This window comes from Dama dama, chromosome 9, assembly GCF_033118175.1.
Source record: "Dama dama isolate Ldn47 chromosome 9, ASM3311817v1, whole genome shotgun sequence".
NCBI classification, from domain to species: domain Eukaryota; kingdom Metazoa; phylum Chordata; class Mammalia; order Artiodactyla; family Cervidae; genus Dama; species Dama dama.
The window spans coordinates 64,740,316-64,791,143 of NC_083689.1; the positions used below are offsets into that span (position 1 = coordinate 64,740,316).

Consider the following 50,828-nt stretch of genomic DNA (forward strand, 5'->3'; position numbering starts at 1 on the left):
TGGCGTGCTGCAGTCCATGGGGTCACAAAGAATTGGACACGACTGAGCAAGTTCTCAGCTATCATTTGCTTAATAAACTCTGCTCCCTTCTCCTCCCGGGATATCCATTATCCTATTATCAACTTTCCTGAAAAGCACTGGAGAGTTCTTATAGAATTGCAACTGAACTGAAATTAACTGAAATATCTTATTTCCCTTTCTCTTCTACAGGTGTCATTTCTAGATTTTTATCTTCAAGCTAACTCTCTGTTCCATAACGTCTGCTCTATTAACAATGCTTTTTAATGTATTTTTCATTTCATTTACTATGTTCCTCAGCTCCAGAATTTCTATGTGATTCTTTTTTAGAGTTCCAATCTCTTTGGTAAAGTACTCCTTCTGAATTCATTAAACTGTCTTTATGTGTTTTCTTGTAGCTTGCTTAGTTTCTTCATGACAGCTATTTATCAATTAGATTGCAATATCCCATCACTTGTCTATGGAGAAATATCTTTCTCTCTTTTTGGTGGTATAATGTTATTGTCGTTCTTCATGGTTCTTGATGAACTGTCCCTCTACCTGCACACTGAAGCTAACGTTAGAAGTTAAGAGTCCTTTCTTTTGTTTTCAGGTAGGTGGCACCATAACGCAAGGTTTTGGTCTCTCTTAACTTGAGCTGCCCCTGGTTATATTTGACAGTTGGCACTTTGCAGTCTTTGCTAAGAGGTGTGGCTCTCTGCCTTTGTTATTGTTCTTGTGGCTCTGGGGTCCTTACTGCCTTGCTTCTGCCAGAGCCACTGTTGTCACCAGGATGGTGGGCTCTTCCCTAGCATCTGTGATCCCGAGTTGCAGGATCTGCTGCTGTGGTGGTGGGCGCTGGGGGGCGGGGAGCGGGCGGTGCAGTGAGCTGGGGTCTTGCAGGTGCCTCTACTGTATCTGGTGTTGTAAGGTTTGAGGGCTCCACCATTGCAGATGAAGTGGAGGACAGGCCTCCTGACCACAGCTGTACCAGCAGCCATAGGTAACTGGGTAACAGTTACAATGGGGCCTGGGACCCTATCCCTCGAGCTACTGAGGCATGCATGACTCCAGCTCATCGCCTTCATCTGCAGATACACCTCCCCTTCTGCTATTGGGTTCTCTGAAGATGTGGACTTAGCTGCCATGGTCAAAAGACCGGGATTGCAGGCACCAACTCTGCTGTTCCCTTGGTTCTGCCTCTTCTTTGTGTTTCTGTCTACCCACCTTTAGGCATACAGATGTGTAGAATTCTCCCTTGTCTTGTGTGTTGGGCAGAGGCACCTTTATTAAGTTGTGGATGTTTGACTGGTTGTACAGTGAAGGGAAGAGAGGGTAGCTCCCCAGTCCTCCATATTGCTGATATCACTCTACTCATTTCATTTTTTGATGACAATCAGTATTCAGGAAAGGGAATGATTTTGCAGATTTTGTTTCATTACTTTTATTTTGCTGATTCCTTTTGTGTCTAACAGCATTCAGTTAATTTTTCTGAGCTTTCCAGTTAATTATACTGCAAATATTTCTTTCTTTCCAAAACTTATACCTTATATTACTTTTTTGTGTTAATAACATAATGACATCAAACATCCTTTTCTAATTTCACTTCGTTGAAACTGCTTTTAGTGCTTCACTGTTAATTATGATGCTGCCTCAGAAATCACTTTCCTCCTCCTTCCCAGATCATGTTATTTCTTATCTTTTTATAATACTGAGTTTTCTTTGAAACTCAGAATTACATCATGAAATTCTATTATTTTCTCTTCCCTGATCTCTAGAGCTACCTACTGTAACAGATTTATTAATGTCAAATCATTTTTGCATTTATAGGAAAAGCTCCATGATATACTGTTCTTTTAATATGCTGCTAGACTCTATCTGCTATTTTTAAAAGATGCTTGTATTTATGTTTATATTTGGTCATGTTTTTTTATGTGTGTTTTGTCAGATTTTGATATCAGAATCAGGATTTTTTACATAAAAAGCAGGGAAGACTTTCTTCTCTCTCTAGGCCTGAAAAGAGTTTAAATACTATCAGGCAGGATTGAAGGGTGGCTGGGAAATTCTGCTTTGCTCCTGATTTACCATACAGTCTCCTGAAACCCCTTCTCAGTTCATAGCTGATTTATTACTTATAGGGAAAGGCTGTGGCATTTCTAATTTTTCAAAATGTGTAATCCACTGGACACATTTTTCCTATTTTTACTTTAACCACCATCATTCAAAGGTCTCTCCTGGGGTCTACAAAGCAATGAGGAGTGTTGGGGTGCAAAAGTTTCAGTCTTGACCCATTTGTTACTACATGTTTGATCGTCAGCAAGTTACTCAGTATTTCAAAGCCTATTTTCATAACTAGGAAATAAGAACAATGACACTACACACCTCAGAGTTTCACTGTAAGGATTACATGAGATAATTACATGCAAAACACTTAAGATATGCTCACTGAGGGATGGAAGAATTTTCTCTGATCCTTGATTCAAAAGCAAGCTCCAAAAATTAAAGAATCAGTAGGGTGGTAGGAAGGCGGAAAGATGTGTGTATGTATTGTATTGAACAATTAAAAAAATTTAATACCCCCAACACTCACACAATTCTAATAGTTGGTATCATTAGTGTTGCTGACAACTACTACTACGTCTCCCCAGATTGCTTTTATTGCTTATATCAGTGTTGCAAAATTTATTTTTTCTTCCCAAGATTCAATTTTAGCCAGATTTTTCTATGACAAAATTAACCTGATTCTCTTATACAGTAGGGGCTTGTCCTTGAAGAATGGGAATGACCATTTTTTAATAACAGAGAAAACAATCTTTAACTTAGCAAGGTTGGGTAGAGTAATAGTTGAGCAGAGTGGAAGAGACAAGTTCAGAGAGAAGAAGACCACTTTGCAAAGGCTTTGAACCAATCAGTGGCAGTACTCTGGGTCTTCTACATTTCTGATGTAGACATGACACCCAGATCTCTGGCCAGGTGGGCAGTGGACCACTGCATAGATTATGAGTGTCCATCTCCCAGCAGGTACTCTGCAGACTATGAGATCTGGGTGGGGAGCTTGTGTTCATGAAGCACTTTCTGGAATTTAGCAGGTAGAAAGTAACACACAAAAAAAGGAGACCAGGACTTGGGAATTGGGGTAGACACTCCCCTCAGCCCTCCATACCTTCCCTAGACTGCAAAGGTAGGATGATGGATAAAAATAAATAAGAAAGGGCTTTTGAAAATGTTCTCTTAAAACTGAGGCTGAAATAAGCATGGGTCACTTTCCAAAACCACAGAGACTGTAATGAGAAACATTCTTACCCCTCACTGAACTACAAATCTGCCTACAACATATCATTTATCTAGATGCTTTTCCTCAATTTTAGATTTTAGGGGGAGGGAGGTAGCAGTCACCAACAGGAAGGTTGAAGTGATGTGTTGGGTTGATGGGCCCTTGGTTGCCAGCCAATGTCAGACATAAGAAAAGGCACGGGAATGTTGAGGCAGCAGGACTGAGTGGAAGAAGGGTCAGATTTAGTGCTGGGAGACCTAAGTTCTACTCAAAATCCAGCTCTAACGGTGTCACTGATGGAAAGTTATGCTCAGTACTCCAGAGCAGTTAGTGTCCCCCTGCCCTTATAAGGATCTATACAGTACTAACTCACTTGATGATCTGTCATTATTCCCCAGTGTAGAGCAGACTAGCTTGAGGATAGAGATTCTTCTCTCACTTATTAGTGTTTCCCTTTTAGAGCAATGTATCAGTCAGCTTTAGCTGCATAAAACCTTCCACATCTTATGGCTTAAAACTAAAAACATTTATTATTTCTCATAATTCTGTGGCTCATCTGAGGAATACTTATGGTCTGGTCAACGTGATTGGGGCTGGATATAGTCTAGGATACTTCACTCACGTGTCTAGGATGTTGGCGGGCTGGCTGTTCTGGGAGATGGGGCTCAACTGGGATGATTCATTTCTGCTCCACACAGTCTCTCATCCTTCAGTAGGCTAGCCCTGGCTTCTTCACCTGGTGCTCTCGGCTCCACAGAGCATCATGATATAAGTTCCAATGCATGAGCCATCACCAGTCCTCTGCTTGCATCACATTCACTAATGTCCCGTTGGCCAAAGCAAGTTACAAGGCCATACAGGATTCAAAGGGCAGAGATACAGATTTTACTTCTTGATGGGAGGAGCTGCAACATCACATTGACAGGAGGAATTTGTGGCCATTTTTGCAATCTATTACAAGAACCTTGAACTTTGCTTGGTATGCGGTGGGTAAGCAAGAATGCTTGTTGCAAGAATTAAGAGGTTAAGAAGAACAAGAATCAAGAGGTAAATAATGAAATAGTGTCATCTTTTAGCTCCTGCCTACCCCCACCCCCCCACCCCCACAACTGGCACATCTACTTTCATGAGGACTGCTTTGTTGAGATCTTTGAACTGGGCCAAAACTTTATCCAGCTGTCAAGAAAGTTTATTGCCCTTGATTTAAATATGATGGCTCCTTTCTGTCTGACAGTTGCAGTTCGCACTGGACCTCTAGATCCTACCCACTTTGATGCTGGAGCTATTCACACTTTGCTGGATTATGGATTATGTCCACTGGAAAAGAGGACACCCTTTGTCTACCAAATCACCATAGCCTTAGCAGGTTGCCCCTCCTTCTGTCAGTCGCTGTCTCTTGGATCCCCCCTGGTGGCTTCCTCTTGCATAGCCCCACTCAAGGTAAGAAATTCATTATGTGAACTGCCAAAAAGTTGGATGGAATCAAGAGCCATCAGAGGGAGAGCTCTCAGTGTAGGGGAAAGCTAGAGATGGAAAGAAAAGAAATAAACACACAAAAAATTTTAAGTTACCACCTAGACCTTGTCTTGGTAAGTCCGTGCTTGTTTCACTGTGACTTAGCCCAGAGTAAGGTAAAGCCCCAAAATACAGATAATGCACATAAAAGAGATTTGTGTCTTTAAACGTCAGGGTGCTGGTGGAAAGAAGCAGTGCCATATTCACTGAATAAAAACAGTGGAGTTGGAAAAGGTGAGAGAGCTTCCTGACTGGATCAGCTCGTCTAGGGCCTGGTAGGTCCCCATCACAAAGCCCACGAAGCCCAGGATGCTGATCAGGGTGTCCTTGACGATGGTGACGGGGCTCAGACCCTCTGAGTAGTAGGTGGTGATCTCCAGGAGGGGTGGGATGATGAGGGCCAGGGCACTGCCACTCAGGGAGCCCACCAGGGAGAGGACCAGGTCCAGGCGGGGGATGAGGATAGCCAAGACGCCTGCAGGAGATGATATAGGATAGATGGAACTTCCTGGGCTTAGCCAAAGTCTTAAAGTTTGCTTTAAAAATCCTCTAATTAAAACATATACCAATTGTTTCGTACACATACAGCTACATAAAGAAAAGCTGAAACTCCTATAATACGGCCAACCACATTCATTAAAGGTTACACATTAAAATTTTAGTGTGTCCCCTTTCAATCATATTTCAAATACAGACATTAATATTATTGAAAAGAAAAGCTTTCCCTCTTCCCATTTAGATTCAGTGTTTGGAGGTCTGCGAATTTAACTGACAACAGGCTGATTAACAGGAGGAAAGACAAGGTTGATTTAGGGCTAGGAAGCCTTTATATGGGGTTTCCTAGGCCACACAGTAGTAAAGAATCTGCCTGCCAATTCAGGGGATGCAAGAGATATTCAATCCCTGGGTCAGGAAGATCCCCTGGAAGAGGAAATGGCAATCCATTCCAGTATTCTTGCTTGGAAAATTAAATGGACAGAGGAGTCTGGTGGGCTGCAGTATATGGGGTCACAAAGAGTCGGACATGACTGAGCAACTGAGCACATACACACATACACACAGCCTTCACAGGAACTGGGCCCCTAAACAAGGACAGGGGTTCATACACCCACTTCAAAAGAGGAATGAAAGTGGGGGAGAGCATCCAAGTTACTTAATTAAATTAGTCTGTGATGACGGTGTCTCTCTGATTGAAAATCTCCCAGAAAGTAGATTTATGGTGCCTGTATTTTTCAAAATATTCTGCTTAATTCACTAAGGACATTTAGATAAGGTTTTTTCCCCATGGCTGCTTGTACTAATGCTTTTAGTTTAAGATAATTTTCATGCCACAGAGGTACATTTCAAATCTCTCCATGTTTAATGATTAAGCTCTTCCTTAATAAATAACACTAAATAACAGTGCTGGGAACTGTCCCAGCTGTTTGGAATATATCAATGTACAAAACAGACAAAGAAACCCCTTGCCTTTGTGGAACTCATGTTAATAATTAACAGGACTACAAACACGTCTTACTTGCAAACAATTAGAATGTGTAACTACTCACAGGAGAAAGGGGGTCTTCAGTGGGAACAAGATCACAGGGTTCCTTTAAAGGAGTATCTTCTCCAAGTTTTACATACATGCCATAAAATGTCTAACAAAGAAACACTAAAAGCTAAAGATCTTGAAATTATATGATTTATATATTTTATATAAATTTTATATAAATATAAATATATATAAAAATTTATATAAATATAAATTTTATATAAATACAAATTATATATATAAATTATAAATTATATGATTTATATGATTTATATATTATAAAATATATAAGTTTTTTGTATGATGTTTTATAGGCCTGGGCTTTTACATTTTTTATTTCACTTGATGGACAATTTTCCTGATTACAAACAAAACACAGAAGCCTCCCCCAGGTCTGCTAGGATGGAGTGTGGTATAACGGCACAAATCAGGATTGGAAGGCAGGATTCTCCCTGTGTGGCCTTGAGTTAAGCCTCCAACTGGTTTTCAGCTTTTTTCCTCATCTGCCAAATGGGGATGGTGTCTATCCTGTTAGCTATTATTGTTCATACTGCAAATGGTTTTAAAGTCTTAAAGAAGTTAATTCATGCAAAGCACTCAGAAAAGTTATTTTTATTATTACCTCACCATTACTTTATTATTTGTTTTTCTTTTTTCTTTTGACCATGCCATGTGGCATGCAGCATCTTAGTTCCCTGATCAGGGATCGAAATGGGCAAACTCTGGGAGATGGTGAGGGACAGGGAGGCCTGAAGTACTGCAGTCCATGGGGTCACAGAGTTGGACACGACTTGGTGACTGAACAACAACAGGGGTTAAACCTACGGTGGAAGCATGGATTCTTAACCATTGGACTGTCAGGGAAGTCCCTACTTTATTATTTTTACTTGTTTGCAAGTAATTGTTTGCATACATACTGATTGAAAAGAAAGTAAAAGCATTAGTCACTCAGTTGTATCCGACTCTTTGAGACCCCATGGACTGCAGCCTGCCAGGCTCCTCTGTCCATAGAATTCTCCAGACAGGAATACTGGAGTGGGTTGCCATGCCCTTCTCCAGGGGATCTTCCCAACCCAGGAATCAAACCTGGGTCTCCCACATTGCAGGCAGATTCTTTACTATACTGATTGGGGCAAATGCAAAAGCTTAAGGAATTGTTATCTTCATATCTAAGGCAAATTCACTGATCTTTCTGGAGTCTCTAATATCCTGTATGGTGGTGTCCCTGCCTCCGAGGACAAACTGGGAATAAATGATTTCAAAGGAAGAAAATCGGTGTCCCGTGATTTATATAAGCTGATCCAGCACAACAAGAATCACAATTAAAAGGAACCTTAGGGACAGCGGGGCCAGGGCACACACAATGCAGGCATCTCTATCATCTTCACCCCCGCCAAAATACTAAAGGTGAGGGGCACCCTGGATCATAGGGCCTAGGGCACAAGGAGGGCTGCCACTGGCCACCATTTTCAACCTCTGTCCTGGAGGTAAACTGTGATGGGTCTGAACTGAGATGACTCGGGCTCAAATCCCACCTCTGGCAATTCCTGCCCAATTGCTTCTCACTCCCTCCTTCAGCTTTCTCATCTATAAAGTAGAGTTTATCACAGTACTACCTCATAAGAGTTCCTGCAAAGACTGAAGAAAATATTATGAAATATAGGAGAGAAAGAGCTTAGCTCAGAGGACAGCACACAGTAGGTGTTTAATGAAAGTCAGTTCTTTTGTAATTATTATTTGATAAGTTGTTATTCCCTCAAGCTGGACACCAGTAAATCTATCTAATTAGGTAGATGTAAGAATGAAGTTATTCCTCAAGCTTAAATAAAATGAATTACTACTTGGAAAGTCTTAGAATGGCTCCAGAAATACAGTTACAGTATGCAATTAATGCTGGTTATTGTGACTATCGTCTACCATCTGGCTGATTCCTGATAGCCCTCTGGAAAAACCAGGCGCTCTGCCTTCCACTCACATGTCAGGCTGACCATGGCGAGGCGAATGAACAAGTCCAGAGGCAGTGCCCAGCGCTTCGACACGTGGGAGGTGGCGAAGGGAATGATGATTTCCGCAGGGACGTAGAACTGCAGGGCGTAGGTGCACAGGATTCCAATGACGTAGAGGATCTTGACTGACTGGTACAGCCTGCAGGACAAACCAGAGCAGTGCTCTGACACCTGAAATCTTTGTACATTAACCTCTGACCCTGGAACCGTCCTGTGGGCAAATGTTTCCTTGTCTGAAAATGATGGGGCGGGACCACCTACAAGAGGAAGTCACAGTAGAGCATGCAGTGGTAAGAGACTGAATCATGCAGATTCAAATGGAAGCAGTTGAGAGGGTTACCTCTAAAAAGAATCTTGAGTATGGGTATAAATAACACCTTCACAAATGATTATCACTTGATGTTGGGTTCTAGATTTTAGAAAAGAGAAGTTCAGGCCAGGTACCTTGCTCAGGGAGATACAAGTGATAAGTAGTGAAGACCTGGGTCTAAAAGATCTGGTCCTCTGTCTGTTCTTAGGAATTCTCTGGATCCCTCAAAACTTGGCATATCAACAAAAAATTCAAGTAGGCTGAAAGAACTGCAGAAAAAGAGGGTTGTGTGGGGTTGAGGGATAAAAGAAGAGACAGAGTTACTTAGAGGCCTCAGGCTAGGGGCAGAGAGACCACATGATGGGGGTGTTGAGTGTTATTGATGCCTTTTATGACCTACGGAGGTAAGGCTTTTCCCCTTTAGTTCAATAATGTGGTAGATGCATCTGGCCTGTTTAGTAAACCTGTCTGTGTATACTCAGTCCATTACTTACAAAGGCTAACTTTCATATTTCTGGGTTTCTTGCTTATACTAGTTCTGTTGCCTGGAACACCCTCTCTACTCCCTTTCCATCTGTGCAGTCCCCACCTATTTTTTGAAATTCCCAAGGAAGCACTACAAGCCAGATGCGTTTAGACATATCCAACTTGATCCACATGAGAACTCTGTTCTTTAGAAGAAGAAAATGAGGGTCAGAGAAGTTAAATAAACCACCCATGACCATAAGCTAGGGGTTGGTGTAACTGGGATCTGGATCCAGGGTGTTGCAGTTGTCCTTGTTTGGATGGAGCCATCTCATTGGACAGGATGATCCCCTGTACTCCCACTCCAATGTACTTTCTCTACTGGGGAGTCCTCAAGGCCTCTCCACTATTCTGGAGGGCTTCTTTTTCCATTCGAGTTACATTTGTGTAACTTCCCCATTTCCATTGAATCATGAGCTGAAAAGATCATGAAGCTCAAAATTATAGTCTACTCACATCAATACCCTCCACATCCCCATGTGTCTACACTGGCATCTGCATGTAATCGGGATACAGTAATTGCTTGATGAATGATATTGATCAGCTTGGGAAAGGAGCAGCATTTAGATAACTTACGTCTCCAAGTGACCCTTCAAAAGACAGGTATCTTGATTGACATGCCTCAGTGTGGGAGAAAAGGATGCATAATGTGATAGGGGTTCATCTATCTATTGAGATACTGCATTATTGAAGTCTGGGTCAGCTAACTGTTGTATGAATTGGGTCACTTAAATATAAACATTTTCCAGATTCCAATGGTCTTCCCTCGTTAGTTCTTGTTTTATTACCTTTTTATCCTAGCTACTCTGTAAGACTTGGTAGTACAGCTTTAGTAAATGTAATTGCAGCTGCCCACTGGCTCCTCTCTCTGCCTCTTGGCCTCTGTGCCCCTTCCTTTCTCTCCTTAGGTGACCAAGGACTCTGACTTTCCCCCTAACTTCCTAATTCACTTCCTTCCTCACACTAAGCTATCAAGGCCTCACTCAACATGGGAGGCTGTTGTTGAAGAAGAGCTCCCTGGACAGAATCTAGAGCCCAGGGTTCCAGTGACAGCTCTGCTTCTCCTTGTGGACGCCCTCCAGGCCTCAGTTTGCCTTCTGTGGAAGGGAGGAGAAAGTGACCTAGATGTTCCTGTGCCCACTGTCCCTGAGTCCCCACCACCTGAGACCCATGGAGTTACCAGCAGTTGGGCAGGTTAAGGGTTATGCTGGCTTTGACATCGTCTCCAAACCGCAGGTAGCCCAGAGTCCCGACACTGATGTAGAGGGCAGTAATGATGGACATTCCCAAAGACAGGATGACTGGGAAGCGGCGGGCATCCTTCATCTTGTTTTCCAAGGGCAGAACCTATAGAAATATCACAATGTAAGAAGAAAGGAGGAGAAAGAGGAACATGGGCATCAAGAGGAAGGCATGCCATTTCTGGGAGTACGTACACAGAATCAGAAGTAGGAACATGCACAGAAATTTGTACACCTACATTCATAGCAGCATTATTCACAGTAGCCACAAGTTCGAGGCACCCCAAATGTCCACAGATGAAGGAATGAATAAACAAAGTGTGGTCCATACACACAATGGAATATTATTCAGCCTTTAAAGAAAGGAAATTCTGATATATGCACCAACATGCCCAACTCTTGAAGACATAAACTAAATGAACTAAGCCAGTCACAAAAAGACAGATACTGTGTGATCCCACTTATTGAGGTAACTGAAGTGAGAAAGTAGACTGGTGATTCCCACAGGCCAGGGGAGGGATAAGTGAGCAATTATTGTTTAGTGGGTACACAGTTTTGATTTTGCAAGATGAAAAGAGATGGATGGTGATGATGGTTGTACAACAATACAAATATACTTTATGTCATTGAACTGTACACTTACGGCTCAGGAAACTCAAGCAGGGGCTCTGTATCAACCTAGGTGGGTGGGATGGGGAGGGAGATGGGAGGGAGTTTCAAAAGGGAGGGGAAATATGCATACCTATGGCTGATTCATGTTGAGGTTTGACAGAAAACAGCAAAATTCTGTAAAGCAATTATTCTTCAATAAAAAATAAATTAATTAAAAAAAAAGTTAAGATGGTAAATTTTAGGTACATTTTACCACAATTAAAGGAACAAAAGGAAAGGCAGGCCAGGAGTCACAAAATGATCCTGGGACCATTCAGAGCTGGAAGAGCCCTGCAGGTTGACCAGACCAAGGAGATCAACTCCCTGGGGTGGCCCAACCTGGCCAGCAAGTGTGCTTTGTTTGGCCACTGTTTGCAGTTTCATTAAGGTGCTGTAAGCATACTGCGTTATCTCTCTCTCACTGATTAAGACTAAAAGCCCTGGACAGAATATATTAAGCAACTAGCCATGGACTCTGAAAAATATATAATAGAAGGTGAATTGCTCAAAACCAGTAAAAATGGCCATTATGGCAATGAGTTTCCTGATTTTTTTTCCTTCTTGTATCTCCTAGTTAAGGAGAGCCTGAATCCTAGAACTATGTTGTAGATGTGGATGGAAAAAAAATCAAGCAGAAACCCTCTTTCTGGCTGGAAGACCTAAAATAGGGGCCCCTGTGGGATGGAGAGCATGGAGAGAATTCTTACTATTCCTGCTTCCTTTTTACTCTCCAAGCCGTGTCCCCAAGGCAAGTCTCAGGCACAGAGCAACAGTCTGCTATACCAGTCATTGCAGTGGTTACCCAGGCACCTAAAAATCTGAGACACTAATTCTCTTGGAGCAGAGGAACAGGGAAAAGGTGCTCTGAGAGTCCAAAGAGTAAGAGGGGAATTGGATTGGCTACATAATTTGTGGGGCCCAGTGAAGAATGACAATGAAGAACCACTTGGTCAAAGCTCAAGAATTTCAGTATGATGAATTCAGGGCATTAAAACAAGAGTGGGATCCTTCTAAAAGGCAGGACCCCATGTGACCACACAGGCTGCACTGCACGCCCATGGAAGGAATCCCTATTACTCTTTCCTCTTCTCTTTACTGTTGGAGAAGGAAATGGTGACCCACTCCAGTATTCTTGCCTGGAAAATCTGGTGGATGGAGGAGCCTGGTGGGCTACAGTCCAGGGGGTCGCAGAGTCGGACACGACTGAGCGACTTCACTTCACTTTACTCTTATTACTTGTACCTTTGAGAGAAGTCTAGTCACAAGAACTGGATAGGCATGTAGGGAGGCTGAAACCCTGACTTTCTAGCCAGAGGACCAGAAAAAGAAGCTGCTGAATGAGTGTGCAGCTCACTGGTGAGTGTGCAGGAAAACATGGAAAGGAGGGAGACAGAGAAAGTGACCCTCTAAATCTGTGAATGAAGTCGGGGCTCAGCCCTGAGCTGTACATGTGCAACTGATGTGAAGCATCAAAGGAAAGCTTTTGAGAACTAAACTATTGTGGGGACCACCATCTGGTCTCTGGGTAGTATAAAGGCAAGGTGAAGCCAAGTATCACTTTAAAGTCTTTGAAAACTAGTCTGATATTAAATCCATGGTCTAAGCTGTGACATGCTTATTGAACACTGAGGTTAATACATGGTCTGAACAAAACCAGTGTGAGGAGCAAACTGATCAAAGGTTTATACTAAACAAAGTACAGCTGAAGCTACCTCTGTTCTATGCCTTGCATCCTTGTCAAACCTGTAAATAAAAACTATGTATGAACAAATAAAATAAAACCATGATCTCCTGAAGATGGATCAGGACTTGTGGTCTGAATCTAATCAGATTGATTGCTTGTTAAAATAAAAGATCACTATTCTTCAGAGGATTTTAACATGCTCTAGATTCTCATAAAACAATATATGTATAGAATACAGTCTATAATTAATCAACATACAAAGAATCAGGAAAATCTCAGCACTTCTCAAGGGAAAAGATAACAAATCTCAATCCTAAAATGCTCAAATTGTGGAACTATCAAAGACTTTAAAGCAATTATTATAACCAACTTCTGTGAAGTAAGGGAGAACACTATTGAAACAAATCAACAGATAAAAGTTCTCAGCAAAGAAGCTTAAAGAATAAGAACCAAAGAACCAAGCTGAAATTTTAGAATTGAGAACCCCTATTGAATGGGCCCAATGTAAATGACAGAACACAGTCAGTGACTTCTTCCCTCTGTTGAAAATAGATCAACAGAAATACAAAAAACCTCGAATAGCCAAAGTAATCTTGAGAAAGAAGAATGGAACTGGAGGAATCAACCTGCCTGACTTCAGACTCTACTACAAAGCCACAGTCATCAAGACAGTATGGTACTGGCACAAAGACAGAAATATAGATCAATGGAACAGAATAGAAAGCCCAGAGATAAATCCACGAACCTATGGACACCTTATCTTTGACAAAGGAGGCAAGGATATACAATGGAAAAAAGACAACCTCTTTAACAAGTGGTGCTGGGAAAACTGGTCAACCACTTGTAAAAGAATGAAACTAGAACACTTTCTAACACCATACACAAAAATAAACTCAAAATGGATTAAAGATCTAAATGTAAGACCAGAAACTATAAAACTCCTAGAGGAGAACATAGGCAAAACACTCTCCGACATAAATCACAGCAAGATCCTCTATGACCCACCTCCCAGAATATTGGAAATAAAAGCAAAACTAAACAAATGGGACCTAACGAAACTTAAAAGCTTTTGCACTACAAAGGAAACTATAAGTAAGGTGAAAAGACAGCCCTCAGATTGGGAGAAAATAATAGCAAATGAAGCAACAGACAAAGGATTAATTTCAAAAATATACAAGCAACTCCTGAAGCTCAATTCCAGAAAAATAAATGACCCAATCAAAAAATGGGCCAAAGAACTAAACAGACATTTCTCCAAAGAAGACATACAGATGGCTAACAAACACATGAAAAGATGCTCAACATCACTCATTATTAGAGAAATGCAAATCAAAACCACAATGAGGTACCATTACACGCCAGTCAGGATGGCTGCTATCCAAAAGTCTACAAGCAATAAATGCTGGAGAGGGTGTGGAGAAAAGGGAACCCTCTTACACTGTTGGTGGGAATGCAAACTAGTACAGCCGTTATGGAAAACAGTGTGGAGATTTCTTAAAAAACTGGAACTAGAACTGCCATATGACCCAGCAATCCCACTTCTGGGCATACACACTGAGGAAACCAGATCTGAGAGAGACACGTGCACCCCAATGTTCATCGCAGCACTGTTTATAATAGCCAGGACATGGAAGCAACCTAGATGCCCATCAGCAGACGAATGGATAAGGAAGCTGTGGTACATATACACCATGGAATATTACTCAGCCATTAAAATGAATTCATTTGAACCAGTCCTAATGAGATGGATGAAGCTGGAGCCCCTTATACAGAGTGAAGTAAGCCAGAAAGATAAAGAACATTACAGCATACTAACACATATATATATGGAATTTAGAAAGATGGTAACGATAACCCTATATGCAAAACAGAAAAAGAGACACAGAAATACAGAACAGACTTTTGAACTCTGTGGGAGAATGTGAGGGTGGGATATTTCAAAAGAACAGCATGTATACTATCTATGGTGAAACAGATCACCAGCCCAGGTGGGATGCATGAGACAAGTGCTCGGGCCTGGTGCACTGGGAAGACCCAGAGGAATCGGGTGGAGAGGGAGGTGGGAGTGGGGATCGGGATGGGGAATACGTGTAAATCCATGGCTGATTCATATCAATGTATGACAAAACCCACTGAAATGTTGTGAAGTAATTAGCCTCCAACTAATAAAAAAATAAATAAATAAATAAAAATATATATATTTAAAGGTGGGAGATAAATAAAATGTATTTTTCCCCTTGGAAAAAAAAAAAAAAAGAAAATAGATCAACAGGAACTATTGAATCGGAACATAAAAGAGAAAAAAATGATTTTAAAAAATGAATAGGGCCTCAGAAACTAGTGGGACATAGATCAAAGTGTCTAACATTCAGGTCACTGGAGTCCCAGAAAGGAAGGAGACAGAGCTTGGTATAGAAAAAAATTTTGGAAAAGATAATAGCTGAAACTTCCCACATTAGGTAAATGACATGTACTTACAGATTCAAGAAACTAAGTGAAAATTAAATAGGACAAACTCAAAGAACACTTATCCAGACCATATAATACATCTGCTGAAAACCAAAGATTTCTAGAAAAGTATCTTGAAAGTAACCAGATAAAAACATCACAAAAGAGAAAATAGGAAAGATAAAACAGAAAACAAATAACAAAATGCAGACCTTTAAACATGACAATTACATTAATTGCAAATGGTCTAACCATACCAATTAAAAGACAAAGATTGTGGTTGCCAGGGCTGGGTGAAGAGGGGAATGGAGTGTGATTGCTTAATGGGCAATAGGGCCTCTTTTAAGGGTGATGAAAATGTTTCAGAATGAGTGGTGATGACTGCACAATATTGTGAAGGCACTAAAAGTCATTGAATTATATACTTCAAAATGGTTAAAATGTGAATTTCATCTTGATAAAAAATTAAGGGGATGGAAAAAAGATACATCACACAAATACTAATTAGGACAAAGCTGGAACTCTAATATGATGTGATTTTAAGATAAAGCTTGTGCCATCAAGGTATTTTGGTATTCATGAGAGGATAGACACATTGATCAATGAATCAGTATAGAAAGTCCAGAAACTGACCCATAATCATACACCAATTAGCTTTTTACAAAGATGCAAAGGTAATTCAAAGGGAGAGCAGTCTATTGAACAAATGATGCAGGAATAATTGGGCATCCTTTAAAAACTGAACTTCAACAACACTTTTAATGAAAATTAACTCAGAATGGATCATAGATCTAAATGTACAATGAAAACAAAATATTTAGAAGAAATAATAGAAAAGTCATTGTAACCTTGGATTAGACAAAGCATTTTAGAGAAAACATGAAAAGTAAGATCCATAAATGAAAATTTTTGATATATTGAACTTTATCAAAATTAAAACTTTTTCTCTAGAGAAGACATTGTTATGAGAATGAAAAGATAAGCTACAGACTAGAGAAAATATTTGCAAATTACATGTCTAATAAGGGATTTGCACTTGGAATATACAAAGAATTTTTAAAGCTCAACAATAAAAGACAACAATTCAGTTTTTAAAAAATTCACAAAATATCTGAACAGGAACTATAGTGAAGACAATATACAGCTATCAAATAAGCCCATAAAAAGAGGCTCAACATCATTGGTCATCAGTAAAATGCAAATGAAATTACAATCAAATACCACCACACACCTATTAGATTGGCTTAAGTTTAGAAAAACATTACAAATACAGATAAGAACCAGCAAAGATACAAAGGAACTCTTAACTCTTGTACATCTGGTGGTAATGAAAAATGGTACAGCTATTCTGGAAATCTGTTTGGCAATTTTCTATAAAGTTAAACATACATTAGCATGTGACCTAACAAACCTATTCCTAGAGAAATGAAAACATACGTTTACACAAAGCCCTGTATAAAAATGCTTACAGTAACATTACTCATAATCATCAGAAACCAGAAACAACCAAAGTGTCCTTCAACACGTGATAGATAAGCAAATCATGGTACTGCTCATACAGTGGATGCTCAGGGGTAGAAAGCAATCAGGTCCTGATGCATGCAACCATGTGGATACCTTACATGCAGCTAAGTGAAAGAAGCCAGGCTTAAAAAGTTACATACTATCTGATCCCATGTGGATAGCATTCTAGAAAAAATAAAACAATAGAGACAGAGAACAGAAGGTAAATGCCAGGCGTTAATGGGAGTGGGGGTAAGTGGATTACAAAAGGGGCAACACAAGGAAGCTTTTCATGGTGGTGGAATTGTTCTGTGTCCTGACTGTGGTACATCTATGACCCCGCATTTCTTGAAACTTACAGCAAGGTACATCAAATAAAAGTGAATTGTACTGTATATAAATTAATAGTAAATGTAAAAAACATAGAGGCACAAAGAGACACAGACTACTCATTGCAAAATAAATGAGTCACAGGTGAGAAATGCGTAGTACAGAGAATACAGTCAATAACTAATATCTTTGAAGGGGAATATAGTCAGTAACTAAGTGATATCTTTGTATTGTGACATTATCTTAACTAGATTTATCATGGTGATCATTTTGAAACCCACAGAAATATTAAATTTGTTGTAAGTAACAGGAACATAGTGCTGTAGGTCAAATATAATTAACACTATATATGAAGGTTAAAGTGAATCATAAGTTCTCATCACAAGGAAAAATTTTTTTCTATTTGATTAATTTTGTATCTATATGAGATGATGTATGTTCACTAAACTTACTATGATAATCATTTCATGATCTACATAAGTCAAATCATTATGCCATACACCTTTAAACAGTGCTATATGTCAATTATATCTCAAAAAATTGGATGAAAAAAATTATACACAGCCCTCTCCTTTTTCAGGTGTGGAAGCAGAGACTGTACAATATTCCACTGTAAATATACTGTACTTTCCATTTTAAACCTTTTTATGTTTCATAAATTCCTGTTACTTAAATTGTACACCTCCATTTATATTGATTTTTAAAGATTAGGAAATGTATGTTGATATGACGACAAATGTTTAATAAATGTATTGGGACAGGAATAAAACTATATCCTGACCATCCTAACCTCTCTGCTATACTAACCTACTTTTTCCTGCTGGTGAAAACGGACCCAAGTGAAGTCAGAGGTTAGTTCTCTTGCGCACACAGAAATCCAGAGCTCCCGGCTCCTGTTCAGAAGGGCACCCACAGCACCTGGGAAAGTCTACCTCAATTCAAACCTTACCACACCAATGCTTTCAAATGAAAAAATGGCTGTTCCAAAGAAGAGTGAGTAGGTCTTCCAATTTGCTACCAGTGGCAACTGGCGGGGGTCTGGAATTTCCTATAAGAGAGAGAAATATGATAAGACATTTACTCTTAAAGCATGTTTGGGCTCCCTTAAGAGGGGGCGTATTCTGAGAGTATACCTGAATTATAAGAACAAAAAGTTGAATGTCAAGAAATTCATAAAACTTCAAAAGGAAGCAGGTGACAAAGTTGATTTTAACACTGCCCAATATCAAAGAGCCAGAGGAAAGAAAAATTGAGGTATTATCAGAGTATTGAAGTATCAGGATCTCATGGAGGGTGTCTAATCTATCAGAATTCTCCAGAAGAAAATCTTATACAACACAGGTTAGTACTAGTCTAAAGTGCCTAAGAACACTTGGCATGTACCAGTGGATACAGATGTTGGAAATCACTGTGACTACAGTTACAGTGATACTCTAGGGAGCCCAGAGTATAGTAAGTTAGCTAAGTATTAAAGTTCCCTTTTCTTCTTCAGTGAGCTATAAATAGAAGGAAAGTGTGTGGAATAAATATTTTATTAAAGTACCTTGTGATCTACTATGACAGATCAAAATGACAGAACCATTTCTCTAACCGAGCAACCTCTGGAATAGTCCAAAAATTAATCAGAAGTAGCTGTTTCATGGGAAATTAAATTTTGTAGAATCTATCAATATTGCTTTAAGACTTATCTGTGTTTATCCTAAAATATTTGGCTAATCTGTTACCTTTACTAAATTCTATGGACAATATAACTTTTTTCTTGTGACTTCTAAAAGAAGGAAACATCTGAAAGGTATTATATCTAATACCTTTCAGATGTTTTATAGATTATACTACCTGGGTCTTTTGGGTTTAAATTTCTATGTAGTCTTGTCTATTATAAAACAAAAACTAGAAAGGATAGAAAAGTAGGAAATTAATGGAAAATCAATATCCATAACTCAAATTCAAAGATGTGTGATTTACATTATGATAGCTTCATTTGTGGTCTTTCAAGACTCTCTATACCTATACAACTAAATATTAGTTGTCATTGTTTTCTCTTGAACTTCCTAGGGATAATTTTGGAATTACTTGGAACTGCAGCTAGGAGGATGTAGGACTAATTCAATAAAGTTTAACTCTGGTAGAAAATCTTGCTTTTTATTTGCCTTCTGCTGCTCTCCAACCATTATAGAAATGGTCTGTAGTTCATCAATCAAGATATTTTCCTTGCAAAGTAGTTTTTCTCCTAAAACCAGGATTTGACATAAAATGAGTATTGGAGAAGCCATGTGAAAGAAGAGATATCCTGAAGAATGCGAGTACACAGAGACATTTTTGTGGAAGAAATCCTACAATAAAGTGAGTTCTAAGCTACAGACTGAAGTGCATACATACCTACCCTTAGGGATGGTGCCAAGTGTCAATCTATCATTGATAAAATGCTCTGCTCATTGGAGGAGTCGGAGTTTGGTATGCTAACCTGGACGATGTACTGGACAATGATGATCAAGCTGATCAGCATGGTGATGTTGGCCAACAGGGAGAAGATAGTCAGGACCCTGAGGTTCCGGATGAGAACTATCAGTACCAGGAAGGGCAGGAAGGTGAGCATGTAGAGTCGAGAGTCCATGGTGTGCGTCAGAATCACTGTCTCGTTGTAATGGCAGTTGTTGGTTGTGCTATTAATGGCTTCCACTACCTGGGAGAGGAGTGGGAAGAGCAATGGCCACATGATTAGCTCAGTGCCTGGCCCATCATCAGGCTCCCTCACAAACAGCGGGCATGTCTCACCTGTAACTCATCTTACAGTGAGTTAGAATGACTTTAGGACTTCTTATTGCAAATCTTTTGTATCATACTTCCTCAAGAGGAGCTGCAGAAATAACTTTAATAAGCATAAATGCCTAAACTTAGAGTGGCTCTTTGTTGGCTTTTGGCAACCTGGAATCCATTCCTCTTGATTTTGATTTATTTTTGGTGCATTCTCTCTCACCTGAATACAGCCTTGGTGGACTGTAAATCACAATCATGTGGCAGAGCCAAAGGACTGGCCCTTGACTCAAGCAGGGGCACTCACATCTCTCCCTGGAATCTGAATCTATAGCAAAATGACAAAAGGTAGAACTAGAAAAGGGCAAACATTACTTCTGACAGGGAATCCCTGAGGAGAGTGCTCATCAGTTCTACTATCAACATCTCCCTTGAGGGCCTAGTTCCTGTTCCTGTCCTTTTCTGAGACCCATTTTTTTTTTTTTTAAGTTTTCCCTGTCATTTTGGATGTTAGTCAATCTTGTTCCACTAAACTTATTTTCTGCTTAAGTTCTACTGAATCTGTTTCTTTTGCTTGTAACCAAAAAAGCTCATCGTTGTTTCTTAATTAGACTAACACTGACATTTTGAGTGAGAGAACTCTTCCTTGTGAGCATTGGCCCATTTGTTGCAGGACATTTAGTATCCTTGAATGCCACCCAACAGAAGCTGTTAGCATCCCCTAGTTATTGTGGCAAACACGGAATAGCCCCTGTACACTGTACAAACAGCCCCCTGGCAAAGTGGGGGTAGGTGGGAGGGTACCACCCTCCTTTGGAATCAGCATGACTCAATGGATACAGTCTTATTGTGCAAGCAACACAATCCATTGCAGAACAATTAGAAACTGGAGTTAGGCAAGGAGAAAATGAAGAAGCAATGGTAATCTCAGTACCCATGGGTAGCATGGTGATGCTTTGCAATATATTCATCTACTCATGTTCTATGCAATATCACAGATTACATATATTACACACATCCTTTTTATTGTTATAAGACTGTAATTATAACTTATACTCTTATTTTGAAATCTCCTTTTCATTTAACAAATCATGAATACGTAAATCAATTGTCAAGTCTTGCTTTTTTTTTTTTTTGATCCCTCATTACAACAGGAAAAATACTTGGGAAATTAGCCAGGTATTCAAAGCCCGCCATAAACGGACGCATTCAACTGTGAAGGCTCTTCCTCTCCTAAGGCCCACACCTTCTTCTATAACCACTTGTACTGCCTTTCCTGAGAAAGTCCCACACATTCCTGCCTCCAGGTGTTTATTCCTCCTACCTTGATTGCCAGCACTTCTCCAACCTACCTTTCAATGCCCAGCTCAGATGCATCTTCTCAAGGGAGCCTTCCCATGCTCCAACAATTTCTCCTGCTCCCATACATTTCTGCACCTTAGTCCACAATTAAGCATGCCCAACCTCAGGGTATTAATGGAGTCCTGATCCAGCACCAAAATATTATATTGATACTTAGCTTTATTTATATGCCTCAGAGCACATCTCCACTTAGTCTGAAAAGTCCTTGAGACAATGCTCACCTTGTCTCTAGGCAGATGACTGACAAAGTTCTGCTAATGTCAGGCTGATTTCTGAGTGGCAATGTGGCAATTAAGAGCCTTCAAATCAAACCCCCTGATCCAGTGATTTTATTTAAAATATACATTTACTAAAGAAATAAACAGGTATACAAAGATTTGTACAGATTATAGTAGAAAAACAAAGGGAAACAAAATATCAGATGATAAAAGATTAAGTCATCAGTGTGATGGAAAATTCTAAAACTATTAAAAATTATTCTAGGGACTTTCCTGGTGGTCCAGTGGCTAAGACTCCTCGCTTCTAATGCAGGGGGCTTGGGTTCCATCCCTGGCCAGGGAACTAGATCCCACATGCTGCAATGAAGATCAAAGATCCCATGTGCCACAACTAAGACTCTGTGCAGCCAAATAAATAAAAATTTTAAAATTATACAAAAAATTTTAAGAACATTGAAAAATGCTAATCAGTGGATGCTCATTTAACACAACAACAGGACTTCTCCGGTGGTACAGTGGATAAGAATCTGCCTGCCGACGCAGGGGACACGGGTTTGATGCCTGGTCCAGGAAAATCCCACTTGCCATGGAGCAACGAAGCCTGCGTGCCACAACTACTCAGCCTGCATGCTGCATGCGCTGAGCCTGTGCTCTCGCGGCTGAGCTCTGCAACAAGAAGAGCCACTGCAATGAGAGGCCTGTGCTCTGCAACAAAGATTAGCCCCTGCTTCCCACAGCTAGAGAAAACCTGCATGCAGCAACAAAGACCTAGCACAACCGAAAAAAAAGAAGGAAGAAAAATACAAACTGCCAATAAACATATGAAAAGATTCTCGAACTCCGCAGTAATAAATAAACACAATAAAGGGCAACCAAAATGTCATTAAAAATAAAACAATACCAATGAGTGTTAGATTAAGAATACTTTTGTTTTACTTTGAGAAGCAGTATAGCATAGTGTTTAAAAAATAGAGCTGTGATGTTAAAACACCTAGTTTCTAACCTTTGCTCTGTGACCCTATTTATATAAATTACAGAGTTCATAACAACAGTTTTCTCACCTACAAGATGGGAATAACTGCAGTACCTACTCTGATAAGACCATGTGTGCTTAGCCGTTCAGTCATGCCCAACTCTTTGCAACCCCATGGACTGTAGCCTGCCAGGCTCCTCTGTCCATGGGGATTCTCCAGGCAAGAATACTAGAGTGGGTTGTCATGCCCTCCTTCAGGGTATCTTCCCAACTCAGGGATTAAACCCAGGTCTCCCGGATTGCAGGCAGATTCTTTACCATCTGAGCCACCAGGGAAGCCCCTGATAAGACCATGGAGAGAACTAAATGAGGGAAAGCTTATAAAATGATCTGCATTATACCTGACACATAATAGAAGCTAACTTTGAATTCTTACTATTTTTTCCTTCTATTTAAGTTTTTTTTTACATTTCCAAATTTCTGATACTACATTAAGCCAAAAAAAAAAAAAAAAAAAAGCCATAAAGAACAGTGTTCTTTATTAAGCTTATTGATTGACTAAGGATGATATCTGTTATTACCCATATTATTTTGCTCAAATTGCTATGAGATAACCTCTGGGTCAGACTGAAAGAATTTCTTGGGGACAAAAACTGTTAAACCATAGATATGAAGCAATTAAAGGTAATAAAGATGACCCAAAGATTAGGCACCATTTGAAAAGACCTGTTATCAGTTTAAGAAGAGTTAAGGAAGATTAAGACAACTCTTGGACAAAAGGTACTGTGGAAAAGTAACCACTTACAGAAATCTGCAGACACGTGAACTCGGGGGAAGTCTGTGTTCACTGATAACATCTAGTTTACCTTCCTTTGTATGATGAGAATTTGCATGTGCATGCATGCTCGGTCATATCTAACTCTGCAACTCCACGGACTATAGCCTACCAGGCTCCTCTGTCCATGGGATTTCCCAGGCAAGAATACTGGAGTGGGTTGCCATTTCCTTCTCCAGGGGATCTTACTGACCCAGAGACTGAACTCTCATTTCTTGTGTCTCCTGCATTGGCAGATGGATTCTTTACCACTGTGCCACCTGGGAAGCCCCATGATGAGGACACTAGGGCCCAAAGAGAAGAAGCCATTTGTTGAACAACTAAAATGAGAGGACTCTCCTTTTTCAGATCTTTTTCCCTCTCACCTTCTCTAGAAGACTCTACCTGTTTTAAATTATCAGCCAGAAACACAATGTATACGCAGCAGAAGCCCATCTGGGTGACTATAAGAAAGAAGCTCACAATACACCTGAAAAACAGTAGAGAGAAAGAAAAAACTTGTTACAAAAGAAGAATTGACTTGTCATTTCCACTTCTGTCCTCAGGGGTTGGTGACCCTTGACCAGCACCCTCGGTCCTGCCACCACAATCAACAATGGGGTAGTAAGAAGGGATGTAACAATAGTTCTTTTAAAAACATGTTTCTCAATCACCCCCACACTCTCAGCTCAGCAAGTGGTAAAATTCTTCATCATCAGAAACCTTGCCCCATACCCAGCTCTGTGTTGATACTAACCAATGTAAGGCAGTAGGCTCAACTTATAAGCGATCATTAAAACTTTTTCCTACCAGTGCCAGACACCATATTAGGCTCTGAGGATACACAGACAAATAACACATGGCCCTTTCCTCTACTGGTTGAGAGATTAGTGGATGAGATAGACAAGAAAAATAACATGGTCCTAAGGGCCATGGTTCAGAGAAGGCAATGGCACCCCACTCCAGTACTCTTGCCTGGAAAATCCCATGGACGGAGGAGCCTGGTAGGCTGCAGTCCATGAGGTAGCTAAGAGTCGGACATGACTGAGCGACTTCACTTTCACTTCACTTTCATGCATTGGAGAAGGAAATGGCAACCCACTCCAGTGTTCTAGACTGGAGAATCCCAGGGACGGCGGAGCCTGGTAGGCTGCCATCTATGGGGTCGCACAGAGTCGGACACGACTGAAGCGACTTAGCAGCAGCAGCAGGAGCAGCAAGAGCCATGGTTAAAAAGGGCAATTTACCCGAATTAGGGAGCAGACAGCCTTTTTAGAAAAACCAATACCTGAGCAGAGTCCCTTGGGAAGAGGAAGAAAGAGAGAGAAAGAAAAGGAATAAAGAGGAGGAGCAGATGGTGAGGAAGAAGTGATGAAAAAGCATTTCAGCAGAGGGAATAGGCAGAGTTCTACAGTGGCCATGTGGAGAGTCTACTGGAGGGGCCAAGACTGAGGATGGGAAGACCTGATAATGGAGGTGAAAGATGGCAGCCACCTGGACAAAGCCATGGTCATTAGGATGAGAGAACAGAAAGCATTTTAAGAGATACTAGGTAACAAGAACTTACAGAACCTGGTGACCACCTACATCTAGGGAAAGGAAAAAGGAAATGACCTAAGGTAAGTACCAAGTTTTTTGGCCTGGACAACAAAAATGAACAGGGAAACTCAGAAGGAATAAGAGGTTTTTAGGGAAGGGGAGGAATGGCACCTTCAGTACTTGAATTGTTGAGCATGAGGTTCCTACAGGAGACATTCAGCCATATACTGGGGTATGAAAATGCTGATTTGTCCAGGAAATAGACAAATTCTTTATCAAGGTAATGGATAAAAGACAAAATACCTTTATCCAGGTAGTGGATAAATCCTTGAGAAGGTGAATCGGTGGTGGAAAGTGTACAGAGAAAGAAGAAAAGGCAGCGTTCCAAACCCTAGGGAATACCAACATTTAAAATCATAGAAACAAAAAAAAAGCCTTCAAAGTAATGGCCAGAGAGGTAGGTGGTGAAACTAGGGTGAAAGGGGGCTTAACAGAAATCAGGTGTAGAGAAAACGTTCAAAGAAGAGAACAGTCAGTTGTCCCTACTGCCTCTGAGAGGTTCTCTGGGGCAAAGAAGGTGTATCAGGGATTTCTTTTAGGATACTGGTGGAAAGGACTTTGGTAGAAGTATATGACAGGAGAGCCAGGGGACCCATGAAGGAGGTGTGATGGGGTGCGTGGAAGTAAAGTCAAAGGGCGAGTTTTTCTTTCATGAAGTTAGGGTGTAAGTTCCAGTGTTGAAGGTGCCCCTTTTGTTCATCACTGTAAACCCATTGATTAAAGCACTTCCTAATACACTGCAGGTATTTAGTAGTATATATCTGTTGAATAATCAGATAATGAATATGAGATAGAGGGTGGTATATGGTCCAGGAGTCTTTATTAATTAATTTATTTTTAAGATGGAGATATAGGAACACATTTCAACATTGAGAGGAAGAATTCATAGTTCAAAAAGAAGTTTAGGTTATAGGAGAGGAGATAATTAATGGAGTGGTGTTCCTAAATAGAGTAGGAAAATCTACCTTATATGCTCAACAATGAGTTGAAGGATCTCAGGGGTTTCAACAGACAAAAGCCTCCTCTTGGGTTACACAGTTGGGAAAATCCTGGCAATTATCCCATAGCCTTTCTAGTCTGCTCATAGACTCAATTTATAATGCAATGTGTGAAGGGGCTTTGGGTCAAGAGAGGCACCAGACCCATGATGTTCATGGGCAAAGCACACCTCAGGCAGTGCAGTTTGGAGTATCACAGTTCAAAAGAGACTTTGATAATCTAGAGATGTGCAGAAAAGAGTAGAGAAGGTGGAGAGAGGTCTGAAAATGAAGACAAAAGAGTAGATTTAGTCCCAAGTACCAGGGAACAGAGGCTTCCCAGGTGGCTCAGCGGTAAAGAATCCACCTGCAATGCAGGAGACACGGGTTTGATCCCAGGCAAGATCCCCTGGAGGAAGGCATGGCAACCCACTCCAGTATTCTTGCCTGGGAAATCCCATGGACAGAGGAGCCTGGCAGGCTACAGTCCATGGGGTTGCAAAGAATTGGACATGACTCAGTGACTAAACAAGAAAAACCAGGGGACAAAAGGTATTGATTTTCTATCATCTCTGAAAGTAAAAAAAGTGGGAGTTGCAGGAGAAAGACTTGAGCTCACCAAGGAATCAATGTCTTGGTTTTTTTGTCTATTTTTTCCTCATTATATACTTTCTCCCTAAGAGACCTTTTCTGTCCCCTGGCTTCATAGCTAATGACTTCAATTCAGTGTCTCCTGCATGAAGATAGGCTCAAACCTATACATATAACTACCCACTTGACGCAACTGCTTATATATCCAAAACAGAAGTCACCAGAAGTATACCTTGGCATTTTCCTTTCCCTACAACCCCAGGATCCAAATAATGACCAAATTCACTTTTCTCCATTCCCACTGCGGCCAGCCTGGACCCAGCCTTCACTGTCACCTGCCACCAGGATGTTGTCAACAGCCCCTTCATGGGCCTAAGTATACTTTTGCTTCCTTACAATTTATTCTCCTTACAGAAGCCAGGTAGATCTTCAGATAATGCAAATATGATTAAAACAGGAAAGCCTCTGATTAAAACCCTCCAAAGGTTTCTTGGTTGCTTTTAAGAAAAGAACAAGACCTTAAAGAGGGTCTAAAACGTAGACCTTGGTAGGGCCCTGGATCTTCAGCATCACCTCCCTATCTGCCATCAAGCCACCTGGTCTTTCTTTAACCTGAAACTATCATATTCTCCCTCTTGCTTTGGGACTTTCATATTTTGGTCCTCTTCCTGGAAGGCCCCTCAGACTTCTGCCCACTTTCCCCTAGGTAATTCCTTATTCCTAACAGTGCCTTTTATCAGACCTAATCTCAACTGTTTCATCCTAGGACATCTACCTGAACCCATACACCTCTTCTTATCTACTTGGGAGCAACTGGTACTTCCTTCCGTCATGGTACTTGTCCCAATGACTATAAGTAACTTGTGTCTTAAACTTTTAAGGTCTGTGTTTCCCATTGGACTATGGATTCTGCAAGGGCAAAGCCTTGTTTGCCTGGTTATCCACAGTATTCCTCGGGCTTGACAGGCAGCTGCAACTAAATAAATGTGGTTTAATAAAAAGATGAATGAAATTAAAGTTGGACAGCAAAGGAATGAGCACTCTGTACATATAAGGAATAAGACTGGATCAGGCAGATTGCCACAGGCAGATTCCTTTCATGTGAAGTCCACTGTTCTGTATCACATGAGCCAACTTTGCAGGGAAGAGGGCAGCCCTGACAGTCACATGTTCTTCACAAAGCAAGAATAAGATACCTTCCCCAGCGTGCGTGGTTCTGGAGCCAGGCGCTGGGGTTGGCTTCTAGTGCATGCATCACTGTATCCCCATAGTCCATAAAGGGCTTATTGAACCTGCAGAGGAGAGTGCATATAGTTACCAGGAGGCACTTTAACCTAAGATTACATAACTGAAAAGTTAGGAGACACATAGCAAGGCAGAACCCAGCTGGAATGGAAAGAACACTGGGGCAGGCACCCAAGTTCTAGTTCAGACTTTTGACACCTGGTGGTATTTCCTTGATGGCTTGTTTTCCTTACCTGTCAGTTGGGGCAGTGACTACATAACAAGGGTAATAACACACATATTGCATGGGTACAGGTGTTCTCATACCCATGATTCTATTGGATCCTCATGACAATTCTCTGAGGCACGGTTAGGCATGGATTGTTTATGTCCAATTTACAGATGAGCCGAGTGGATAATTACAATGGTCTGATTGAGATCAGCTAATGAGTCACATGGCAGAGCCTCCTTAGGTCCCTGCCCTAAATGCTTTTCTTTTTTTCCGGGTCTTGTTGAAGGAAATTAAGAAGTGAAATCTTATTATGTGGGATGTTTCTGAGAACGAAGTACTGAGGGAGTTAACAAGATGCTATTTTCCTCACCTGTGGCAGAAGCGCCGGGCACACCTGATCAGGATGTGCATACAGTGGCAGGAGATGAGGCCCATGGCCAGCAAACTGAGTGGGCCCATCTGGAGGACGGGGCAAGGGAAGAGAGGAGAAAATGAGTTTGTGAATAACATGGAGAGGAGAGATTTGGTAGCGCAGATATTATTCAGGAATCAGAGAACTTTTTAGCAAACTGGTTTGCGAGCCCCTTTTAGCAGTAACATTTATTCTTTCTTTTTTCTTTCTTGAAGTATAGTTGGCTTACAATATTATGTATTCTTTCAAATGTGATCTCAAGTAGTACTCCAATAAAGTGCAAAAAGCAATTACAATGAGGTGCTGTGGTGGGAGTAAGGGACTCAGAATTCTGATCCTTGTGGGTTCTGAGTGTCCCTGAGAGCTAGTGCTCTATAGAGCACAGTTGGAAAACAAGCTATGGTCCAACCCCAGCATTGCACAAGGGAGGAAACTGACACCTGGACTGTAGACAACTGACTTGCTAAGGCCACTCAAAGTCTGTGGCAGAGCCAGAATTCAAACCCAGCTTAGATGTCTAGACTCCAAGTTGCTTTTCAGAAAGATTGGTCACTGTAGGCCACCATAAACCCTGTCCTCCTACTCCCAGCTACCATCCAGTTGTACTGGACCCATCTTCAGCAGCCCCTCTTACCAGGATGCCTGCATTCTTCATAGCCAGCGGGAGTCCCAGGACCCCTGTGCCTATGTTACCTTTCACCAGGTGAACCAAGGTCTGGAATGCTCTAAAGGAGAGGAAAAAGACATGAGCATGTGGATGCACAGAGGTGAGGAGATCCAACAGGTATCCCATCCCAGCATGCCATACCTGAGTTGAGCTGGTCCATAAGTAGACTCCTGTCTGTATCTCAGTCCCCATGGTCTTTTCTGGCACCCTGGATCTCATGTAGGGTAACTAAGCATCCCAGCTTCCCCTGAACTATCCTGGTTTTAGGGGCTTCTCTGGTAGCTCAGACAGTAAAGTGTCTGCCTACAATGCAGGAGACCCAGGTTCAATCCATGGGTTGGGAAGATCTCCTGGAGAAGGAAGTGGCAACCCACTCCAGTATTCTTGCCTAGAAAATCCCATGGATGGAGGAACCTGGTAGGCTACAGTCCATGGGGTTGCAAAGAGTCAGACATGACTGAGTGATTTCACTTTTTTTCTTTTTGGTGGCTCAGTGGTAAAGAATCTGCCTGCAGTGCAGGAGACGTGGGTTTGATCTCTGGGTTGGGAAGATTCCCTGAAGGAGAGCATGGCAACCCACTCCAATATTGCTGCCTGGAGAATACCATGGACAGAGGAGCCTGGCAGGCTACAGTCCATGGGGTCACAGAATCAGACATGACCGAAGTCACTTGGCATGCATGCATTGGTTTTAACAGCTCACACTTAATATATGCCATTAGAACACTTACTATAATATGTAACAGACATTATGCTAAGGATTTCATGTATTATCTCATTTAATCTTCTTGTGGTGATGAGGGAGTAGGTTATTACCTTTATTTTGCAGATGAGGAAACTGAAGAATAGAGATTTTTTTTAATAGACTTATCTAAGTATGTGTGCATGCTAAGTCGTTTCAGTTGCATCCAACTCTTTGCGATCCCATGGACTATCTAAGGATATTCTGGGTATATATACCCAGAAACTGTCTCAGAGTCTCTGTTCTTCACCCCACTTCTACTGGGCTGTCTCCAGGAAAGGAGTTCAGATAGATGAGTTAAAGAGACAGCCCCATTTCATAAGCAAGGGAGCTAAGGCTCAGAGAGGGCCTATGGTCATGGTACTGTTAGCAGATACAGAACTGAACTCAGAGGAAAGGGGAGAGGGGAGGCAGCAAAAAGAAATCATGTGACTTCTGGTAAAGAAATCAAGTAACTTGGGACCCCAGGTGGGTATCTGCTGGGACAGGGTAATTTAAGGTTTGGGCTCCAGAGGGATTTTTTTTCCCCCTCAGGCCAGGACATCAAACTGGGGAATGGCAAGTCTCCTCCCACCTCCAACAAAAACAAAACCCAAATTTCAGAACTTTCTTTAAGACAGATGTGAAGGTGGTCCAGAACACAAGGTCTAAACCATCAGGGAGAAACATATACTCTCTTTGATGGTGAATTAACAACCTATCTTCACACCTCTTTGTACCTAGATGAGGTTAAACTGAGTATTAGGTTTACAAGTTGAGAAACTTTAGCACTTTCCCATGAGAGCCTTCCAGTGAGGAGACTTACTGCACAAAACAGCAGAGGTACTTTGGAAAAAGCCTGGTCTCTGGGGTTGGACATATCAGGGAAGTCCAAGGCTGGACTTCCGCAGTAGTACAGTGGTTAAGACTTCATGGTTCCACTGGAGGGGGCTTAGGTTCAACCCCTGGTGGGGGAACCAAGATCCCAACCAGATCTTGGTGTACCCAGCTTGGCCAAAAACAAACAACAAACAAACAAAAACCCCAAGGCTACTATTTAACTAGCTGTGTTATCGTGGGCAACGTCTGCTTTGCTAAGCCTCTGTAAATATTAGCAGGAATGGTATTTTTGAAAGACCTGTCCCAAACACCTGTATCTTTATATTAATCTCTGAATCCTCTAGCTTCCTGAGGAACTGCCCATTGACTTGATAAGGGTTAAAGAGAAAAACTGCAGGGGAAAGAGGGTGGGAGAGTCTTTGCATGCTTTTCTCTCACCCTGTGGGTGTCAACATCGCTGACAGAGCACTGCACCCCACGGTTCTCCAATGATGGGTTTGTTTGGCAACCATGGTCAATGGGTCACTTGGAAATTTCTATCTAAAGGACTTAGGAAATCAGAATTTAACTTTAGACCACTCAGGCAACTTAATAATGTGGTGAACTGTGCAAAGCACGGGGCTGGGAGACAGGAGACCTGGGTGCCAGTCCTAACTCCCTCGGTGACTCTGGAACGTCATTAGAGTTGTGGCAGTCAGCTTGCAGGCACTGCACTTGGGGGCTTCCTCCACGATGTTCTTTGCAGCCAACCTGGGAGGAGCTGACTGTTATTTCGCAGGGCAGACTCTGGAGTACTGAGAAGTTCTATCACTTGCTCTGGCTGGTAAGTAGCTAAAGGGGGAATTCAAACCCAGGTGAATGTACTCCACAGGTACCATACTTACTTGACCTGTTTAATACCTCCCTCCAAACTAGGAGCAAGTTCTGGCTTGCTTTATATTTTTGATTCTTACATAGCTAAAATTACCATTAAACTATGTTTTAGCTCAGGAGATAAGAGCTAAATGGTTCCCTCAAGGTCTCTGATTGAGAAATACCCCGCCTCAGGGACTTCCAACCAGTCCATCCTAAAGGAGATTAGTCTTGGTTATTCATTGGAAGGACCGATACTGAAGCTGAAACTCCAATACTTTGGCCACCTGATACGAACAGCTGACTCATTTGAAAAGACCCTGATGCTGGAAAAGATTGAGGGCAGGAGAAGAAGGGGACAACAGAGGATGAGATGGTTGGATGGCATCACTGACTCAGTGGACATGGGTTTGGGTAGACTCTGGCAGTTGGTGATGGATAGGGAAGCCTGGCGTGCAGCGGTTCATGGGGTCGCAGAGTCAGACATGACAGAATGACTGAACTGAACTTAACTGAACAGGAACTTCCCTGGTGGTCCAGTGGTTAAGACTCTTTGCTTCCAATTAGAGGCTTGCAAGTTCAATCCCTGGTTGAGGAACTAAGGTCTCATATGTCCCGTGGTGTGGAAAAAAATTTTTTTTAAATAATAAAAACTCTGAAATACCCCGTCTCAGTAGTGGATGGTCCCAAGGCCTGAAGGGCTCACCTTCAGGATTGTGAATTCTTAGCAATTCCCAGGACTAGTCCTGGGGCAAGTGAACCATGTCATAATGTCGGTCACTGTGTCCATCCCTGAATCGTCCTGCAGGGGGGCATGGGAGCAGCTTTGCCTGCCCCTTTATCATAACTTCTCTCTCTTTGCTGTTCACTGTCCCCCTACCCCTACAACATTCAACCTTTCAGATTTAATTTCCACAGCCACCCTCCTTAAATTCACATTGCCATCAATGTATCCCTGTTTTGCATATGGGGATAAACTGAGGCTTAGAAAAAGAAGGAGCAGACCTTCTTGGATGCATATGTCTTTTCTACTATACCGACAGGGTCAACATTTTCTTCATAAAGCTGCAGGATCTTTACCACCATGCCCATCAGCCACTAGCCACGCTGCTTGAAGGGTGGAGAGGAACGGAGCTGGAGCCTGTAGTTTGGCTTCCCTGCTTTGAGTACATCCCTCCTTGTCATGGTTTGAAAGCTTTGCCAGAGGTCTCCCCTTCCCCCCACACAGACCCAGGAAGGTGGAAGAAACAAGACTCTTCTATATACTGTGCTTCTGATGTTGTCACTGCAGTTCTCAGTTGAAATAGAGGCTGGGTAACTGCAGGGAGGAGGCAATGCTTGGTTGTCTGTGGTTTTAGCTCAAGCATCACCTTCTACACCAAGAAGCTGGGGATTCTGCTTCTCTCCCAGACATTATCAGGGCCAGCCAGAAGCAAAACTGACTCTAGGGCTTCACTTCAATAAAAATAAAATAAACTGACTTTAGGGCTGTACTTTAGTTAAAAACAAGCAAACAAACAAACAGACTCTAGGGCCAGCACTGGATTCCAGGCCCCATCCTACCAATGAGCCAGGGCGTGGCCTGGGGTAATGTGCCTTAGTTTCCCCATGTGCATGTTTTGGGGGCTAGATCACTATATCCTGAGGGCTTTCTGACAGTCTCCCCTACTGCCCCTTTAAGTTCTCAAGTTGACTCAGCCTCCGACTGCATTTCTTGCAGCCTTGGTCTCCCCATGTGCACGATGGGTTGGCGGTCAACACCCATCTCGGGGTTCTTGCCACTGCAAGCTTCCAGACTGGAAGGCAGAAATGGAGATGGCAGTAAAGAGCACTCACGTTATGCCCTTGGTTGTCTCCAAGCCCGGTGACTCAGAAGGGCTTCCATCCAAGAAACCGGAGTCCTTGTTCGGCAGCTCCTTGGCACCCTCAGGAGGGGATCTGAGGTCCAGGTTGAGGTCAACAGCTCCCTGGGGACTCCTGGCACCCTTTGCCATGGACATGGCTGTGCAGAAAGAGAGGGCTCCCGGTGATGGAGGGGGTCTGCACTGAGCAGGAAGGTGTCCAGTCAGGTGCAAAACCCCAGCTCTGCGGCTTGTGCCTTTTTGCAGGCTCTGGCCAAGTGGGAAAGAGGCCCCGCCCACCTCCCCCGGAGGGTGTGCCTCCTGCCTGAAGAAGCCCCGTGGAAGAGGAACAATCCCCAGACTGAGGAGGAAAGGAGGGGAGGGGCGGGGTCTGGGAAGGGAGTCATCCCTGCTTACCTAACAACAGTAGTGGCAACAGCAATGGCCATACTGATCATTTTGATGACTAATATTTATTAAGCATTTCTCTAAGGGACAGATGCTCTTCTAAGCACTTTCCCTATATTTTCTCACTTAGTCCTATAAATTAAAGAGTGAGGAAATCAGGCTCTGAACTAAAAGGACCTGCCTAAGGTCACATAACTAAAAAAGTGACAGAGTAGGAATGAGAGCTCAACACATCCATCCAGTGTTTTAGCCAATAACCTATGTCTACCTCCAAGAGAACACACCCCCCTCCACCTCCACAGGGGCAGGGGCCCCACTTCCCATTGGCTGCATATCTGCTGTAAGGCATCCTTCTAGGAGCTCCCCTTTATTAAGCTGGAAAAAAAAGGAGCCCCACTTACTCACCTCTAACTGCTTCTTAGCTTTTGTGAGGCTTCAGGGAGACAGGAGGATCCTTTCAGAAAGGGTCAGAGAGGCAGAGATTCCTCAACCCCTAACCTAACCCCATTTCACTGGATAGGACGCTGGCCTCAGCTGAGGGACAGAGTTGCCTAAAGTCACATGTGACCATCAAAACAGAACTGTGCAGCTAAACAGGGCTTTGGAGGTTTCTCTAGTGTTCCATTCTCTGTCATTATCTCTGCTTCAGTGACAGATGAATTGGCTAAAATTTCCTCCTCCCTCAAAATTATAGCACTTTACTCAAGCCATACCATTCCCTACATAATTATCTCATGTGCCATGAGCTTTATTTAGGTGGTCTTACAGCCAACTGGTAGCATCTGAAACAGATTTGTCTGGGTCCCTCCCTTACATGGGACCCTTTCCAAGGTCCTACATGCAATTTTGAATTTGTAATTTTGTGTTCTTAAAGAGGCTCTCTCCACTGGCAACTGCTACCCCAACCCCCCCCCTCCCTGTGGTATAAACTTCAGACTCCACAAAGCCTATCTACTTCTCTGGGTAGCACTGTTATTTTATTTTTACAGATGTGGAAACTGAGGCTCGGGGAAGTAAAGAATAGCTTGCCCACGGCCACGCAAATCCTCAGCAGACCCCCAAACTCTACCCTAGTCAGATCTTTCTACCTCTGAAGTCTGAAGCTTTGACCACTACACTTGAACCTTTTGGATTGAATCCTGGCCCACCCCCCCACCCCCTTCAAGTTTCTTGCCCTGAATCAATAGAAACACCCACCATGGTATGAGAAACATCCTCTGTTCACTCATCTGGAACCATTACGTGGCCGTGTTCCTGGCCTGCGTGAGGGCAGGATGCACCCTCTGGTCTGCTCATTGTTGTTGTTCAGTCACCCAGTCATGTCTGACTCTTCGCAACCCCATGGATTGCAGAATGCCAGGCCTTCCTGTCCCTCATCATCTCCTGGAGTTTGCCCAAGTTCATGTCCACTGCATTGGTGATGCCATCCAGCCATCTCATCCTTCTGTCTTCAATCTTTCCCAGCATCAAGGTCTTTTCCAGTGAGTTGGTTGTTCACATCAGGGGACCAAAGTATTGCAGCATCAGCATCAGTCCTTCCAATGAATATTCAGGGTTGATTTCCTTTAGGATTGACTGGTTTGATCTCCTTGCTGTCTAAGGGACTCTCAAGTCTTCTCCAGCACCACAGTTCGAAAGCATCAATTCTAAGGCACTCTGCCTTGTTTATTGGTCCAACTCTCACAACCATATAGAAAGACCATAGCCTTGACTATATGGACCTTTGTTGGCAAAGGAATGTCTTTGCTTTTTAACACTTGTCTAGGTTTGTCATAGATTTTCTGCCAAGAAGCAATTGTCCTCTAATTTCATGGCTGCAGTCACCATCCATAGTGATTTTACAGCCCAAGATAGCACTGAGATTCCATACTGTGATTCTAATCTCAGATCTCATCCACCTATAGACCTTTGTTCTTGCTCAGGCCACAGGATCAGTAAGACTGTTAAGAACCTTGAGATGTTCAGATATAAGACTAGTTCCAGGGATTTCCCTGGTGGTCCAGTGGTTAGGACTCCATACTTTCACTGTGCTGGCCCCATGTTCAATTCCTGGTCTTCGGCGAAGTAAGATCCCACAGGTTGTGCTGAGGCAAAAAAAAAAAAAAAAGACTAGTTCTTGCTTTCCTCCCCAGGTTGTAAGAAGAACCCTGAGTTAATCTTCAAACAATTGAGAACAGGGCTGACTGAATAATCAGAATTTGGCTAGGCCCCTTCCCAGATATCATTGCCTAAAAGAAAACTTGCAGGGCACTGCCTGCAGACTTTCAACTTGTTGTAATAGCCATCAGCAGGCAAGAGGTACTCTTCCAGGATGAGAGCCTCCAAAATACATCTTTCTAACACTGGCCCAGGCATGTGTAGCTCTGGCCTCCACTACAGCTCTACCATAAAGTTGCTGCCACCCTGGAAAAGGTACTGCTCCTCTTCCCACCTTGGAGAAATGGGTACTAGAATAGAGAGGACCTCCAAGGGACTGAGGACCCCAGGGTCTGGGCTTTTCATTCCCACTGGATGCTGAGATGCAAGCCCAGCTTCCCTTGAGTTTGGACCCACACAACTTAAGTGAGGACAGTCTAAACTGCTTGATGTCTCCATAGAGGGTGGAACAAATGGGATTTAAATAGTGAAAGTCTTTTATGACCCTTTAGAGTAAACAGAGAACCGTTTTTTCAGTTTTTTATGGCAGCTTGGAAACTTGGAGTGTTATCAGAATCATCTGGGGAGATAATAAAGTACACAGACACCCAGAATTATTAAGTAAGGAGAATTTTGGCCTTTGTATTTTTACCAAGTTCCCTAGGTGGTTCTGATACTGACCAGAGTTTGAGTTCCACTCAGGTGGTGCAGTGGTAAAGAATCTGCCTGCCAGTGCAGGAGATGCAAGAGACATGGGTTCAATTCCTGGATCGGGAAGATCGCCTGTAGTAGGAAATGGTAACCCATACCAGGGTTCATGGAAAATCCCATGGACAGAGGAGCCTCTTGGGCTATAGTTCATGGGGTTACAAAAGAGTCAGACATGACTTAGTGACTAAACAACAGTGCATAGTAGAAACTCCAAAATAAAATAAACAAACAAAAAATACTCTTCCCTCACATAGTTTATGTGTTTCAAGACTTTGGGGTTTCTTATGTCAATCAAATTTCCAAATGAATTTTCAGGCCTGCCATTCCAGTTCTATAAGGATTAGGTCATTAGCCAGTGTAGTCGCCCACTGACCATGCACCCTGAAGGACATTCAGGAAGCATTCTGTGCTTTGACTTGGGTCTAGATACTTAAGATGCATATCTAAAGAATAATTTCAATGCACTCAGGTTCTTATATCTTCCCATCCAAAGAAAAATACTAAAATTAACTTGGAATGTGTATTTTTTGTGATTGGCAGTATCTTTTGATGTTTGGGCTATGTTTTTTTTTTCCAGCAGGAAAAACTCATATATCCCAGCTCCTCCTCCCTTATCTCTTTGGAGCAGTTCCTCAGAAGTATCTGAGAGGCTGTCTCCTGGGCTATAGTTCTCAGTAAGGTCCCAGAATCAAACTTAACTCACAGCTTTGACACTGTGCACTTTTCTTTCAGTCGTCAGTTTTGGTGACCATGAAAGGATTCAGAGAAGGCTCTTCTCCTTGGACTGAACTCTATGAGGGTCGAGTCTTGGTACTAGCAGAGGCCCCTCATGCCTGGCTGCCTCTTTGGTGTGTCCAGACAATTTGGGTAAAACTCTCCTGGATCTTGGATCTCCCATTGTTGGCTGGTGATCCTGTTTTATTTGGTGGTGGATAAATTCCTCGCTGTGGGGAGTAGGTTTTGCTTGATCTTAGTTTCAGAAGAGAACCTGGGTTGCCTCAGTTGAAAAACGCTGAGTAGGTTTAGACTGAGTGATTAAGTAGGAGATTGGCCTGTTGATTTCCTGTTGAATTGGCTACTTTAATTGAGTTTGTCAGAATAAAAGTGGAAATGTTGCACAAGAGTTTTCAGCTCTGAAGAAGAAAAGGAGCATCTCCTCCTGGCCAGCAACGACTTTCTCAGGCAGTGAGAAACTTGTAGCAGTGGTGGAGGCAAGTCCTTATACCATGTAGCAGTCCTATCAGGAAACCCAGTTATTTAGTTTTAAAAAAAGAACTTGTTCCTCTGGGGAACCACATTTAAGAGCTGGCCACTGAATGATCTGAGCACCCACTGTGGTTTCAGACTGCCAGAGGGAAAAATCAAGACAGGTAAAAGAGCTGCAAGAACTCTACAGTGACACTTAGAGCAGTTAAGCTCACAGACAGCACATAATTAGTACATAATTAGTAGCAGATTTATCCTGACAAACTAACAAATAGGAAACAAAGTTTAAAAAAAAAAAAAAGGAGCAACAGATTGCCAGTTTCCAACTACCCATCCAACTAACACCCCTGCCCGGTTCATGTAAGTTACCTATGGAAATTATCCGTTCAAACACTTAATTCAGACAATTGTTATTCAGTCGCTCAGTTGTATCCAACTCTGTGATCCCATGGACTGCAGCATACCAGGCTTCCTTGTCCTTCACTATCTACTGGGGTTTGCTCAAACTCATGTCCATTGAGTCAATGATGCCATTCAACCATCTCATCTTCTGTAGGCCTCTTCTCCTCCTGCCCTCAATCTTTCCCAGCATCAGGGTCTTTTCCAATGAGTCAGTTCTTTGCACCAGGGGGCCAACGTATTGGAACTTCAGTTTCAGCATCAGTCCTTCCAATGAATATTCAGGACTGATTTCCTCTAGGATTGACTGGTTTGATCTCCTTGCTGTCCAAGGGGTTCTCAAGAGTCTTCTCCAGCACCACAGTTTGAAAGAATCAATTCTTTGGTGCTCAGCCTTCTTTATGGTCCAACTCTCTTCACTTGTTAAAGAAACTGAAATATATCTGTATATGCTAACATGTAGGCATGTTCAGGAAATATTATTGTGAAATATGAAATGCTCAACACATTAAATATATCATTTTTCTAAAAATAAGAAAGAAACCACATATACACAGAACCACAGACTAACACGGGCAAACACAGAAAATACACATACAAACATACACACTGTTATGGTTTGAATGTTTGTATCCCTCTGAAATTCATATATTAAAATACTAATGCCCAATGTGATGATACTAGCATATATGGCCTTTAGGAGATTGCCGGGAGCCAACACACGAGACCCTACCCCTAAAAAGGCCATAGGGGAGAAAACCTGATGGGCAAGGCGGATCAGGTTTTCAGGGGTTTCGAAAAAGTCACCTCACGAGACTCTACCCCTAACAAGGCCGTAAGGGAGAAAACCTGATGGGCAAGGCGGATCAGGTTTTCAGGGGTTTTCGAAAAGGCCAGCTCACGAGATCCCACCCATGACAAGGTCACGAGGAGAAAGCCTGACAGGCAAGGCAGATCAGGTTTTCAGGGATTTCGAAAAGCTGCTCCCGGTGCTCACCTTAAAGATGATATCTGTCTCTCTGATGCCTGCCTCAGTGGACTACTCCCTAATTTCTCTGACATAGGCAGGAAGGCCTTCCCCGATCTCTTCCCAAATAAGAATCAATTTAGAACTTTAATCAATAAGTTTCCCAGGTGGTGGTATTTTATGAGATTATTCAGGGTGAAAGGAGTGTTTTAATTTAAACTCCTTTGCTGGTAGTTATAGGTGGTTATTGGGTTAAGATTTGCTATGTTTTGCTTGTTGTGTTTTTGCTTTTAATGTGCTAAGGTTGTGTTATAGAAACCATTGTTAATATAGTTAAAGATCTAGAGAAATAAGGACTTAGCCCTAGTGTGGTAACAATGAGATGGTTGTTAATTGTCAGTCAGGAGTGCTAGGCAGAAGCTGCCTCACCAAAGTCGCAGAGTCAGTATGGGGTAAACTTCTTAGATAAACGCAACTGACAACTTTTGCAGAAAGATTAATTTTTGTATTAACAAGAATATAATTCTACTCTGTACTATTTCCCTATGACACTGTTACCTTTCAGTTAAGGTCACCATAAAAACAAGAAATAGGTTTACATTCACCTGACCTGCAAAAATGTTAATAGGCCCCAAGGCCAGAAGATAATGTACAAGACCCTCATAAACAAAGAAGTATGCAGAAAACACCCTGGTTTCATGAAGGACAAGGTGATGTAATGTTAAACTATCTTCCCCTTAGAAATGTACTAACTTAGGGTATAAAAGCTATGGTAAAAAATAAAGCATTGCCAGACTCTTCCAGACTCTCTGCACCCCCGTCTGGTCATTCTCTCTCTCTCTCTCTTTTTCTCTCTCTCTCCCTCGCAGACTTGGCCCTATCAAGGCTAGTCTCACGTGTCTTCTATCTCTCGCCAACGCCATTCATCCTGAGGGTACCCCCTGGATCCTGCTGGGGCTGGACCCCCGGCAGGAGATGATTAGGTTATGAGGGTGGAGGCTTCATGAATGAGATTAATACTTTTGGAAAAGTAACCCAAGACAAAATGAGAAATTGCAATCCACAAGAACGTCCTCACTTGACCAAGCTACTACTCTGATCTTGGTCTTCCGGACTCTAGAATTATGAGAAATAAAATTCTATTATTATAAGCCACCTCATCTGTGGAATTTCATGTAGCAGAGTGAATGAACAAAGACATACACATTATATCTATGTTTGTATATGCTCAAAAAGGTCTGAAAGAATTTATAATAGTTCCTCCTATACTGTAGAAGTATAAGTGGAGACCTATGGGTGGAAACAGGGGTTGGAATTTTGTTTTAATTTTAAATGTTTTCATTTTCAAAGACATATATGCTATTTTTGCAGCAAAAATCAAATATTTTGAAAGAATATGTTAAGAATGAAAGCGAAAGTGTGAGTGGCTCAGTCCTGTCCAACTCTTTGTGACTCCATGGACTGTAGCCCACCAGGCTCTTCTATCCATGGAATTCTCCAGGCAAGAATAGTGGGTAGCCATTCCCTTCTCCAGGGTATCTTCCCAACCTAGGGATCGAACTTGGGTCTCTCGCATTGCAAGCAGATTTTTTACCATATGAGCTAGGGTATTATAGGCCAATATCTTTGATGAATATAGATGCATAATGTCTCAATAAAATATTGGCAAACTCAGTCCAATAACACATAAAAAATATCATGCACCTAACCAAGTTGGAGTCATCCCAGGGTCACAAGGATGGTTCAATATACACAAATCAATTGTTGTGATGTACCACATTAAAAAAAAAATGACAAAAACCACATGATAATCTCAATAGATGCAGTAAAAGCATTTGCTAAAAATTCAACATCCATTCATGATAAAAACTCTTACCAAAGTGGGTAGACAGGGAACATATCTCAACATAATAAAAGCTATTTATGACAAACCCACAACAAATATAATACTCAGTAGTGAAAAACTGAAAACCTTCCTACTAAAATCTGGAGCCAAAGATGCCCACTCTCACCACTTCTATTCAACATAGTATCTGAAGTCCTAGCCACAGCAATCAGGCAAGAAAAAGAAATAAAATGTATCAAATAGGAAGAGAAGAGGTAAAATTGTTTTTATATGCAGATGACATGATACCACATATGGAAAACCCTAAAGACTCCACTCAAAAGTTACTAGAAAGGATAAATGAATTCAGCGAAGTAGTAGGATACAAAATTAACATACAGAAATCTGTTGTATTTCTTTACACTAACAATAAAATATCAAAAAGGAATGTAAAAAAGAAAACAGACCCTTTTAAAATTCATAAAAAAAATACTTAGGAATAAAACTGACCAAGGAGATAAAAGGCTTATATGTTAAGAACTATAAAACATTAATAAAGGAAATCAAAGATGATTCAAGGAAATGGATGGAAGGATATCCCATGTTCTTGGATTTGAAGAATTAATATTGTTAAAATGGACATACTACTTAAAGCAATCTAAAGATTTAATGTGATCCCTATCAAATTACCCATGACATTTTTCACAGAACTAAAAGAAACAATCCTAAAATTTACATGGAACCATAAAGGACCTAAAATTGCCAAAGCAATCCTGAGGAGAAAGAACAAAGCAGGAGGCATAATCCCCCCAAACTTTAGATAATACCCAAAGCTACAGTAATCAAAACAACATGATATTGGTGCAAAAAACAGATCTATGGGTCAATGGGACAGAACAGAGAGTCCAGAAATAAACCCACACATCTCGAGTCATTTAATTTTTGACAGAGGAGGCAAGAATATATAATGGAGAAAAGACAGTCTCTTTAGCAAGTGATGTTGGGAAAGGTGGACAGCCACACATAAATTAATGAAGTTAGAACACACCGTCATGCCATACACAAAAACAAACTCAAAAAGGCTTAAAGACTTAAATATAAGACATTATGCCATAAAACTCTAGAACATAAGTAAAATATTCTCTGACATAAATTATACCGATGTTTTCTTAAGCCTCTCTCCCAAGGCAATAGAGATTAAAGGTAAAAATAAACAAATGGGACCTAACCAAACTTACAAACTTTTGCAAAGCAAAGAAAAACATAAACAAATGAAAAGATAACCTAGGAGAAAATATTTGGGAAAAAATATTTGCAAATGATGTGACTGACAAACGCTTAATTTACAAATTTCCAAACAGCTCATACAACTCACTAACAAAAAGACCAAGTGACCCAATCAAAAAATGGGCAGAATATCTAAATAGACATTTCTCCAAAGAAGACATACAGATGGCCAACAGGCATATCTGGAACAAGGTCTGACACTCAGACTTAAAGTGTTGAATGAATAAGTCTGGAGGACTCCAGTTACTCATAAGCTTTGAGAAACTCTCTTCTGTTACATCATCAATTCATCATCTTCTGGAATTTTAATACTAGATGGAGACTGAGCCATCATGCCTTGCAAACCGCTTCAGCGGAAAACATGTAGGAAAGCACAGTGCCTAGCCCTCAGCAAACGTTTGCTGTATAAATGAAGGAAGCAACAGAAGTTCTCTACATTTATGAAGACTTCTCCTAGCTTTTGTCTCCTCCTCTCAGATGTCAAATACTCACAAGTATGTAAATTCAAATCAGGCACAGACAGACAAGGAAGTCTAAATAGCCAATAAACATATGAAGAGATGATCAACTGTACCGAAACAATGAAATGAATTTTCTTTTTCTTAAAAGTCAGATTGGTAAGCATAAAAGGTAAAACACAAAAGAGGTTTAACAATAGCAGGTGCTGGCAAAGGTGTGAGGAAAGAAGTCCTTTCATACTCTATTCAGTTCAGTTTAGTTGCTCAGTTGTGTCTGACTCTTTGCGACCCCATGAACCACAGCATGCAAAGACTCCCTGTCCAACACCAACTCCTGGAGCCTATCCAAACTCATGTCCACTGAGTTGGTGATGCCATCCAACCATCTCATCCTCTGTCGTCCCCTTCTCCTCCTGCTCTCAATCTTTCCCAGCATCAGGGTCTTTTCAAATGAGTCAGTTCTTCGCATGAGGTGGCCAAAGTATTGGAGTTTCAGCTTCAGCATCAGTCCTTCCAATGAACACCCAGGACTGATCTCCTTTAGGATGGACTGGTTGGATCTCCTTGCAGTCAGTCCAAGGGACTCTCAGGAGTGTTCTCCAACACCACAGTTCAAAAGCATCAAATCTTCAGCACTGTTTTCTTTATAGTCCAACTCTCACATCCATACATGACTACTGGAAAAACCATAGCCTTGACTAGATGGACCTTTGTTGACAAAGTAATGTCTCTGCTTTTTAATATGCTGTCTAAGTTGGTCACAACTTTCCTTCCAAGGAGTAAGTGTCTTTCAATTTTAATGGCTGCAATCACCATCTACAGTGATTTTGGAGCCCCCCAAAATAAAGTCAGCCACTGTTTCCACTGTTTCCCCATCTATTTGCCATGAAGTGATGGGACCGGATGCCATGATCTTAGTTTTCTGAATGTTGAGCTTTAAGCCAACTTTTTCACTCTCTTCTTTCACTTTCATCAAGAGGCTCTTCAGTTCTTCACTTTCTGCCATAAGGGTGGTGTCATCTGCTTATCTGAGGTTATTGACGTTTCTCCCTGCAATCTTGATTCCAGCTTGTGCTTGATCCAGTCCAGCGTTTCTCATGATGTACTCTGCATATAAGTTAAATAAGCAGGGTGACAATATACAGCCTTGATGTACTCCTTTTCCTATTTGGAACCAGTCTGTTGTTCCATGTCCAGTTTTAACTGTTGCTTGCTGACCTGCATACAGGTTTCTCAAGAGGCAGGTCAGGTGGTCTGGTATTCCCAGCTCTTGAAGAATTTTCCACAGTTTATTGTGATCCACTCAATCAAAGGTTTTGGCATAGTCAATAAAGCAGAAATAGATGTTTTTCTAGAACTCCCTTGCTTTTTTGATGATCCAGCGGATGTTGGCAATTTGATCTCTGGTTCCTTTGCCTTTTCTAAATCCAGCTTGAACATCTGGAAGTTCACAGTTCATGTATTGCTGAAGCCTGGCTTGGAGAATTTTGAGCATTACTTTACTAGCATGTGAGATGAGTGCAATTGTGCAGTAGTTTGAGCATTCTTTGGCATTGCCTTTCTTTGGGACTGGGGTGAAAACTGACCTTTTCTAGTCCTGTGGCCACTGCTAAGTTTTCCAGATTTGCTGACATATTGAGTGTGGCACTTTCACAGCATCATCTTTTAGGATTTGAAATAGCTCAACTGGAATTCCATCACCTCCACTAGCTTTGTTCGTAGTGATGCTTCCTAAGGCCCACTTGACATCACATTCCAGGATGTCTGGGTCTAGGTGAGTGATCACACCATCGTAATTAACTGGGTCATGAAGATCTTTTTTGCATAGTTCTTCTGTGTATTCTTGCCACCTCTTCTTAATATCTTCTGCTTCTGTTAGGTCCCTACCATTTCTGTCCTTTATTGAACCCATCTTTGCATGAAATGTCCCCTTGGTATCTCTAATTTTCTTGAAGAGATTGCTAGTCTTTCCCATTCTATTGTTTTCCTCTATTTCTTTGCATTGATCACTGAGAAAGGCTTTCTCTCTACTATTCTTTGGAACGCTGCATTCAAATGGGTATATCTTTCCTTTTCTCCTTTTCTTTTGGCTTCTCTTCTTTTCACAGCTATTTGTAAGGCCTCCTAAGACAGCCATTTTGCTTTTTTGCATTTCTTTTTCTTGGGGATGGTCTTGATCCCTGTGTCCTGTACAGTGTCACGAACTTCTGTTCATAGTTCATCAGGCTCTCTGTCCATAGTCTATCAGATCTAGTCCCTTAAATCTATTTGTCACTTCCACTGTATTCATAAGGGATTTGATTTAGGTCATACCTGAATGGTTTAGTGGTTTTCCCCACTTTCTTCAATTTAAGTCTGAATTTGGCAATAAGGAGTTCATGATCTGAGCCATAGTTGGCTCCTGGTCTTTTTTTTTTTTTTTTTTTGCTGACTGTATAGAGCTTCTCCATCTTTGGTTGCAAAGAATATAATCAATCCGAGTTCGGTGTTGACCATCTGGTGATGTCCTTGTATACAGTCTTCTCTTGTGCTGTTGGAAGAGGGTGTTTGCTGTGACCAGTGCGTTCTCTTGGCAAAACTTCATTAGCCTTTGCCCCGCTTCATTCTGTACTCCAAGGCCAAATTTGCCTGTTACTCCAGGTGTTTCCTGACTTCCTACTTTTGCATTCCAGTCCCCAATAATGAAAAGGATATCTTTTTTGGCTGTTATTTCTAAAAGGTCTTGTAGGTCTTCATAGAACCGTTCAACTTCAGCTTCTTCAGTGTTACTGGTCAGGGCATAGACTTGAATTACCGTGATATTGAATGGTTTTCCTTGGAAATGAACAGAGACCATTCTGTCATTTTTGAGATTGCATCCAAGTACTGCATTTTGGACTGTTTTGTTGACTATTAAACATACATTTACAAAACCACTTTGGAGGACAATGCAGCAGTAAATTTTTTTTCAATCACTCAGAAATTCGAGTGTCAAAGATTGAGTTAATCATGTTTTCAGAAAACTCTTATTCTGCCATCATGGGTCCATGCAAGGTCCTACCTGGGCTTACTCACTCATCTTACCCCTTTATTTAGACAAGTGTTTTGAACTGAGGGCAGTTTTGCACCTCCTAGGAATGTCTGGCAACGTCTACAGACATTTTTGCTTATCACAATTGCTACTAGCATCTAGCGAGTAGAGGTCAGGGAGACTGCTAAACATCATACAATGCACACAACAGTTCCCCACAACAAAGAATTATACAGCCCAAGATAACAATAATGTAGAAGTAGAGAAATGCTGATTTATACCATTCCTTTCCTCACCATAAACAACAATTCTGATTAATTTACTGTATACTGTTTCATACTTACTCTTCTAATGTCTGTATTGTTGCTTTGTTTCTGTGTATGCTAAATGTAAATGGTATTATGTGAAAATCTCATTCTGTTTCCTGCTTTTTAAAGTTAGCCTCTATTTTTATACTTCATTGACACTCCTAGGTTCACAGATGCTGTTAAAACTAAGAACAGATGTGCCTATTGGCCCGGCTACTCCACTCCTTGTGATTGATGTACCTTGAAGAACCCTCCCTATGCTTCCTAAGAATGCATATGCAATAATATTCTTTGTAGCACTGTTTGTAATAGCAGAATATTGTAAACAAATGTTTTAGAAACACAAGTTTGATTAAATATGACATCTGTACTTTCTCACTCAATATCAGCTTTCCTGAGGCCAGTATCTGATTTGGATTTCTTCTAAGTGGTGAGCTGTCCTGTGTACTGTAGGATGTTTAGCAGCATTTCTAGCCTCTACCCTCTAGGTGCCAGTAGTACCATAAAACCTAGCTGTGATCATCAAACAATGTCTCCAGTCATTGTCAAATGTTCCCCCGGGGAAGCGAGTAAGGAATGCCTCCAGTTGAGAACCACTGCTGTAAGAAGAAGGAAGGTAAATATATAAATTTGAGGGACTTTTCATGGAAGAATGACAATCATTCCTTATATTGATATAGAACTTGGGAGATTTTCTATAATCTGGTTTTCTAAAAATGATATCCAATGTATACAAATAAAAAATATACATTAGCAAATAGGAAATGAAAATATTTACAACTCTACTGAAGTGAAGTGAAGTGAAGTGGCTCAGTCATGTCTGACTCTTTGCGACCCCACAGACTGTAGCCTACCATGTTCCTCCATCCATGGGGTTTTCCAGGCAAGAGTACTGGAGTGGGTTGCCATTTCCTTCTCCAGAGGATCTTCCCAACCCAGGGATCGAACCTGGGTCTCCTGCATTGTAGGCAGATGCTTTACCATCTGAGCCAGCAGGGAAGTCCAACCCTACTACCTAAGATCAACTGTTATCTCCTCTTCTAGACATACAAAATACACATAAACACTCTCACACACATTCATTTTTTTTTTTTTTTACAAATAATACTGCATAAAACCTATTTTCCTACTACCTGCCATTCTTAATTAATATGTCATTAGTAGTTCTGGATGTTACACTACAGCATTTTAAAGTCTAAAGGGAAACAGAACAGAAATTGACCCCATTTTAGAATGAAGTCATTGAGGTTTAGGAAAGTTAAAAAAAAACCTCCAGTTAACAATAATAATAATCTGTTTTATTATCAGCTCCAACTATCAACAAAGATTAAGGAAAAAAACATTCAAGAAGCTAGGGCATAGTCTTATTTTTTTTAAGCCTTACTTTTATGCAAAGGAATTAAGACTCTATATCCAATAACATTACATAACACTTTATAGAAGACAAGTGTGTGCTGATCTTCTTGGGTTTTCTTCTGATCAGTGGTGTATTACTCCTGGTATATGTGGAGGTTGAGAACAGGAGAGGGGAAATCCTGCTTTTACTGTGACCGAGACACAATGAACAGGGCCGCCCTCTCGTGGTGCTTCAACATCACCATCCTGCTTGAAGCAAGACAGCTTCTTACTTTGGCCTCAGCTACTTTTTGAGTCAGTAAATTCATGTTCCTGAAGGTGTTCAAGCTCTTAAGTCCAACTCTAAAATGTTATGAATGTTTTTAACTCAAGGCTCCCAGATGACAAGCTTCTAGAATTCTTAGGTTCTATGACTTTAGTGGAGAATCTTGAGGTTGTTATCCTGATGTCCTCTACAAAAGACTGATATCACAGACAAATATCTATACATGTATGTAAGTGTGCGTATGTATGCATCTCACATCTTCTATATCCATTTATCTGTTGATGGACGCTTAGGTTGCTTCCGTACTTTAGCAATTATAAATAATGCTGCAATGAACACTGGGATGCATATAGTTTTTCTAATTCATGCTTTTGATTTTTCTGGATATATACCCAGGAGTGGAATTCTTGGGTCATACAGTAGTTCTACTTTTAGTTTTTTGAGAAACCTCCATACTGTTTCCCATAGTGGCTGCACCAATTTACATTCCCACCAACAAATGTACGAAGGTTTGCTTTCCCCCACGTCCTGTATGGCTGCTTTTGAGTTATAATGGCACAGTTAAGTAGCTGCAACAGAGGCTGTATGGACTGAAAGGCTACAATACTTGCTATCTGGCCCTTTAAAAAAAGTTTGATAACACCTGGTTTACAGCAAAAATAGCAGCAATGTATCAGGGTTTATAGTGTACATAAAAATAAACATATGACAAAAATGGCTCAAAGACAGAAGGGAGGATTTGGTAGTATACTATTGTAAGGTTCTTATACTACATATGAAATGGTATATTATTATTTGAGTGTAATCCATGATTAATTAAAGATGTGTATTACAAACCACTGGGCAACTACTAAAAGAGGTATACAAAACAAAACAGACTCTTAATAAATACTCAAATAACCCAAGATAGAGCAGAAAGAAGAAAAGGCAAATAAAAAAACAGATGAAACAAATAGAAAACAATTATCAAAATGTTAGATTTTAGTCCAACCATATCAATAATCACATTAAATATAAATGCACAGATTAAAAGACAGAGGTAGTCAAACTGGATATAAAAGCAAGATTCAACTAAATGCTCCCTACAAGAAGCCCACTTAAATTATAAAAACATATATATATCTGTTAAAATTAAGGGATAAAATGTACTTCATGCAAACGCTAATTTAAAGAAATCTGGAGTGATTGATAGATAAAGTAGACACCTATTAGATAAAGTAGACTCTGAAACAAAGAATCCTGTCAGAGATAGAGAGACATTTTGCAGTGTTTAACAAGATCAACTCATCAAGACAAATCTAAATAATGTAAATGTGCATGCATCTAACAACAAGGCAAAAACTGATACATTTAAAAGAAGAAACAGATAAATTTACAAGTATATTTGTAGACTTCAATATTCCCCTCCACTCCAGTAATCAATAGAATAGGTGAAAAATCAGTCAGGATATACTAGACTTGAACAACACTATCAATCAACAGCCTACTTAACATTTATAGTACGTTTCATCGAATGCCATCTAATGTTACATCTAGTTGTTTTCAAGTACACATGCACACACCAAGATAAACCATATTTTGGGCCACAAAGCAAACCCACAGATTCATAAGTATTTAAATCATGCAAAAAGAATGCTCTCTGACAAAAATGGAATTAAAGTATAAATCAATAACAGAAAGATGTCTGGAAACCTACCAAATGTCTGAAAATTAAACAACACATTTCTAAATAAGCCATGCATGAAAGAGACAGTTGTAACGATAATTAAAAAATATTTTGGACTGAATGAAAAGAAAGCACGACATCAAAATGTGTGGGATACAATTAAATCAGGGTTTATACCAGGCTCAGTGGTAAAGAATTTGCCTGACAATGTAGGAGACATGGATTTGATCCCTGATCTGGGAAGATTCCACATGCTGTGGAGCAACTAAGCCCATGCACCACAACTGTTAAGCCTGTGCTCTAAAGCCTGGGAGCTGAAACTATCCAGCCCACGTGCCACAACTACTGAAGCTCACAGGCCCTGGAGCCTGTGCTCTGCAACAAGAGAAGCCACTGCATGAGAAGCTTGCGCACCACAGCTGGAGAGCAGCCCAAGCAACAGTGAAGACCCAGCACAGCCATAAATAAATACATAAAATTATTTAAAGAATGAAATATAATGTGAGTCATAAATGTGCAAGTCACATATGTATTTTAATTTGTCTAGTATCCACATTGAAAGCAGCAAAAAGAAAATAGGTAGAATTAATTTTAAGTACTTTACTCAACATGATATATCCAAAATATTACTATTTCACATGTAACAATATAAAAATTATTAATGAGATATTTTATACTTTTATACTGAATTCTCAAAATCTGGTGTTCATTTTACTCTATGGCACATCTAAATTCAGAGTAATCACCTTTCACATACTTAGTAACCACATTTGACTACTCTATTAATGCAGGCTTGGAGGACACTTTATAGCTTTGAATGCTTATATCAGAAAAGAAGGTAAGCCTCTAATCAATGATCTAAGCTTCCATGTCAAGAAAATTTAAAAAATTTCACCCAAAGTAAGCTGAAAGAAAGAAAAAATACACATAAGAGGAGAAATCCATGAAATTGAAAACAGAAAACCAATCAATGAAACCACAAGTTAGTTGTTTCAAAAAAATCAATAAAAGTGATAGGACTTCTCTGATGGTTAAGAATCCACCTGCCAATGAAGGGGACATGGGTTCAAAGGGGATCTTTGGTCCAAGTAGATCTCATATGCTGTGGAGAAACTAAGCCTGTGTACCACAACTACTCAGCCTGTGTTCTGTATCTCCTGAAACCTGAGCTCCTAGAGCCCGTGTTCTGCAACAGGAGTAGCCCCTGTTTGCCAGAACTAGAGAAAGCCAGTGCACAGCAACAAAGACCTAGCAAGGCCAAAAATAAATAATTCATTTTAAAAATAAAATGATAAAGTTCTATCCAGGCTGATCATGTCTGCACATAATTCCAGAAGCTTCATAGATCGTTGTTCAGGTTCTCAGATTAAGCCTTTTAAAAACAGAGGGCTCAGTATTGAATTCAGTTTCCATCCTGCTCTCGAACTTTCACTATTTTTAGTGCTTGAAGATATTATGATTATTTCTTTAAGTTGACTAATGTCAAATCTGATTCCCTGGTTTCTTACAGTTACTCTTACCTGGGAACGCCTGTGTTATCTGGATAGTGGTGTTTACTTTCTGTGTATATCTGTTGCTATTAACAACCCCCATCAATTCTCTCTTCTTTCGGTGTAGAACCCCATTTTTAATTTACAGTATCATCCTTCTCTTACTGCATCAGTATGTTGGTGGCATTGTCAGTCAGAATGCCCCAACCTTCCTTGCCCAGTGGATGAGCATGTGTGATTGGAC

The 50,828-nt window shown here is 41.0% G+C and overlaps 1 protein-coding gene and 1 non-coding gene across 2 annotated transcripts; both read right to left on the reverse strand.

Moving 5' to 3' along the window:
- Nucleotides 1-4,989: 4,989 nt before the first annotated feature.
- Nucleotides 4,990-33,251, reverse strand: SLC36A2 (solute carrier family 36 member 2). The gene is made up of 10 exons (XM_061149459.1): nt 33,088-33,251; nt 28,806-28,896; nt 28,130-28,218; nt 27,500-27,595; nt 23,542-23,626; nt 19,480-19,698; nt 17,965-18,063; nt 10,339-10,505; nt 8,293-8,462; nt 4,990-5,261 (listed from the first exon to the last, which is right to left on the reverse strand). The coding sequence occupies exons 1-10, from the start codon at nt 33,249-33,251 to the stop codon at nt 4,990-4,992; spliced, it is 1,452 nt and encodes a 483-aa protein (XP_061005442.1).
- A 13,483-nt stretch (nt 33,252-46,734) lies between these two features.
- TRNAC-ACA (transfer RNA cysteine (anticodon ACA)) lies at nt 46,735-46,806 on the reverse strand. Its single transcript has one exon. It is a non-coding gene; the product is annotated as a tRNA-Cys (tRNA).
- Nucleotides 46,807-50,828: the final 4,022 nt, after the last annotated feature.

Bases quoted from the DNA above. Each gene is read 5' to 3' on its own strand.
- SLC36A2 (XM_061149459.1), bottom strand. From the start codon at position 33,251: ATGTCCATGGCAAAGGGTGCCAGGAGTCCCCAGGGAGCTGTTGACCTC. The intron at 19,699-23,541 runs GTAGAGTCTTCT...CTCCTCTCCCAG, and splicing joins TGGCTGATAATTTAAAACAG to GTAGTGGAAGCCATTAATAG. The intron at 5,262-8,292 runs GTGAGTGGAAGG...CATCTCCTGCAG, and splicing joins CGCCATGGTCAGCCTGACAT to GCGTCTTGGCTATCCTCATC.